This window comes from Amblyomma americanum, chromosome 3 (assembly GCF_052857255.1).
Source record: "Amblyomma americanum isolate KBUSLIRL-KWMA chromosome 3, ASM5285725v1, whole genome shotgun sequence".
Lineage (NCBI taxonomy): Eukaryota > Metazoa > Arthropoda > Arachnida > Ixodida > Ixodidae > Amblyomma > Amblyomma americanum.
The window spans coordinates 60,876,466-60,948,554 of NC_135499.1; the positions used below are offsets into that span (position 1 = coordinate 60,876,466).

Sequence of the window (72,089 nt, forward strand, 5' to 3'; positions counted from 1 at the left end):
GTAGAAAGGTAGCCGTGATCCCGTACGCATGCGCCGCGTGGCACAGAATGCGAAAAGTTGGCAGAAAAGTTGGCTGATGATGATAATGATGATGACCACTATCGTTGGAACCTGTAACCTTAGAAACTGCAGAGCGATCTGTAGAGGAGGATTCTCGTCGTGGGATACAGAACACATTCTGTACAGATGTAATGTTGTCATCAACTATTTTTCCTACTGTGCTCGTTTTACCTGAAGTCCTTGGCTCTACTCTCGTTCGGCTTATGAACAACGGTACTGGAGGAGGCGCGCTTCTTCACTAGGCCTTACTATAAAATTTTCTTATCCTCTTCCCCCTCCGGAGAAAGAGCCCAGCGGCACCTAGGCGCGCATGTCCTACCTCCAGAAGGCGCATGGTGGCCACATGGCTGCTTGGAAATAACCCGCCGCGACGGATCAGTGGCTGTCACCATCGGCTGCTGAGCCCAAGGTGGCGGGATAGAATCTGCCCCTGCGGCTTCATTCAAATAGAAGGTGTGTTTTAATGGATGTAGATAGCACACGGAAGTGCGCGAACTGCAAGAACCTCAATAAGCTTTGCGATATAAATGCACATCAGAAAACATGAAGGTTTCCAAAGTACTGAGCAGTTTTTCACAACAACAATTCTGTTATCCCAGGCGCTCTTGTCCCATCTTAAACCCGACAAGCCACACTATACCTTGACAATTTCAGATTTAAATTCATATTGCTGATGTTTATTGCTTGTTGCATCCAACTCATGCGTCCGGTGCACACATGTGGATTGTGCTAAAAATGGAACAGGTTTCTTTGCTCTTCTATGGCAGCGTTTACTTTTTGTAGACAAATGATGCAGTTGTTTTCATTGTTATTTTGCTATAAGATTACTTTGTGATGTGGCTTCCATAGCTGATGTATTAAAATTAGAAATGCCCGTAAATCGCAAAGTCCATCATTCGTGAAAAAATTATTTTTAATACTGAAAAATTGTAAGGTACGCTTATGGAAATATTGAAGGTAATGGGGCATTCTTCTGATGCGTAGCATAGCAGAATCTTTTCACATTTCCATCGCTCGCATCGAGCAGTTCAAGACTGCCACAGAAATCCAATGCAGAACTCCCTTCACAACCGCAAAAACGTTAATAGGAAGATAGTGAAAGGCTTCCGAGTGGAGATCTGCGGGTATATTGATTGTTATATATAAATATCAAACTTATAATATATAAAATGGGTTCATAAAAGCTTTCTCGTTGAAAAATATTTCTGTCCAGAATTGCTGGGTATGCACGGAAGCTATAATTTCGTATTTTGTTCGTTTACTCCAACCTAACCGCTGTCCACAGAACAAAAATCGTTTTGGCGAAGTGATGACCGAATGCGCCGTAAAGAACACTCTTATGGCTCTGAACCGCTTCACGACGGTAAGTAAGCACTTGGCGGATACATTTCTTCATTCTATGCCAAGGGATGAAAGCTGCTCGAGAATTTTTAATTTATGGAGTTTAACGTCCCGAAGTGATCTGCGGGATGTGAGAGACGCTGTAGTGGTCGGATTCCTAATAATTTAGAACATCTGAGGTTATTTAACGTGCGCTGAGGTAGCACAGTACACGGGCGCCTTTCCCGTTTGGCCGCCGAAGAAACGCGGTCGCTAAAGTAGTTGAAAATCCGTGTCCTCCGGCTCAGTAGCTGAGCGTCCCAACAACTCAGCCACCACGGTGGGTGAAAGCTGCTCGATAACCGGGCAATGCGACAGATCGACAAGGCGTTGAACTTATCGCTCATTCATCTTAGAATACTGAAACGTTTGCGTCTTGTCTCATTTCACGATGTGGCTGCCAAGGCGAATATCTGCATTATTTTTCTGACTGATGACAGGATTTCTCTGACGGATTTCCTGAAGGCAGGACTTATGGGTTGCTGTGAGAACAGTGACCCAGCACCCGTCCACATCATGGGCAGCAATGAGGATCAAGCTTTGTTCACGCGAGGGGAGTACGTATCATTGCCTTGTGACCAGTGGACAACTGTACCACCAATAACCTCCCAAAATACTGCTGTCTACACTCTTGGGAACACCCTGACCAAAGCCGCACTTACTGGGCATATTCTTGCCAGGAACCACCATGCTTCTGACATTATAAAGCCACTGGGTCACACTCTCTGACCTCTGGAGCGTGCATTAGCTGCTTCTCGCAAACCGCAGAGTAAACTCCTCATGCCCAGCTTGTGCCTCGCACAGGGTACTTTATTTTTGCAGATTAAAATACTTATGTTTCTTTTATCGAAGAATACCGCAAGCTGATGGGTTCGGATGAAATTAACGAGATGTCTAGAATGAGAGTCTGTTGTGTCGTTAGTGCGTGTCCTCAAAGAAGAAATCACGATAGATAGCACAAGGGCCCCCACGTATGGGGGCACCCACGTTGTACGGAGCTCCCATGACTAGCCTTTTTTCGCACGTTCGCATCACATTCTGCCGCAGATGTAAAGGCAATGCGCTAATTCATAAGTGAAAAAAGTTTTTCTAGGTATTAACACCTTTGCGAGCAGTGAAGTACCTACATTTAGCTATCAAGAAATCAGAACTGCTTGTTGCGCGGCGCTGTAGACGCGCCTCTGACAGATTCGCTGTGTCTATCGTTTTGCGTGCTGCGTCATCGTGACTCCTACTCAGCGTTCTAACGCCACTAGCGGCAAATTCTAATGGCAGATTTCATAAGTCCTTGCAGGAAAACTCATGCTTCGAAGCTATGTTGTCGATCCAAAGATAATACTTCATTTCGCAAGTTCGCTGACAAGCGAACTAGACTTCTCAGGTTGGCTCGACTACTTGTGAGAACAGCGCATTTCTAAAATCCATCGCCTTCAGCTCGTAGCCTTTACTGGGGTGTTTTGTATGCATCCTTATACACGTCATCAGATGTTCAGATAGTACAACGACCGCACATCCGTACTGATGCCTGAACTGTCTCGTTTCTCATGGGGCGGCCTTGATCCAGCTCTTGGCTGTGGGATCGAATAACGGTCGAGGACGCGCGTGCGATGTGCGATGGCAACGCACGTCAAAGCCCTTTTCTAGAGAATTTCTCATAACCCCTTCCCCCCTCCCCCCCACCCAAACCGCAAATACCGTGTCATTGTTTGGTTTGGCCACAATGAACAAGAGAGGCCATGAGCTTTTGTGACGCAGAAAAGACAAAATGCACATTATACTTATTCGACACAGACACAGGACGCAGACAAGAAAGAGACACCACATGCGCACATTTGCGCATGTTGTGTCTCTTTCTTGTCTGTGTCCTGATTTGCGCAGCCGTTCATTTCATCATGTACCAACTCGCCCCTCGGGCCGTTATTCTGGAGGACCACCTTGCATGCCTTTCTTACCAGTTGATATCGTTGCCTAAAACGTGTATGCTTTTACTGCTAGAGTTTACGTGAGCAAAGGTGAGTCCTCTCTAATGGTATCTGTGTAAGAATTCAACTGCTTTCATTATGCTAGCACACGTCAAGGCAGGCTTACTGTTTGCTAATACAAGAAAGTCTTAAACTTATCTCAAAATTCTCAGAATCTGTCTATAGTCAAGACCTCTTCGAAAGTCACCACCACTGAACTATCAAAGGCAACCTCATCCCCTTACCAGACATTACACCAGCTCTACTGCCGTTTCATTCAACACCGGCGAGCACTTTCAAAGCAGAAGGGTTTGAATTGCTTCATGTAATGCCCATCTAATGCGATAGGTTTATTGTATCTTCGGCGGCAAGCTTGAAGCACTGCGCTGAGCCTATTGTTTCTCCGATAAGTATTTTAGACAAACGATATTCGAGCTTAAAGGGGCTGTGAAGGGGGCTCTGAAGGGGGGAATAAAGTTGCGGCATGCCTGTGATATTGAAGCACGCCGCTTCACGAATAGTGTCCAGCAAGGATTTTTTAAATGCGCTTTATAGAAGCTATGTTATCTGTAGTTAAAATATGAATTTCAGCGTCTTCGCGCCTTTCCCTCTCCTCTCGTCACTTTTTGCACGCTGGAAGGTAGGCGCTCCTTCGCCGACCCGCCTCTGGGAGCGGAGCTTCCCGACCCGCCGGAGCTAAGCGGTTGATTGGCCGCGGCCACGGTAGCTGCCTGACGTCTGAAAGAATCTAACCAATGGCCACCTCTCACCTTCTATACGCAGATGCGGGGGACGGATGAGGGTGCGAGCATGAAAAAGTCGCCGGTAAGGGCTCGCCAACTTTGACGCGTGATTGTGGGTCGTCTGCTGCGTGTAGAAGAATATTACTTGGCTCTCGTTTTCATGGCCACACAGTGCAGTGATTAAGTTAGTTAATGTGCTCTCCTCGGAAGGAGTTTCACAGCCCCTTTAAGGATGTCTGCGACGAAAGGGACAGTCTGCCGGCCTGGTTGTTAGTGTTTTGTTCTGTTCCCGTGCCGTCCTTTTACTCGTGCAAATCACGAAGAGGCTTTTACAGAGAAGTGCACCGTCTGTGTGCAGTGGGTTCTAATATGCCGGTAGTTGCGCAGGACAATAACAAATCCTGACATGCTTGTAAACGCCTCTTTGTGTCGCTGTATATAAAATATAATAATGAAAGCTTTTCAGTGTCGCAGTATAGCTCTCCAGTCATTTTCGTTCAGGACAATAAGGTTGAAACCTTTCTTGTAAAATTATGTGTTTACTTCCTGTTTTAAATATTGTGTTTTACATGGAATGCGCAGGGAGTTGCGAGGAGCTCTTTTTCAAATGTGTTCAGCTTGTCGAGCATAGCTTGCATCAGCCGGTATGGTGGAACGCGCTGGCAACCTTTTCGTTCCTGGTTTTGCTACGCAGAAGTTCGCCATTTTTATACACATTAGAAAAATTGGAAATGGCGGTAGCATGAACGCATGTTGTTCCTTCGGAAAAAAAAATCTGTGAAAGCGTACTCCGCTTCTTGTTTACAACCTGTGCGCACAATGAGCGATCGATGATCATTTCAAAGATGGGAGTAGTTAATAAAACAATGGGCACGTGAAAAGACTGAAAAGAACACATCTGCAAACTATATGAAAAAAAAAACTTGTCCGCCCAGTTCCTTTGATTTAATCTATTTGTTCCTAAGCAGTGGGAGAAAGGCGCGTAAAGCAGTGTAGGGGTGTTGTACTGAAACTATTGCTTCCCTTCAACGCTGGTCATTTCTTAGCTTGCGCCTGTCCGAGTGGGTGACATTATTGACAGAGCAGGTCTTGGTCCAAGAAAAGCAGATAAATGGGTCGAAAAAGATAAGTGGAACAAAACTGATGTGATTGTTCCTATAGATAGCAAAGCGCCATCTAAACATATACATGTAATGCAATCATGCACAAAATTTTGCCAATACGCATTCGACCTTCAACTGTGAACTAATTAAGGCATACTTAACTCAGGGTGCTTGCCAGCGTTGCAACAATAGGACCTGTATCCGTCTTGGCAAAGAGTTCATCATTGGCAGGCTTTCAGTCATCCCTCCGGGAAGTGTGTGAAGTGGGAATGCTGTTAGGATGGGGAGACTGAATCTTGTCCAGGCATAATAGCTGCTAAAGCTGATTAACCGGCTGATCTGCAAAACTGAAAATAAAAATCGCCAGCCCAGAAGAAATGAATCAGGGGGTGTGGAGTGAGGAAAGATAGCGAGCGTGAAATTTAAAGGCTGTGCGTTCGGCTGCGACTGGTGGTTTGGTATGACTGGCTGCGTTCACCTGAAAAGCTCAGATACACATTTAGTGAGCATGGAGAAACGAAATACCTGAAAAATAAAAATAAAGGACAAAGAAAGCATGTGGGGCGAGTTCAGAGAAAACATGAAAGGAAGAGGGGATGGAAAGGTGGTTGGGAAGCCAAGTGTTCCTGAGAAATGATGGTAAGAACAACAGGGCACAAGCTAAAGTTAAATTTAACAAAGAGAGAGAGAGAAATGTCATTGAGGGCGTAAAGGACGGGTCGGGATGGAAGGGTAGGGTGAGTGAGTGAGTAAACATTTATTGAAAAGAATAGTGGCTGGAGCGCATATCAGTGGGCCTACACGCCTGGGCTGCGAAGGTTTCTGCCGACCTTCTAGCGATGAGACGGAGCGCTGCCTGGTTGTCGAGGCGTGCGCCGCTCACCTTCACCTCCTACAGCTCCAGGGCTTCTTCGTTTCTTTCACCCTACCCTTTGGTGCTCTCTTCTTGAAATGTCACCACTTGGCACTGCGCACTCGCGCGCTACTGGAAGACGTCAACGTCACCCACACTACATGGGCATACCACGCCGATACGGCTAAAGGGCTTGGCCTACAGGGGGCGCAGTAAATGCACTGGGACTAAATCTTCTGACCGACTTCACCTCATCCACCCACCTGCGCAACAGCATATCCCGTGATACCTGCCCCGATCTCACTTTCACCCGGAACATTCCACGACGCGCCTGGACCAACCTAGGGGAGGCCCTAGGAAGCGAACATTTCAACCTATCGATCATTATCTATGCCCATCAACACTGAAAACCAATGGGCACCATCCGCATCACGGACTGGAAGAAATTCCGGGTGAGAGCACCCCAATCATCAACCATACCAGGCAGCATAATGGACCCAAAACTTATTTGATCATCACTCCAAATACACCCGCCGCCTGCAACGCACTGAAGAATACCCGTCAGCTGACAACCACCTCCTATACCTCTGGAAGGCACGGCATGGCCTCCTGCGTTTATAACAACAAGAAAATCACAATCGAATACTTAAGCGCCGCATCGCAAACCTCAGAGCGAGCCCAAGAATATGCCTCTCAGCCATCCACAGAAAATTGGGTCCAGGGGCCTACTCAACCCGGACACCACCAAAGCCGCCACCCATAGCACCCTGCAGACCATAGCCCACACCTATAAGCGTTCCGAACAAGCCCTGCTCGACGAGCTTCGCACAGAATACTTAGTTGCCTACCACCCGCCCCTAGCCACTGCTCCATATACCGGCTTCTCCGCCGAACCAAACACCAATGAGGCGGTGTATGCCGCTGTGCGGTAGGCCACCAGGTCTAGCGTCCCGGGAGCGGTGGAAATTAGAAATGCTACCATACGTAAGCTCTGCAGCGAAAACATTCATGCCCTCACGACATTCCTACATAACCAACTATGGATCCCTGGTAACCTTCCTCCAGAGTGGAAATACGCGGAGATCATCCTCAATTTAAAGCCCAACAAACCTCCCTCTATTAAGGCACTCCGCCCCATCTCTCTCACGCCTTGCCTCGGCAAGGTCTATGAACGGGTCATTCATTGCCGTCTCCAAAGCTCTATTGAGACTAAGAATCTCCCCCGTGCATACTCGGTTTCCACCCCGGACTTTCTGCCCAAGACGCCTTTCTCCTCCTACAAAACGATGTACTCACGGGCATCCAATCTAGAGGCGAACACCTTCTCCTCACCCGGACATCAAGGGGGCATTTGACAAAGGTCCGTGTCGCTTAAAAAGCGTGAGAGCGCTCTTAAAAACTGTACAGGCAACGCGAGCGCTCTCACGCTTTTTAAGCCACAAGGACCTTGCCTCGCGTTGGTGATGTTAGGAAGTGTGCCTTGTGTTTTTTAATTTTTATGTATTTTTCATCTGCCTCCTTCAATTATATTCATCCCTCATCGTGAATCTCTTTTTTCTCCTCTTCCCGTTTCCCAGTGTAGAGTAGCAGGCCAGAGATTTATTTTTCAGGCCAACGTCTCTGCCTTTTACGTCAATAAACCCTCTCTCTCTCTCGCCCACACACTCATCCTCAATGGTCTCAATCATATCAACTGCGGCATACGCATCTAGCAGCACATAACCGCCTTCCTTTACAACCGCAGCGCCACAATCGGCATGGGCACCATACGATCCCAACATTCTACACATATAATAAAGCCCCCCCAAATAGCTGTCCCCTTCCTTCTCCTTTTTAATATCAATATGGCTCCCTTGGCCTACTAACTAACTCCTCAAGAAAACATCGGCTACACCATGTATGTAAGCGATGTTATCTTATGGTGTACTCTGAACTTCCTCGCGGCCTCGGACGAGGCTGTTCATAAAGCTATCCTAGCCGTCGAGGATTTCGTCATCAGCAGCGGCATGCTATGTGCCCCGGAAAAAAATACTGAATCAATATTCGACTACATGGACCCCGCTACAGGTCGCCTGGCCCAGTATGCTTCCGAATCCATGGCCGTCTCATTGAGCAACGCCCGCTTATCCCAGTCCTCGGCCTCTGTGTTCAACAAGACAGCAAACGCACCCACACCCTGGAGACCCTCCGCACCTCGGTACTCAACATCAGTCGCATGACCCGCCGCATAGCGGGGTACAGAAAAGGCAAGCGCGAAGAGGCCATTCTCCGACTCGTCAAGGCCCTTGTTATCAGTCGCATTCAGTACAGCCTTCCCTACCTCCACCTCACCAAGACCAGCCAATAAAAGTCTGGGTCCTAATGTGTGCACTTCTAGACCGCTTTAAAACTCCCCATTTGCACGTCAGCATCTCGACTTGTGACTATGGGCATCCACAACACCATCGGTGAAATCTGAGATGCGGTCGTCTCCGCCAACGGACGCGCTTACTCACTACCTCCGCGGAACGAGCCATCCCCCAACACACCAAGAATACCCGAGCAAACCGAAAACTCGCGCTCACAGGAATACTAACCTCCCTATCCGCACCCACATTTACCCAAGCCGTATCCCCAGAGACATGCACCATGAACTCGAGAAGGCCAGGAGACGGGCCCGACTCCGCGTCTGCGAAAACAGTACGGGCACGATTCTACCGCTGTCTACGTTTACATCGCCTTCTGTGCGCACACACAGACATTCGGCTGTGTTGCCGTAGACAGCACCAACACTCCACTTCTGGTAATCCCTGTCCGAGAGCCAGACTCGACAGCCGCTGAAGCGATTGCCCTCGCCATAAGAGTGAGTGACAGCCACTCCAACAGCTCTCACATATTTACAGACTGAAGTCGCCTCTGAAGTGCCCCTCGACAGGCGCTACTCATCCCGGGATACACGTTCAAGCAAGACCACGTGATCACCTGGGTCACCGACCACAAGGCCGTTGAGGGCAACGTCACCGAGTGGGGCTACCCCCTTTTGCCCTATACCCCAATCCTCCCACGTCGCCACCCGACTATATACCCAACGTCCTAATAGACCCCTCTCCCTCATCCCTCCCTCTCCTCTGAAGACTCCTGCCTCCTACAGGATCTTCAAACATATATCCAAACCTACGATATTTACGTCACCTACACCCAACACTTCACGAAGACAAATGTCCATGGTACGGCGGCACCCCAAGCCTAACACGTATCACATGAACATGGCCCCAAAAACCCCATTATCCAAAGCTGCGTAATGCGACCCTGGACCTTTGGGAGGTTAAGCTGACCAGCGCTGCTTCTCATCGCCCGAAGGTCAGCAGAAGCCCCCGGACCCCTGGACTGAAGGCCCAACCACATGCGCTCCAGCCACCATCCTCTTCAATAAACGTTTACTCACTCACTCACTCACCCTACCCTCCCGCCACGACCCGTCCTTTAACCCCTCAATAACAATTTTTTCTTTGTTAAAATTCACTTTAGTTTTTTTGATCCGGAGTTCCCGGGTTCGAACCCGACCGCGGCGGCTGAGTTTTTATGGAGGAAAAACGCTAAGGCGCCCGTTTGCTGTGCGATGTCAGTCCACGTTAAAGATCCCCAGGTGGTCGAAATTATTCCGGAGCCCTCCACTACGGCACCTCTTCTTCCTTTCTTCTTTCACTCCCTCCTTTATACCTTCCCTTACGGCGCGGTTCAGGTGTCCAACGATATATGAGACAGATACTGCGCCATTTCCTTTCCCCCAAAACCAATTTTTATTATTATTTTGCCGTGCTTCTCTTGCCATGTTTTCTCAGGAATACCTGGCTTCTGCATTTGTTTCCACACCTCCTTCCTTTCACTCTTTCTCTTGACACGCCTCCACGTTTTCTTTTTTTCTTTTTAATTTCATAATAATAATAATTGGTTTTGGGGGGAAAGGAAATGGCACAGTATCTGTCTCATATATCGTTGCACACCTGAACCGCGCCGTAAGGGAAGGTATAAAGGAGGGAGTGAAAGAAGAAAGGAAGAAGTGGTGTCGTAATGGAGGGCTCCGGAATAATTTCGACCACCTGGGGATCTTTAACGTGCACTGACATCGCACAGCAAACGGGCGCCTTAGCCTTTTTCCTCCATAAAAACGCAGCCGCCGCGGTCGGGTTCGAACCCGGGAACTCCGGATCAGTAGTTGGCGCCCTAACAGTCCGCCGTAAAATTTTGCGCATATGTCTGTTCCACAAGATCTACGATTTTAACCCTCGTTTCAGATATTCACTACTTGCGCCACCGTCGTAAATTTTATTTATTTATTTAAGTACCCTCATGACCAGAAGGCATTAAAGAGGGGAGTGTGGAAGACACACATTAAGTAAGATACAGTGCAGCTGGAAAACAAATTCAAAAAATTATTTTCGGGTATTACTGCTATGCTAATTAATAATAATAATATTAAGTGGTTTTTTGGGGAAAGGAAATGGCGCAGTATCTGTCTCATATATCGTTGGACACCTGAACCGCGCCGTAAGGGAAGGGATAAATGAGGGAGTGAAAGAAGAAAGGAAGAAGACGTGCCGTAGTGGAGGTCTCCGGTATTATTTAGACCACCTGGGGATCTTTAACGTGCACTGTCATCGCACAGCACACGGGCGCCTTAGCGTTTTTCCTCCATAAAAACGCAGCCGCCGCGATCGGGTTCGAACCCGGGAACTCCGGATCAGTAGTCAAGCGCCCTATCCACTGAGCCACCGCGGCGGGTGATATGCTAATTTCTTATGTGAGTTTTTCAGGTCAACGCAGCCAGTTATACCAAGCCGCCTGTCGCAGCTGAACACACAGCCATTCAAGCGCACGCTCGCTCTCTGTCCACGCTCCGCACCCCCGGGTGCCTTTCTGCTGAGCTGGCATTTTCTTTTCACAGTTTTGCAGGTAAACTGGTTACTCAGCTCTGGCAGCCATCATGCCTGGCCAAGATTCACCTTTCCATCCTAACACCATTCCCACTTAACAACCTCCTCCCCCTCATGGGACCTTCGTCCGTGCATGGTACGGGTGCAGGCGGTTCTTCCGCAGTACCCGCCACACTGATGACTTGGAAACTCCGGTACCGTGGCTCACGCTCCGGAGGCTTGCTTGGGGATCCAAAGCGAATAGCGAACAATGTTTGTCTCAACATCCTCACCAAAAACGGGTGCTCTGCGCCGCGTGGACGGAAAGCTGCCCGTCCGTCGCAGCGTCTGGAAGGTACGCAGGATCGTTATTGGACTTGGCCGTCTGCCTGGGTGCCATTGTTGCATAAGGTCTGCAGCGCGCCTTCGGTTCCCATGAGATGCTCCTAGAGCCAGAACCATGTCTGCTTTCTCTTCATTTGTAAACGGCATATCTTAAACGCTGGAAATCACTACACCAAAGCTTCCATCTCGCTTGTGACAGGCATCACAAAAGCACAGTACAAAGTTTGCCTGACCACTGCTTCCAGCATTCAAGATCCTCTTTAGGAAGCGACAACACTGCCGCCAACAACTCCTGACGAAAATGTATGCCTTGAATTTCTCTTTTACTTCTCAGTTACAAAGCAAACTCGCCATCCTATTATCTTGTGAGATTGGGAATATTTCGTTATCGCAAAAGCGCAGTGCGCTCGCTGCAACTTGCATCGTCACGTGTGTCAACTGGCTGACGCGGACGACAAAACCACCGCCAACACGTCGGCCTGCCGCTGCTGCGGGGCTGTCGAGTTAAGGCAGCAGCTGATTTCGTTTGCTCAAACCACGCTTGAGAGCAGCACGATCGTGGCTCGCGAATGTCGTAGTCACGTGGTTTTTTTTTGCATTTCGCGGGCTTTCTTTGCAGGCGGGAAAAAAAGACAGACGTGAGTGTATCCTTATCGTAAATGATGGAATGGGGGTTTCTGAAGGAGCTCTACAACTTTCCATATACAATGTGTTGCCTAAAGTCAATATTTATTAATCTTGATAATTGAAATAATCATGATATTAATTAATTGCGAAACAAAAAAATTGCCTGTGGTGCGCAAGATGGCTGTCATTAATATGCATCTGGTTTCACTCGGCTGTCTCTAATAATTCATTTTTAACCCTTGGTTCTTGTTAGCTGGGACATCCGGTATATATATTCCGACAACAAGCTCCACCCATCCGGGGACAGTTGTGTACCGAATTTGGTAGGCAAAGAAAACGCTATCGGTTGTGGTATAGAAATAAACCCACAATTAAATATTGGTAAACATTGTCAGGGCACCTTAGACTCTAATCAGCCTAATGATCACGCAGGCTTTCGTAAAGGATATTCAACAATAGATCATATTCACACTATCAATCACCTGATAGAGAAATGCGCACAATACAACCAACCCCTATATATAGCCTTCATTGATTACGAGAAAGCATTAGACTCAGTGGAAACCTCAGCTGTGATACAGGCATAGCGGAATTAGGGCGTAGATGAGCCTTATGTGAAAATACTGGAAGATATCTATAGCAACTGCACGGCTACCATAGTCCTCCATAAATTCAGCAATAAAATTACAAGAAGGAAGGGCGTCAGGCAGGGAGATACGATGTCGCCAATGCTATTCACTGCCCCTTTACAGGAGGTATTGCGAGGCCTGAATTGAAAACAGTCGGGGATAAGAGTTAATGGAGAATACCTAAATAATCTGCGATTCGCTGATGACATTGCCTTGCTGAGTCACTCACGAGATGAACTGCAAAGCATGATCAATGATTTAGACAGGCAGAGCAAAACGGTGGGTCTAAACATTAACATGCAGAAAACGAAAGTAATGTTCAACAGCCTAGTAAGAGAAGAGCAGTTCACAATTGGAAGCGTGGTGCTGTAAGTGGTAAAGGAATTTGTCTACTGAAGGCAGGTAGTGACAGCTGATCCGGATCATGAGAAGGAAAAAACTAGAAGGATAAGAATGCGGTGGAGCGCATATGGCAGGTTCTCTCAGATAATGAATAGCAGTTTACCAATATTTCTCAAGAGAAATGTGCACAACAGCTGTATATTACCGGTACTAACCTACGGGGAAGAAACGTGGAGGCTAACGAAAAGGGTTCAGCTTAAGTTAAGGACAACGCAGGGAGCCATTGAAAGACAAATAATAGGTGTAACGTTAAGAGACCGGAAGCGAGCAGAGTGGGTGAGGGAACAAACACGGGTTAGTGACATCCTAGTGGAAATCAAGAGGAAGAAATGGGCTTGGGCAGGGCATGTAATGCGAAGGCAAGACAACCGCTAGTCCTCAAGGGTAACGGAGTGTATTCCAAGAGAAGGCAAGCGTAGCAGGGGGCGGCAGAAAGCTAGGTGGGCGGATGAGATTAAGAAGTTTGGAGGCATAGGGGGGGCGCAGCTGGCAAAGTAGAGGGTTAATTGGAGACATTTGGGAGTGGCCTTTGCCCTGCAGTGGGTGAAGTCAGGATGATAATTATGATGATAGTGAAACATTGTATACATGCAATTACTAATTGAAGCGTTACCATAGCGCACCGCAAGCAGAACTCTCGGCCCAACTTCACCCCCCCCCCCCCCCCCCCAAGGTAAGAAAATTCTGTTTAGGACGTACCTTGAGGGTGTGTAACTCGACAACGGGTAGACGTGCATGGCATTTCTCTGGTGGATGGCGCTAGGCGTCGATCGCTCCTCTAGGTGCAAAATTGTTACCTTTCCGAACCGCTCAGGGTTTTCTTCACTGGCCCCGCTGGAAGCGGAAAGACTATCGTTTTGCGCATGGCCATTAAAGCTAACGCTCATTACTTCAACGTCTTCCAGATGGTGGCGGGCTTTTTTTTATAACTGTTATCGTGCTGTTAAATGTGAAGATACCAGCTTTCCTTAGCGAAAAAAGGCTGTGCTAAAAATGAATTTCGAACATATTGTATTAATTTCATATTAAATATGTATTTTTTTGTCCTTATGCTTAAATTCCAATACGAATGCTTTCTAAGTATGCTAACATTAACATTTTGAAAATTCTTACAAAGATGTCAAAAATAACACTTTTCCCCCTTAGTATATTTATTATGCATTAAACATTTACTAATATACCGGGTGTCCCAGCTAACTTGAGCCAAGGGTTAAAATAAATTATTACAGGCACGCGAGCGAAACCAGTTACATATTGGTGACAGCCATCTTGCGCACCACAGGTAATTTTTTGTTTCGCATTTAATTAATAATTTAATTTAGTTTAATTACCTAAATTAATAAATATTGACTTTAGACAAAAAATTACATTTGAAGAGTTGTCGAGCACCTTCAGAGACCCCCATTCCATCATTTAATATAAGAAAACCCTCACGTGGGTCTTTTTTTCACAGCTCTAAAGCCGCGAAATACAAAACAAACAACGTGACACGCACTTTCGCGCCACGATCGTGCTGCTCTTAAGCGTGGTTTGAGCAAACGAAATCACCTGCAGCCTTGACTCAACGGCGTCGCACCAGCGGCAGGCCGATATGTTGAGTGGTTTCTCGTCTGCGTCAGCCAGTGACACGCATGACGGTGCGAGTTGCCGCCGCCAACATATCGGCCTGCCGCTGGGCCGGAACCGTCTAGTCAGCGCTCAGTCACCCTCGATTTCTGCTTACGCCGCACATTCCGATGGATTTTCGTTATCGCGGACGTGCGGTTTGCGATCCTCGGAGCGGACTTTCTCGCCACTTTTGGCCTGGCTGTCGACCTTCGATCTCATCGACTGGTGGACCACAGGACTCACTTGTCTGTGAACGGCTTCCTCGTCCCGGTGGCCACCTCCATCCTCCAAGCCGCTCCGCAGCTGCCGTCGTCCGCCTTTGCTGCGGTTCTGGCCGATATTCCTGCCATCACGTGGCCCAGCAACCTTGAGCTTCAGCTTCCCGTCCGTCACACCGTCACGCACCATATAGTCACTACGGGCCCACCGTGCACTGCCGACCACGCCGCCTTACTGGCGACCGCCTCGTCACTGACCGCTGCGAATTCGACCATATGCTGCAATTGGGCATCATTCGGCCGTCGTCAAGCAGTTGGTCTTCAGCGCTGCGTATGGCGCTGGAACGTGACCCTGGCGATTGGCGCCCCTGCAGCGACTATCGTGCCCTCAACGCCCGCACTGTTCCGGATCGATGTCATCTCCCTCGTATTGATGACTTTCCGGCCGACCTGCATGGCATGACCATATTTTACAAGATTGACCTGGTGAAGGCCTAACATCAGATCCCGGTGGAGCCTGCAGACATCCCTAAGACTGCACTTGTAACACCGTTTGGCCTCTTCGAGTACGTCCGTATGCCCTTTGGTCTGCGAAACGCTGCTCAGACATTCCAACGCTTCATCAACGAGGTCACTTGCGGCCTGCGTTTTGTGTTCGCGTATCTCGATGATGTGCTGGCTGCCAGTTCCTCGCCAGAAGAACACGCTGAACACCTGCGCCTGCTCTTTTCACGCCTCGATGAGCACGGTCTCGTCATCAATCCGGCCAAGGGACTTGCCCCAGTTCAATTCGCTGGTGTTTTTAATCAATGTCGAACACTGTAGGATGGTATTGCTTGAGGATTGTACGCATGTATCTAGAGCTCACAGCGTCATATTACATACATCTTGGAATTCCACAGCACATTCGTTGAATTCTACCGTAGTTTGCGAAAAGAAAAACACGTAAAGCTACTGACGACAAACAAAATTACGGGCGCTTACTACAAGGTAACAGCGCGTGACTAGCGCATGCTGTTTCGGAAAACAATTAAGCAGATGATGACGCAGTGTTTAAGGAGTTTAGTAATTGATGTTTTGCTGATAGATGGGGCTCATGGCGATCTATTAGAGGGTGCGAATGCGTGGCGTTACGTTTGGGCTCAGCATTTATTCGCTCTGTACCAACTCCCAATATTGCTTCCGTTTTGTGCAGGCAATGGAATTCATGCGCTTGGACCTAATCTCTTTTGAACGACACTGCCTGCTGAACTCTATAGCTCCACATTCTTTATGGCATTGCGTTTACACGTATTTTTAGCACCTGGTGCATTTGTACGTTGGACTTAACAAAATTATTGCTTTTATACCGATCTGTAGTTTCATATTATTTCATTGCATACCTTTCGCAATATCAATAATTTTCTTTTAACTTGTGCGCACCATTTTTAATGCTATGGTAAAGACTACATTCTCATATGACTGCGGAGTACTGAAGCTCCAAATTGACCAGGCCAAAGTAACAGTAACTAGGACCACGTAATATTTTTCATTAGGTCGAGAACCTGGGCACACGGTCGCTTTTACATAAATCATTATGCTCACTCAAGTCGCACTGAACCACCTAACTGAAGGCGTTTTTTTCATGAAATTACGTCTATGACAGCCATTAATACTGCAGCCATATCAGCTACGCACTCTAAAGGCTAATTTAGGTCACTCTACATTATTTTCCAGAACTTCACGGAGAAAGACTTGCAGGGTGCTGCAGGGTTCCTGATTGACGGAAGGGTATGAACTACATCATTTGGGTTTTAAAAAAAAATTTGAAATCAAGCGCACAAACCACATCGCATGTTAGTAAATTATATTGAAGCATTCAAGGTTTTGGAAGCGCAAAATACTGTTAACAATTATGACCCTGCAGCCTTCAGATTTAGGAGTATTGAAATCATTCATAAGACGGCAAAAGTTATTTTTATTAAACCTAATACTTGTTGTAGGAATTTTCGTGCTTACAATGCGGTGATGTTTTTGGGAGCTACATTTTTAAAACTTTGCTGCTTTCTTACAGAAATGCCTCATTCAGTTCAACCTGATACCACAAGAAATAGACGTGGCCCTCCAGTGCATACGTTGGCTCCGGTCTGCAGTTTTTTGACGTCAGCAGTCGCATCAGCATCAGTGGCCATTTAGTAAATGACAGAATGCATTATAAAGATCAGTAGAGACAGTTGTGTTCGTTAGTGGACGTCGCTCGCATAGGTTCTTTGAAATTTTGTCATGCAAGTTGTGGCGAAACTCTTTCGCTTGATAAGTTTGGTTTCGCGTCGGGCTCCCTCACAGGGTATGCTCCACGAATTTTACATCGTTACGAACTCACTCGTTCCCGCATAGATGCCATGACTAGTTCCTCTACTGATTGGCATTTATGATGTCAGCTTAAGTGGCCGAGCTTTAGCAGCACGCATTCTTTCCCCAAAGGCAGAAGATAAACTGTCATTGGCAACAATGTTTAGCATCCAAATTTTTTTTTCAGATGTGCCTGCCATGAAACCAAAAAGGTGAATGTAAAAGCATTTAATACTATGAACTACAGCCATAGCCTACGCATGGCATTAATAGCTTGTATACAGGGTGTTAAAAGTTACTTTCGGGATCTAAAAAAATAAAAAGAGCGCTACAAAAAACATTGTGTACCTTGGATATTCGGCCAGGCGGACGCAAGCTGTGATGATGAATGTCATCGTAATATCAGTAATTAACTAAACACAACAAAATAACTTTTTATTTACTGCAGTTAGCATTCATGTTTGTGTTGAAAACTTAGAGAGCGGCATTTGAAGCCGCCGCGATGGCTGAGTGGTTATGGCGCTCGGCTGCTGGCCCGAAAGACGCGGGTTCGATCCCGGCCGCGGCGGTCGAATTTCGATGGAGGCGAAATTCTAGAGGCCTGTGTACTGTGCGATGTCAGTGCACGTTAAAGAACCCCAGGTGGTCGAAATTTCTGGAGCCCTTCACTACGGCGTCTCTCATAGCCTGAGTCGCTGTGGGACGTTAAACCCCGTTAAACCAAACTAAACCAAACCAGAGTGGCATTTGAGGATTATTCTATTTTTACAATGTTAGTAACGCGCCTTTGTCCTGAGATATGCGTGCCTTAAACTTCAGCCGAATCTTTCCAATCACGCATGCGAGACTGCTGCACTTGGCATGAAGCTCCTCCATGATGTGACGCTGCGCTCGACTGCATGCGAAGTCTAAAGCGGCATCACGTCTTACCACCCACTCTAATAGCAATGGCTTAAAGAAGCAGTGCTCGCCTCAGCTCGCCCGCACAGTCATTCTTCGTTTTTGCTGGCCAACAACGAAAACGCAGGCAAAGAACGAAAAGTAATCACTGTCGCCTGTCGGTCCACATTCTGGCCAGACGGAGCGCCATAGGCAACAGCTGCACCACTCTATAGGAAGAAGCTGCATGCTGACTGCAGCACTATCGCATGCGTAATTTGGCGGACAGGGCTGAGCGTTCAGACGAGCATATCTCAGCACAGGTGCGTTACCAAAACTGCACAAAATTGAATAGTCATAAAATGTCACCATCTCTAAGTTTCAATATAAACATGCATGCTAACTGCAGTGAATAAAATATTTATTATTTCGTTTCGTTAAGTACTGATATTACGATGACAGTTATCCTCACAGTTTTCAGTTGCCTGGCTGCATATCCCATGTAGAAAAACAACGTTTGTGTACTGCTCTCTGTAGTTGTTTTAAAAATCGTGAAAGTTAACTGCGGACACCCTGTATATAGTTATTATTCGAGATGAAAGCCTTAAGCTGTAATACAATTGCATAGTTCCGGATTTGCTATGATTTAGGCTTGAATAAAGCTTGAACATGGGCACCAAAGCACGGCCATGAAGTGGAATGTCATTGACGTCCTCATAAGCTTAACCAATATAAGGTTTTACTTTTTATTGTGACAGGTACTGAAGCCAGCTTTCCATATGCCAGTATTTTCTCCTGTCAGCTGCGTCCTTTACATAAGCAGACTGCAACGAACCACGCGAAGAAAGGAGCTTCATATTTGAGGCTTATACTGCAGGAAGACTTTGAAAATGCCGTATGTTTTACAAAACTATATTACAGTCATGGTATCGCAGCACGGCCCTACATTCATTAAAAATGCACAAGTGTTGAGTGTTATGGCAAAATTTTCCCGATGATTTGGTTTTACAAATAAACAAATCGAATTCTACCAACCAGGTGGATTGATCATTACATGACTTTAAAAAAAAGGTTTCTTTATTAAGTATTAAACAGCAGGTCCGCTGCTGTTTAATACATATATAAATGATGCAATGAGTATAGATCTCCATGCATTTTGGTTATTTGTGGAGAAGACAGGAGTATATTTCTTTCCGGAAAAACAGGAAACGAAATATCATACAAAGCAAATAATTTTATGGCAAGTTTAGCAATATGGTCCGATGCAAACTCTCTACCTGTAAACGTAACTGAATCAAAAGCAGTGATCTTGCGTCCTAAGAACGAAGAATGCAGCCTACCTTTGAATTTCACCTATAAGTTGGTAAACATTGAAAAAGTAAGGTCGTTTAAATCACTCGGGGTCGTATTTTCAGAACACATGCAGTGGGACGAACAAATAATATTTATCTAACTATATCCAAAGTGATTCGCTTAGTGTCCCGCTGTAGATCCATTCTGCCCCAGAAGGTTAGACAAATCTTATACAACGTTCTTTTTCGTTCTAACTTTAACTACTGCACTTCAATATAATCCGAACTACACACTATAATATATAAAAAAACTTGCTGTCATAGAAAAAAAATACTTCGACTGGAATACAACCTCCCGCACCGATACACGACAAAACATTTCTTTCCACAGTTCGAAATAATCAATGTATTCAAAATATACTCTTAGTTGTTATAATATCGCTTCAAACTTGAAAAAAAGGCGCCTTTCATTTCTAAACACGCTAGCCCTGCTGCAAGAGTACAAATCACCTTATACCCAACGCCACAGATCATACTGGACTATTCCTACCGCAATGACGAAGTACGGTCACCACATGCTACATTATCGGCTTCTGGCCACCCTAAATAATTCGCCGACAGCGCCAACAAAATTACCGATACCAACACTTCGCTTATTCGACATTACCTCATTATAAGTAACGATCCCTGACACGTTATCAGCACCATGGAATAAACATTTGTTCTGTGCTACACCTTTAATGCTGCTGTCCAGTATCACGTTATTCCCGTGGTCTATCTATTATCATAACCTTTATTCCCTTCTTTTTGTTTTGTAATGTGTATATTCACCAGGCCCGCCGAACCCTGCCGCTGCCCACTTTAAGGGGGTTGAGAACATAGTCAAGCGCCCGTCGCTTTTATTTATCATCTCTTCCTTCACCCTGTATGGATTAAAAATAAAGAGCATGATGATGATGATTATTATTATTATTATTATTATTATTATTATTATTATTATTATTATTATTATTATTATTATTATTATTATTATTATTATTATTATTCATAGTGGCGCATGAGCAACGGTAAGTGATAGAATACGCGATAAGACAGTGATGTGTAAATGTTTTTATTGCCCTGCATTGTTGGCGTGCACGATGAGCAACGCACACCGATTACGGATGCAAGGCTCCTAGCCAATGCACAAACAAGATGACGATAAATTGAATCTCGTCGCTTCCCCTTGTTTGCTCTCTGTTTTCCTCCAGTTAAACGGCAACAATTTCACTATCAGCTAGATCTTCCTGTAACAAACTATAAGCAACTTTGATCGACCGAACGTTTCAAACAACGTCGCTACATACGCGGGTGTAGGAAGGAGAACTAAACGGCAGTAAAAATTTGTAAATACTTGATGGCTATCACGAGTGACATTTAAATGGGCACAATGGAGAGTTTAAAACAGTGAACAAGAGATGAAATAGGTGAGGGAGAGAGAGAGAAATGGTAGAGGAAAGGCAGGGAGGTTAACCAGTAAAATGTCCCGGTTGGCTACCCTGCACTGAGGGAGAGGGATGATGGGGGCGTAAAAGAATAAGAATAGAGAAATGTGGTCCGTAGCAAGCACGACAGGCAATGACACAAGCACTGATAGTCACAGGCCGCCGCAGCTGTAACCTGCAGAGTCTGACGGCTGCCGACTGCTGCGACCTGAGTAGAAAAGATCGAAGGCCCTTCATTACAATGCAGCGCAGACGTTTCAGTGTCAAGACTGGCTGCTTCCCGTTGCTGCTGATAGTGTTGATGACAATGTAAGCATCGGACTTCTCGGAAGGATCAGGCTGGAGGATGCGTTGTGCCAGCTATTGGACAGCTGCAAGCACTGGATTCAACAAATCCAGCATCTTCAGTGCACTCTGTGCAGCTGACATTGCATGCTGGAAAGCAGCACACGCATGACATTCACGATTGGCTTCAGCATTGCAATCACTTGCTCGTCCGCGTCCTGGTCCGGTTTCTGACCTACTACCCGACCAGCATTAGGCTCAACACACTGGGTGAACGATGACTGTTCTGTCATTGAGGGTGTGCAATGCTTCGGGAGTGATGGCCAAGTCACTTGCCGGTCTCGGTCTTGAGCCGGAGATGTGACTTGTGCTTGAGTAGCAATAGGCTCGGGACTCTGAGTACGCAATACCTGCTTAGTCACTGCAGGTGTGTGTAGCTCAGGCAGGGATGGCCAAGGCCCGTCTGCGACAACCGCCTGTGCCTCGCCAGTCATGTGGCTCCCAGTCCTTAAAGTACTATGCGGAGGGGGAGGACAAGTGGCAGAAATTCTTGGACGATCCTTTACAGTGCTCGCTACACGTTTAGAAGGTCTGTGAGGAGGGCGACGACGTCGTCGCACCTTAGCGACAGCTTCTCTGTACGAATTGTCTCTTGTCATTTGTTTGAGTATCGCCCTTTCCATTTTCAGGCGAGGACAATCTTTGGAGGCAGTGCCATGAGGGCCGCGGCAATTGGCACACGTAAGGACTGTTGCCCGGCAAGAATCGCCGCTGTGTGGCTGAGTACACCGAGGGCACACGATGGGGAAATTGCACACACTACTCACGTGTCCTATCTTCATGCATTTCCGGCACTGGAGAGGCTTTGGGATTAAAGGCCTAACTGCATGCCGAAAGTGCCCGACTTTCACGTACGTTGGAATGCAGTCCCCCTGGAAGGTCAACTTGATACACTTTGTCCTTCGAAGACGCTGAGCTTGCAGCAGGGCTACGCCGTCGGTAGCTGGTTGAATCAAAATGGGCTCATCAGAGTCGCGGATGGCTACGTCGACGTCGTAAATGACGCCTGCCGTAGTGCCCCTGCATAGAAGGACGTGGGAACGAACGCTGATGCCGCCGAGCGTTGGGATGTTGCTCAAACTTTCAAGCGCGTTCCGGTCCATGATATCAATGGCGACGACATTCCTAAAACGATTCATTCTCACATATTTAATTGCTCTCGGGACGCGAGCCTCCAGGAACGCAGACGTGGCTTGCCTATTGATGTGGTTGAGATTGTGGGTGGGAGTCTCTGGCAGAAACAGGACAGTATGTGCCGATGATCCTCGCTCCGTAGTGATCGTGGACGTATTCGACGACAACGAGTCTTCACCTTGGCGCAGTCTCGGTTTGGCCTTCTTGCTTAGGACTCTGATGAAGCCGTCGTCAGCAGAAGAGTCATCACGGGTGGCCGAGTACACCACAGTGGCCTGGCGGCTTGCGTCATTCTGTAGGCCAAGGCGTTTCCTCTGGGCGGTAGCGGCTGACCCACCGGACTAAAGTCCAACAGCGTCCACTTCCATCACCGTCACCAAAAAAGAAAAAATGGTTTTTTTATAATGTCGTAAATCAGGAAAAAACTGAAGAGGCGAAGGGCCGGCGTTCTGGTCTAGAGCCAATTCGTCTTCCTCGTCATCGTCCTGAAATAGGTGAGATTTTTGTATAGTTCTTTCTGATAGGTTCAAGGGCAGTGATATTTTTCATATGATGCGGAGTTCATATAGGAGGGAATATGATTTGAAACAGGTGCTAATTTATTATCTTTCATATATGTCAGCGCAGGTGAGAGACTTGCATGTGTTCGCCTCTTAGTACTAACTGCAAATGATGGCGAAGCACCTGTCAAAACCCATCCAGATGTCGGTGCTGCTCGACAGCTATTTTCCCGCGGCTTTTAAAAAATCTGAAGGCGCTAAAGTCAACTTACGTGGATGAATGTGAAAGCATGTGCTTTGAGGAAAGGAAAGGGTGCAGTAGGTCTGACATCTCGACATCTCGGTGGACACCTCAACCGCTCCTTGAAGCACGCAACTGAAGGTGCATGTGTCATCGGTCCGAATCGCTGTCGTAAGCTAGCCTCCAGCTCGACTAAAACATATAAGCTATATGCAAAGAGAAATGCTGACACCATCGGGAACGGTGTACGACGAACGGCTGCTAAACATTTTTGATGCGAATGTTGTCGGCAATGCTGCCACCACAATGAGGTCAGCCATAATAATCATAACAATAATTGGTTTTTGGGGAAAGGAAATGGCGCAGTATGTCTCTCGTATATCGTTGGACACCTGAACCGCTCCGTAAGGGAAGGGATAAAGGAGGGAGTGAAAGAAGGAAGAGAGAAGTGCCGTAGTGGAGGGCTCCGGAATAATTTCGGCCCCCTGGGGATCTTCAACGTGCACTCACATCGCACAGAACAAGGGCGCCTTAGCGTTTTTCCTCCAGAAAAACGCAGCCGCCGCGATCGGGTTCGAACCCGGGAACTCCATAATAACTGGTTTTTTGGGGAAAGGAAATGGCGCAGTATCTGTCTCATATATCGCCGGACACCTGAACCGCGCCGCAAGGGAAGGGATAAAAGAGGGAGTGAAAGAAGAAAGGAAGAAAGAGGTGCCATAGTGGAGGGCGCCGGAATAATTTCTACCACCTGGTGAACTTTAACGTGCACTGACATCGAATAGCACACGGGCGCCTTAGCATTTTGCCTCCATAAAAACGCAGCCGCCGCGGTCGGGTTCGAACCCGGGAACTCCGGATCAGTAGCCGAGCGCCTAACCACTGAGCTACCGTGGCGGGTGACGATAATTTGCAGGTGACGTTTTAATTCCTGATTTGAAGAATGGAACCACCTTCCAGATTATCCATTGATTGGGCAATGTTGAGGTGTCAAGAGATTGCTGAAAATTCTTGGTTGGTATAATAGAAGTGCAGGCAAACGTATTTAAAAAAAAAATGCCATAAATACAGTCGTAGCCGAGTGATGAATGAAGTTTTAGATCTTTAATATGTTTAGCAATTCCTGATGAGTCAGTGTATATAGGAGGCATATCTACATAATTATACCGGTGGGTGGCAGGAAGGTTAACGCCTGTAGTATGGGAAAAATTCTTCACACAGGTTTTGTTAAACGGCCGAAGCGCATGAATTGCTCGGTATAGGCTCCCCTGACTCGTCTATCAAAGTGATGGATTCGTCAATTGGTGGGTAGATAATGCGCCCGAATTTTTTAAGGTTCGATGACAGCATGAATCGTATGGTGGTAGAAACTTTTCTTTTGCTTGTTTTAGTGCTGTTATGTAGGCGTTAGCCGTTGCTTTATATGAATCCCAATGAGACTTTCTGGTAGACAGTTTAGCGGCGCGATATCGGCGCTCATTCTTGTTTGATAGGCGTTTGATATGGGCTGTATACCATGGGGCCTGCGGGTTAGAAATTATGGTGCGAGTAGGAATGTACTTATCAATTTCTTCGTGAATTCTGGCAGCAAACATATCCCAATTGGCTTGAAAAGATCGATCATAAAATTCCTGATGATTTACATAAATGCTGGTAATTCGTAAATAATTGCATCGAAGTTAGGTATATTATAGCCGTGAATGGTCTTTTTTCTTTTTGGCGCGCATAGAACAAGCCGCCTTAATGTTGAAATTCAGCAAAGAGTGATCACTTATACTGGGCAAATAATTAATGGCGGAAGCAATGTCGGGCCGATTGCTTGGAATCAAATCCAAGATGTTGGCGGTATTAACGGATGATCTGGTAGCTTGGGTGACTATTTGTGTAAGTGAAAACAGAGCACAAACCTAGAAATTCACTGGCATCGCAAGAAAAGGGAGATACGGAAGGAGGCTGGGAATCCCGTCTTATGTTAGCAAGATTAAAGTCTCCGAGTAAAAGCAATGTAGCTGAGGGAAATCTAGTGCTTATGACGTTAATTTCATCATGAAGGTCACTATTGAACGAGCGCTCAGCAGAGGAAGGACGATAACATACCCCGATTATGACTTTCTTATGGTCAAGAGTAGTCGAAGCCCAAACATTTTCTAAAACTACGTTTGTATGGACGCCAGATGACGGCATGTTTTCGATACAGCTAAAAGAACGCCCCCTCCTCGTCTGTAAGTGAGGTTACATCGATATATTGCAAACGGTTTAGCGTTGAGATAGACTTCGCTATCACGAACCTGCGACGAGAGCCAAGTTTCAGTTAGTGCGATAATATGCGCAGAGCAGGTGTCGATTGCCGATGAGTCTTTTGCTTGTTTGAGATACGAGTACTTCTGATGTTAGTATAAAGAATGGATACGCCAAATGATGAGATAAGGCCACTGTCTCTCACGGCCCGTAGGGAGTAGCATGTGGCGCTAATTCATATTTCCATAGTGTGCGATATCTTATGGCTATTCAGCATGATAAAGAACGCATGACGTTTTATTTTTTCTAATTGAACTGCACAGCCTCTGGAAAACTTGCATGTTGGATCAAAACGCCGAACACGTCCCTTCTCCCAAAGAGCATTTCCACCACCAAATGAAGATCCAGGTGAATAATATTTGTTAATAAAGGGACTTTCCAAGGAATTCGCTTCCATTGCCCATGCATTGTCTTCGTTTGATGCCATTTTAGGTGTGTGTAGTTGTGTTTTCAGTTAACGTAGTGCAGAGCAGCCACTGCTGACAGCTTCGCGGAGAATCTCTGTAATAGCTCTCTCCTTGTATGCACATTCATGTAGTAAACACTATGTGAATAAAAAAGAGATGCCAAGATTTGTTGATAGATTGGCCAAGAACGAATTTTTTTCATCTACAAAATTCTGTGACGCTGTATAAATTTCTCAGTAGCTATATGGCTGCACTTGCGTGGATGGTAATGAGTAATTACTCCCTTATTTGAAGTCAAGTCTACTTCATATTGAGGGATAAGCATAAAACTTGCACTATCACTTTCGGATCGCCTCCTGATCGATGCTGGGAAGCCCAAAGACGTACTCTCGTCAAGAAATCAAACACCAATAAGAGAAACGGAATACCAACAAACATACTAACACAATATTTACAGAAAAGGAGATACAAGGCAGTTTGATGAGCATTTATAGAGATAAATGTTGGGGCATTCGGTACGAAATTAACCTGCGCTAGTATTGAGCTTCCCCCAGCTATGGTCGGCTCATTTTGCTGTTCGTGTTTCGATGGCCTTGTTCGCGTTTAATTTGTTGATGACAGTACGCAGACGACCTTGCGGCGCACATCCAAATAGGTGCTCGCGAGAGGAGGCAGAAATGTGCCGCTCTCAACCTACCCATCTAGAAGAGATTTTCAGCGAGCAACGTTTATGTTCAATGGTTATTGTTTGTTTTGTCACATTTCTCTAGATATTTCAGCGGGCTATTTCAGCATATATTTTTTTATTTTAAGATTTTCACGATTTTCGTAGTACTCTCTGGCACATATTGACCCATGGGTAAACATCGGCGCTAATACACTAAAAAATACGCTGAAAAATTCTCACATAATGGCTAATTCTGACAGAAATGACGCGTTGCTTAATAGCCAATATTACCTATGACTAAGAATCTATGTTCTACAATATCATAGTCGTCGTAACTACGTCCAAGTCGCCGCGTTGGCTCAGTGGTTATGGCTTTCGCCAGCTGACCCAAAAGACGTGGGTTCGATCCCGGCAGCGGCACTCGAATTTGGATCGAGGCGAAATTCTAGAGGCCTGTGTACTGCGCGATGTCAGTGCACGTAGAAGAACCCTAGGTGGTTCAACCTTCCGGAGCCCTTAAAAACGGCATCCCTCATAGCATGAGCCACTTTGGGATGTTAAACACCCATAAGCCAAACTATAACTACGTCCACTGCAGGGCAAAAACCTCTCCGATATCTCTCCAATTAGCCTTCCCGTCTGCCAGCTGCTACACTTTATCCCCACAAACTTCCTAATCTCAGCCGCCTACCCAACTCTCTGCCGCCCCTTGCTGCGCTTGCATTCTCTTGGGATTCACTCCGTTACCCTTAACGATCATCAATTATGTTGTCTTCGCACGGCACGCCTACCCAAGCCCATTTCTTCCTCTCGATTTCGACCAGAATATCATTAACCTTGCTCGTTTTTTCACCCACTCTGCTTTCTTCCAGCGTCTTAATGTTACACCTATCATGTTTCCTTCTATAGTTGGTTGCATTACCTTCAATTTAAGTTCCATCATTTTCGATAGCTTTCTAATTTCTGCCCCATAGGTGAGTAGCGGAAAGATACAGCTGTTGTATGCTTTCCTCTTGAGGGATACTGGTAAACTGCTCATCACCTGGACTGCCTGCGAAATGCACTCCATCTCTTTCTTATTCTGCTAATGACTTCACTCTCGTGCTCCGGATATGTTGTCACTACCTACATTACATAAGTACTTTATTACCACCTGCGACACTTCGCTGCCTATCATCAACTGGTGTTCCTTTTCGAGATTGCTGAATCTTGCATCTGTTTTCTTTATGCTATTTCGTAGACCCAACGCTCTGCTTTGCCTTTCTAGTTCCTCGTTCACGCGTTGCAGTTCATTCCAGGAGGTAATTAACAAGTCGATATCAGCAATTGGAGATTGCCTAAACATTCACGAAAAACTTTTTTACCAAACTCTTCCGAATTCAGTTCTCTGGATACCTCCTGCAACACACGCGGTGAATTGTACCGGTGAGATCATGTCTCCTTGCCTGATATCCTTCCTTATCGGTTTTTTATCACTTTGCCCATGAAGGACGGCGGTCGCTGTGCAACCGCTATAGGTGTTCTCCAGAACCTTTTAATACACATTCTACACCATGGTTACACAATACCTACATAACAGATGATATTTCGACTGACTCAAATGTTTTATCGAAGTTTATGACGGCTATATATGGAGGTTGGTGCTGTTTCGTAGATTTCTCTCTCACTTGATTGATGCTGTGAATATGATCTATTGGCGTGTTGCCTTCGCTAAATGATTCCGAAACAGCATTAACGGGGGGGGGGGGTGATGGTGGTATCGAAATAAATCTTAGTAGGATGTATAGATTGGGGGTTGTGCAGGGCTATGCCCGTAGATCCAGTTATGATGACGAGTACCTAGAAGGCTTTATGAAAACAGGGATTGGACAATGATTAGTGTGAAAATGCGGTACATTGTCCCGACGTGCGAATTCAGTGCCAAGGGAGGTAAGAAGCAGGCAGGGGCCCAAGCAGTGGAACTGTATGAAATAGGTTCTATGAATACCAGGGAGGATGTATAAGTACAGTTCGCAAAACAATATGATCTGCGGACCACAAACACTTTCTTCCGCAAACGGGAGGCCCGTAAGTGGACGTGGAAGAGCCAGAACGGCGAGACTAAAAATGATACAAAGTTTATATTCCCAGAATATAAAAGGAGTTATTCCACACTTACACGTCTTTGTCGCCGCGCATTCACATTCCAAAAAGGCGTAAAATCGCTATTGCTAGTCTGGCAGCATGAGGCGCGTGACATGAATACGTCCATACGCCCATGACACTAAGACTTCACGCTGCTCTCCAACGATAACGTTAAGTCGGGCACAAATCGCTTCCCTGACCAGCTTCTGCGCGCTTTGTTTGGGAATATTGTTTTTTTAAGCAAAACTAAAAGCCGGGTATGCTGGTGCAGCCAGTGCAGCCCATGGCGCTGATAAGGTAAACCACCTGTCTCATAAACCGAGCATATACGCAGCGGAACACCGTATGAACGGCGCACACAGGACTGCCTCTAAAGCGGAGTTCACGCGCGGCGCCCACGCGGCCGCCGGCAGCAGTACCACAACTCCTAGGGTGATTCGCGGTGGCGATGGCGCAGCGCAACTTCTTTAGATAGGTCTATGGAGGCCACACTGCACGAAACGTCGCGAGCTGATTCATCGAAGATCGGTGCGGACTTAAGCGCGTTGTTGAGTCCGTTACATGCGGGTTTCACAGGCACATTGATATCTTGTTTTGAGAGTTTCGCGGTAAAGATTTAGAATAGCAACTCCTAAACATTAGCACTGCAATTAAACTAGTAAAGAACTAGGCAACATGAACAAACATAAAAATAAAGCATTGTGGCTGATTGTTGCATAATGATATGTTCAACTTATTGGTCATGCTTCATGATGCTTGGTGGCAAAATCTTCGAGTAGGCACTTATAGCTTCATTTTATACAAGCATTAATGCAAATACATTTTTTTGTGTTGGGCAGAGCTGGGGCCTTAGTGCAGTGAAATGTTTGTGTCAGCTGTACCATATAAGGAAATTAATTCTATGGACCATAACATGCCCATATTTAATGGCAGCACGTGCCGGTTGAACACATCAGCCACGCATGACATCCGCTGGTATCCAGCTTAAAATGAGCTCTGGATGTGCAAGGATGTGTGCCGAGTAGCATGATGCAGCTGATCCTTTATGACTTGTTTAAGCAGGCAAGCTGTTCGAGCCTGCGATAGCAGGGTCGAGAGAATGCCCCAGAAAAAAACAACAACAATATAACAAAGGTAGCAATGATACAATAACATAAGACCAACATGAAAAGGTACAGGAGAAGACAGCATGAATGATTGTGCGTGTTCAGTCTCTATAGTCGCTGACACTGAGCGATTGTTTCGACCAAGTGAAATATTGACACGCGAACGAGCTCACTGCAGAAGCGCCGAATGGGGCCTGTACAGCGCAGCGTTTATTGTTTAAGTCACTGAACGATATTTCCAGCTGTTAAAAGCAATCAGGTTTGTTAGTTGCTGGTTTTTTTCATACGGCCAGCTGGTATTCAACTATTTGTTCAAACGGGATGAAAAGTTTTAAGTATTCAGGGCTACAGCGCAGCCTCATTAGTCTCATTTCGGCATTCATTATTGCACCGACCTCACTTGGCGCCATTGGGGACACTGAACACGTCGTATTGTGCGGTGGAAAGCTAAGTACGTTTGTTTTCATACTTCTGGCGAACTAGGAATGAATGCAGCGCGTACAAAAAGCTGGGGTTGACCATCCCGTAGCTATAGATGGGCTACTAAAGACGCCGGAATTCGTGGTTCCGGAATAATTTCGACCATCTGGGGCTCTTTCCCGCGAGCTGACATCGCAAGACACGTGGGCGTTTGTGCAATGCAAACGTGGCCGCCGTAGTTGGGGTTTAACACCGGCAACTTGCGCTTGGAAGCGAACACCAAAGCCACAAGGCCACCGTGGCGGGTGGGCTTAAATAAACAGTGAATTTGTTCTGCAATTAGTGGCGCTAGGTCTGTAAAGTTGTTGCCTGAGGATGTCCGTTTTTGGCAGCAAAGTGCTCAAGATAAGGAGTAAAAATGTTACGATTGGCTCCCAGAGCATATTTATTAGGAGAACTTTCTTCGGCAAATTCGCCTCTAATAAATTGTCGCTATGATAGCGCAGAGCTTCGGATGATAAGCTGGCAGATGGCCCTGAAAAGAGATAGAAAATAAGTGACGTCCGCGTAAGGAAAATGTGTGTTTGGTCACATTCAACGTTATTTTGCATCAGCTGTAAAAGACCTACTGAGTATTCAGGGAGCGTAAACATAAAAATACACATAAAATGTGCATACTTAAGGTAAGGTTCTCTCTTGGAAATCACATGTCAGTTCCATCCTCGCCAAAGCCAGTCGTACTCTTGGATACATTCGCCGTAGTTTCTGTCTTGCACTATCATCATTAAAATTTATAATGTACACAACCTACATTCGTCCACAACGCGAATACGGATCATCTGTTTGGGATCCCAGCCAAGTAACCCTCATACAGTCCCTTGAGGCAGTGCAAAATCGCTCAGCCCGGTTCATCTTAACTATCAAAGGACAGCCAGCGTTACTAATATGAAAGTATACTTGCATCTCCTGTTATTATAAACTCGAAGAAAGCTGTCTCGCCTCTCCCTTTTTTATAAAATATACCACCATAACTCGAGATTGTGCTCCTTGTGGATTGAACCCCCATCATACATTTCATATCGCCGTAACCACTGTCAAAAGGTCAACATTCCACACTCAAACACGGTTGCCTATTATAACTCGTTTCTTCCCCGGACCTGTAATGATTGGAATAACCTATCTGCATCACTAACAAGTATAACTGGAGAAGAAAACTTTAAATCCGCATTGCAAAGCTTCTTTTTTGCCCAGTGTTAAATCCCTTTTCATTTGTCTATCTTCATTGTGTACTGCGTTCCTTGTTGCATTTTTATATTTTTGTTATATTTTTGACACCAATGCCGCCATATAAATTACATTTTGTACCTTGTTGTTCTTTTTTCTTTTGTTTTATTTTGTTTTCTTCATGTGCTAACTTTACTTTGTATGCATTTTATCTAAACCTTGTCTTGACATTGTATAAACTGTATCCACCACTCCCCTCTGTAACGTACATCTGTACTCTGAGGGTATCCTAAATAAATAAATAAATAAATAAATAAACAAATAAATAAAAAATTGATCAGGACATTGCGGCGTTTCGCTGTGATCTTACGCGAATACCATACTGTTGTCGGTGTTCAAGTTGTTTTATTTTTCTATATTTTCTTTCCAGACCCCCGAGAATTCGCTATTGCAACAAGAACTGCAACTGACATTCTTTTCTCCTGCAAGACCGAAATTATAGTACTGAACGCCAAGCCACGGGTCATTTATGTGAGCGTTGGAGCTTTGTGCTTAGGTGTTGTTCTGGGCCCGTAATCTACCTTGAACTTTGTAGGCCTATTTACTTGAGTAATTGCGTATTTACTGGCGTTTACTTGCGTACGTTCTGCGCTTGATCCTTTCCAGAAAACAGAGCATCCCAATGTATGCGAAAGGGGTGACGAGGCTATGTTGACCTGTGTTCACCAAAATATTTACGCTCGCTTGGTGGGCACCTACATGCATTCCCGTTGCCCTTGCCTGCAGCTACTTATTGCATGCCATTTCTGGCACTTCAGGCTTAGCGGTAACGAATGACGAAAGGAATAGAGTCGGAGGACATGAGCCCTTCAAGGGACAAACGATGTGCTGGAAGCCGGAGAGATTTTTGTTTGGAGAATTGCTGGGCCTTATGTGAGCCTTAATCGGGCGACGGCGTGCACTGGTCTCAGGAGCCTTCTCGGACTCAGCAAACACACTGTCTGCACACTGTATTTTATGTTTGAGCTGTTACCACATACAAATATCGCGCTTTAGGCGACACTGAGCGTGAGGAATGGTGTCATTTGAAAGCGGACTCTTCATCGCTTATCTGTTCAGCAAAGAGGTCGTTGTCCATGAGGGCTTGGAACACGAGACATGCGGGTTAGGCTTCAGCGCTTTCGAGAAAGTGGCCTAGTCAAACGAGGTGGCTTGGGATTGCACAGGATATACCGAGTTATCGCTGTTCGTTGTTCGCGCAAAGGTCAAGCGATGAATCGGAAAGTCTGCCTAATATACTCCCTGACTCATTTTTCCTCGGCACTTTTTATGGCTGTGCCAAATAGCAATTTCATTCTGATTGGCTTTCTGCCGAGCCCCAAACAGGGAGCTTCACGTTTTTGTCACATATTAAATGGACACTAGTCTGTAACAATAAGTAAAGCTGCAGTCACAGGCTAGCGTCGCCTGAGAGCAAATGCGCATTTGGTGCCGAAAACAGAGCATTGTTAAGCGAGAAAATTGCACAAAAACAAGTAAAAAGACATGTGGCGCCACCACCTGCAGATTCCTGCAACTGCGCCATGCCACGATTGATAGGTCGGTTTTTCCTGTAGCGCTATTTCGACGGTGATGGGCAAGTACCGTCGGAGAATCGACTGCGTCTTATTGGCAGTGTCAGTGCAGGAGTTTTGGTTAAAGCTTGGTGTGAGAGGTTGGTATGCAGATGCGCGAGCACGTCCCAAGATGCTGCCTCTCGGGGAATTTAGACGCGTGCTTTGCGTCTCACGGAAATAGTACTACACCTCAGTGAATGGCGGCACAGTAAATATATTTTTTTTCGTAAAGAACCCAATAGCCAGAAGAAGGGGCTCCGGACGACGGGTCATGATAAAATACTACCGTCACTACGCCGGCTCAGAAAGGGAGGCATTTCGCCACCAATCCGTGTTTATAGGCAGATCAAATCAATATCTAGGAATACCGTTTCCGTAATTGTCCACTCACTATAAGCCCCCTAAAACTGACCATAATACTAACAAATAAATACAAATGAATATACGTCAGCCGCAGTGGACGCAGCGACGAAATTTATTGCTTTTGCAACTCCTTGTAGAACGAAATGTTCTAAAATATTTCGTATGCCTGTAGATTGCAGGAACTTCCCGCCCGCGATGAGCTGAGAAACACAGCGTACGCTTCGTGTGTCCCGCTGTATGATTACATATAATCTGAGGTCGTTTTCGAAACTCCAAGCACACCACAGAATGCGTTTATAAGACGCATATACATAACAACACTCAGAACTTCGGTTTTCTCGGAATACCGTTTCGCGCATTGCTCGCTAAGAACTGGTGAGACGCGGGCTAATGCACACTGAGGGCCGCCAAGGAGCTGCAGTTTTTTTTCTCTGACTCGTTCTTTTATTTCACAATTATTATTTTTCTGGCGCAGGAGTTTCTCGTATCTGCACTAGAGGTGAAGCCTTCGCACTAGGACACGGTTTGCACTCCTGTTCTGACTTTAACGACAACTAACGCTCACGAGCACTCAACTGCCTGGACTCGATGCGAAAGCAAGTGCGACAGCATTCGCTTCAGTCGCTCCCTGTGCGATGTCCCTCGCTGAAAGCAGTAACGAGAGCTCAAGCTAAATCGCACGGTACACTAACTCGTCGATCGCAGAGACAGAACTGTCGGCGAGTCAAGCTTGACGATGGGGAGAACATTGCAGAAGAGTGCGTCCCTGCTTTCCATTCGCGCAGAAATAAGACTACGGCAAGGCGCTCCGCTCCGCTCGATTGCTCTCTGGTTTTTGTTGTCGAAAACATCAACCTGGTGCCGTCCAGATATTCATCGGACACTGATTCATCCAAGGGAAACGCTAACTGCCCGTGGATCGCGGCTGAACACGGAAAAACACGGAAGATGAGAGCGTTGACGCATGCAACGAGTACTAAGTGCAATGCTGTCGGAGATAAGCAGCCGGCGACGCGAGGGTTTGCGGGCATCATGTTGCATGACGCAGGCTCGGTATTCTGGTTGTGGTTGGGAGGCAGCTCTGGAGCACAACGTTGTCATAAAAATGACGTTGACGAGCAATTTTTTGCGAGTGAATTCAATGTAGAAGGGTTCCGCGAATTCCACCAGTGGTTTTCTCAGGCACGCGGCCACCTTTCCGATCTAAAAAAAACATTTGGAGCGCTTCCGAGGAGTGCTCTATCCATAATTCTATTTCCCTTTAATTTCTCTTGTGTCATATTTACCGTCCCAGATGCGCGGACCTAGGAAGCGGTGCGATTAGAAAAAAAAAATTGGCAAACGGTGGCTCTACCAAGAGCAAGGTGATTTTGATCGGTTGCTAAGAGGATCGTACATGAGTTAGTGAGCTTAGTCTATTCATTGTATTAGATGATTTAGCCTTATATGTGTGAGATTCATGAAGAAAAAAATGAGGAGGGAGAGTCCGGTGATAGCCTTGAAGCCTAGCGATAAAAAGTAAAATGTAGAGAGTCGGTCCCCTAGTGATCACGCCACGTGATAGTGTGCGGTGAACGTTATCACCGCTGCGCGCGAGCATGCGCAGACCGGCGGGGCAAACTGACTGTACATCAACCGCCTTCCTGTAGACGCCCGCGCCACGGGCCGCGCAGACGCGCGCGCTAAAACATACCAAAACCACAACATTAGCGACTGACTCGGAAAGCGAAAAACGGGGCTTCACGAGCACTTGGCTTGAGAAGGCTGCCCGCTTGGCGTCGCACTCCCTCCTGAGTTTTTTTTCCTTCATGGTTACATTACTTGAAATAGTCTGGTATAACAATTTTATCGTCATTAGAGCGGCTCTGCAGCCTCTGTAATGGCAAGTGGTGTATAGCTTGCCGTTTCCTCGACTGCGAACCTGAAACACCAAGTCTGCGCAGGTTTGCTGCGAGTTGAAAACCAACCATGTGGCTGTAGCGAGATACAACATTAGTAGCTCCGTTAAGCCTTCTTCTCTTAAAGTAGCTGATTTCATGTCGATATTGAAGTCTCCAACGAGTAGAATCGCTGGCAGTCTGTCGTTGCGGCGCCGTGGTCTTTAATGTTAACTGCTACTGCCGTATAACGTTGCCTGAATATTCACTGTACCTAAATAACAGAATCACAACGCTGCATTAGACATTGGAATGCAGTAGGTTGAACTGGGTTTCGCTCTCATCAATGCTTTGGTCTTTTTTCTATTTGCTTTGAATTCTTATGGAACCCCAAAACATACCCCCGGAGCTTTCGATCTCGCCTGGAGCGAAACACGCTAAATTCAATTCTTTTACTGTACGTGAGGCCTGAGTGACCATTTTAGAAATGCATTTACTTTATTAAATCTCCTCAAGCTAAGAGCACCGGTAATCGTAATGCACGCTGAGCGCTCGGAATGGGTGGCACTATGCTTGTAGCGTGCACACTACCAGTGCCGTTATCCTTGGCCAATGGCAACTTTCGATGTGCAAGTACTGAAAGAGACAGCAAAGGGAAAGAGTAAACTAAGCACGATGCTACGCTAGATGTATAGATTATTCCCCCGCACGACTTTTCAATCTGCGCGGAAAGGTGGCTGTATTGCTGAGAAAATCGCTACCTCCCCTCATCCTCCAACATTTACAGGCGCCGAACGCGGAACAGTTACGTCATTTTTATATTCTATATTCTATAGGTCTTTGCCCTGCAGTGATAAGCATGTGTTCGCTGGCAACCTCCGCCCGCTCATAGGCTCCACTTCCAAACATGATTGTCACTGAGGGCTTGCGGTTCCGAACTTGCTGCGAATAAAGGCCACACGCAGCTCAGTGCACAGAATGCAAGGCGAAAGCTTCAGGCACGTGTTTGTCTCGCCGGTCACTCGGTGGCCTGTCTTGCGTTGTTTTAATTATGAGCCTCTTCGTATTCCCGCTACGCTTGCAGTGTTGCTTTCCTTAGTTTTCAATGGCACTTGCTCTCTGACAGCGAAACAACAGTTGCTCGAGAAAGATATTAACGAATCGTGGACAAGGAAGAAAGCACATCACCAGGTGCAGTTGCAGGAATCGGCGAGGAGTGTCGTCGCGTGTACTTCGCATCTGCGCAGATTTCTTCTTATCAAAGCACAATTTTCTGAAAAAAATCACATCTTTGCAATTCCGTGATGATAACCTATAAATCTAGCTTGCCTTGGTATTTCTTTTTAGTGTCCTTTTATTCCTACATTCCCTACTAATACTATGCGCCCTTTTAATTTTCTAGGAAGCGAAAAGAGGATGTACTGTGCTTAGACTATGCTACGCGTACGCCAACAACGTAACCGTAAGTTCTTAAAGAAGACACTCGGTGCATTCCTTTGATTTACGGGCATGTGCTGTTGCAGTCGCTCGCTGAGGTACGGAACAAAATCTTTTGGTGCATTGATAAACTCTTCACGGTTGCTGATGCCATCAGCCCTGTAAGTAGACACTACAAGAACGCGCATAACATTGGAGCCTTTTACACGAGTTTATGCATTTTTTCGCTCGCCAGGAGCTTTTTCCTAGCTACGGCGTAACAGTCCCGGACGTGATGAAAGCAATAAATGTAAGCATACATTCACTGTTCGATTTTAGAAAGATATTAGCCAAGAAATCTGAAATGTTGACGCGCACCTAGTACGTTACTTTCTCTGAGGAGAAATGTCGAAGGAATATTGCAATATTGTTTGAATAATATAGACAGAAAGCGAGGCACGGAACAGTGTATTATGAAAGGGAAAGGAAGGGACGGTCTTGTGTTGACAGCTGTACTTTGAGCTGATATATGTGAACTGCAGCATGTGAAGAACTGTCCTATTAGAAGTCATTCGACGCGAACGTTGAACATATTTATGAAGGTATTTATTTTCGGTTGGAGATTGTACTACCTAAAGCGAACGTTAATTTTTGTTTTCGCAATTTGAATTCTTGTTTTGTTTTTGTTGCGCAAATATTTAGAGAGCATTAAAAATGACTACAAGAATTTGATGTGTGAAATACAGAAATAGGGCTGTAGCTAATCACAAACTTGGAGTTGTATATATAATTTTGTCTTGTGCACAGTGCACCGCGCGTATTTAAGGAACGTATTATTTTATATGCTGTTTCTTTGATTTAAGCTGAAGATGTGAATTTTGTTCGTTAAGCCTCACTGAGGCTATAACCCCAATTGTTAATGAGGTTCGAAGTAGTGTAGAGTGTGAAAATCTCACTTTCTCGTTCGATTACTTCAGAATATGTGTTGAATCACGCTCTAGGTTTATGAGCATGCTGAGGCTGATATAGGTTGATATGATATAGGTTGATGAGGTTGATATGTGTCTCTAGGCTTATGAGTCGTCTACGACAACCGTAAAATGCTGAAGCTGCGCTAGGGCCCTAAGGTGGTCGAAATATGGCTGCATACTTGCTTGCATAGTATAGTTCTGAAATCTTGTCTGAAATCATAACCTTGTTGATTAGACATTCTGCAAAAGAAATCTACTCAAGATAAAATTCCATAAGAATATCAAAACACAGCGCAAAGCAAACAGAATGTGGAGAAAAAAACAGGAAGCTTTGTAAAAAGAAAACACAACCAGCTGTGTTTTTTCGTTCTTGCTTGAGTCCTTTCCTTTTCCATTTATTTGGACCATCTGCATTATACACAAGCCCTTCAGCGCTCCCCTGTGCTTCTTGATGCATAATAAATACCGCCGGTGCAGCGATGGCGTAGAGGTACAGCGTCCGCCTAGCGTGCAAGGGGACCGGGGTTTGAATCCCGGTGCCGCGCAATTATCCACCGGGTTTGAAAAAAAAAAAACTCCGCGTGTCGATCGAATTTCATAGGCAGGCCTGGTGTGCGGCCTGAACTCGGTGACCAGAACCGACAACACACTCCCTCACGAGAACAGGACTTGGCCACCCTGGTGCAGTACTTGACCACAACGTTCCATGAACAAACCAATTAACTCTCAGCCCTCAATCCCCAGCGGCTGCGCAGCAACTGACCAAGGCGGCGGTCAGGCCTGTGACGCAGCGGAGGGTGCTAAGAATTTCTGTCTCCGGACAGGCCGCCATTGGAATCTGAACCTGGCAACGTTTAACACTAGAACCTTATCTAATGAGGCTAGCCTAGCAGGGCTATTCGAGGAACTAGCGTGCATTAAATGGGATGTCATAGGGGTTAGTGAAGTTAGGAGGACAGGTGAGGCGTATACAGTACTAAAGTACGGACGCATACTGTGCTATCATGGCTTAGCGGATAGACGAGAAATAGGTGTGGGACTCCTCATTAATCAGGATATAGCTGGAAACGTAGAGGAGTTCTATAGTATTAACTAAAGGGTGGTAGCTATCGTAATTCGGCTCAATAAGAGGTACAAGCTGAAGGTGGTGCAGGCCCACGCGCCTACATCTTGTAATGATGACCAGACCGTTGAAAGCTTCCATGAATACGTGGAATCGGCAATGAACAAAGTAAAAACGCAGTACACTGTACTGATGGGCGACTTCAATGCGAAAGTAGGCAAGAAGCAGGCTGGTGACCAGGTGGTAGGTGACTATGGGATAGGTTCTAGGAATAGCAGGGGAGAGCTATTACTAGAGTTGGCAGATAGAAATAATTTGCGCATCATGAATGCCTTTTTCCGCAAACGAGAGAACAGGAAGTGGACCTGGAAGAGCTCTAATGGTGAGATTAGAAATGAAATTGACTTCATACTATGTGCAAACGCTGGTATCGTGCAGTATGTTGATGTCCTGGGAAAGGTGCGTTGTAACGACCACAGAGTGGTAAGGTCTCGAATTAGATTAGGCTTGAAGAAGGAACGCAAGAAGCTAGTGAAGAGGAATTCCATTAACGTGCTAGCTGTAAGATGGAAAATAGAGGAATTCAGGATATCACTGCAGAACAGATATTCAGCTTTAACTGAGAAAGACGATCTTAATGTTGATACAATGAACGATTATCAGACAGCCATCATTACGGAGTGCGCAGTAGAATTAAGTATGCCGTAGGACGGTTCGTCAGGATACCGGCAAACTATCTCAGTAGACGAAAGACCTGATTAAGAGACGTCAAAGCATGAGGGCATCTAACCCTACAGACAGAACTAGCAGAGCTATCGAAGTTAATAAACAAGCGCAAGGTAACCGACATAATGAAGTTTAATATGGAGACAATCGAGCATGCTCTAAAGAACAGAGGTAGCTTAAAAGCGGTAAAGAGGAAATTAGGCATAGGTAAAAACCAGATATATGCGTTAAGAGACAAGGAGGGCAATGTCATTAGCAATATGGATATGATAGTTAAAGTAGCCAAGTAGCCGAAGAGTTCTACACAAATATATAGTGCCCAATGTAATCAGAACGTTAATGACAGAGACAGTAGCGCAGAGCAATCCGTTATCCCGCCAGTAACGAAAGAGGAAATAAATAAAGCCTTAGGAGCAATGCAGAGGGGAAAAGCAGCTGGTGAGGATCAGGTAACCGCAGATCTGTTGAAAGACGGAGGGGAGATTCTGCTAGAAAAACTAGCCACCTTGTATACGCAATGGCTTATGACCTCGACCGCACCAGAAGCTTGGAAGAACGCAAATATAATCGTAATTCATAACAAAGGAGATGCCAAGGACTTGAAAATTTACAGACCGGTCAGTTTACTGTCAGCTGCCAACAAGGGATTTACTAAGGTGATCGCTAACAGAGTCACGGAAACCTTATACTTTAAACAACCAAATGGTAAGGCAGGCTTGCCTTCGTAAAGTCTATTCCACAATAGATCTTATACACACTATCAATCTGGTGGTAGAGAAATGCGCAGAGTATAACCTACCCCTATATATAGCCTTCATTGATTATGAGAAAGCATTTGACTCAGTGGAAACCTCAGCAGTCATACAGGCATTGCGGAATCAGAGTGTAGATGAGCCTCATGTCAATATATATATATATATATATATATATATATATATATATATATATATATATATATATATATATATATATATATATATACAGGAACTGTACAGCTACCATAGTCCTCTATAAAGTCAGCAATAAAATTCCAATAAGGAAGGGCATCAGGCAAGGAGACACGATCTCGCCAATGCTATTCACCGCCTGTTTACAGAAGGTATTCCGAGGCCTGAATTGGGAACAGTTGGGGATAAGAGTTAATGAAGAATACCTAAATAATCCGCGATTCGCTGATGTCATTGCCTTGCTGAGCAAATCAGGGGATGAACTGCAAATCATGATCAATGAGCTAGACAGAGCAGTACGGTGGGTCTAAAAATTGACATGCAGAAAACCAAAGTAATGTTCAACAGTCTAGCAAGGGAACAGCAGTTCACAATTGGCAACGAGGTGCTGGAAGTGGTAAAGGAATTCGTCTACTTATGGCAGGTAGTGACAGCTGATCCGGATCATGAGAGGGAAATAACTAGAAGGATAAGAATGGGGTGGAGCGCACATGGCAGATTCTCTCAGATCATGAATAGCAGGTTACCAATATCCCCCAAAAGAAAAGTGTACAACAGCATAATCTTACCGGTACTCACCTACGGGGCAGAAACGTGGAGGCTAACGAAAAGGGTTCGGCTTAACTTAACGACAGCACAGCGAGCCATGGAAAGAAGAATGTGAGGATTAACGTTAAGAGACAGGAAGCGGGCAGAGTGGGTGAGGGAACAAACACGCGTTGATGACATCCTGGTCGAAATCAAGAGGAAGAAATGGGTTTGGGCACGGCATGTACTGCGAAGGCAAGGTAACCGCTGGCCCTTAAGGGTAACGGTGTGGATTCCAAGAAAAGGCAAGCTTAGCAGGATGTGGCAGACGGTTAGGTGGGCGAATGAGATTACGAAGTTTGCAGGCATACGGTGAGTGCAGCTGGAAAAGGAGAGGGTTAAATGGAGAGACTTGGGAGAGGCCTGTTCCTTGCAGTGGGTGTAGTCAGGCTGATGATGATGATGGTGATGAAATACTGCCAGTTAGGGCAGCAGTGGATAATAAATATGTGTAAGTAAAATAACCCCACAAATAATAACACGTACTGTTTTCGATTGCAGAAATGCGCTAAAAAGCACCTACCGCGTGAGGAGAAATACCTGTTAGCAACTGTGAGCTACCTCGTCAATTTTGTCACCGGATAACGCACCTGTACATTTAAATAAATGCTGCCTTTGATAAACAGTTTATCCTCTCATCTCTGGGATAATGGTTAAAGAGCTTAACGCAGTATTTTTGTAATTCATAGTCGCGTCATGGCTCGTAGTTTAAGATTCTTAAGCTAGCTTAGCATTAGCAGCATGCTTAACAACGCGCACGCACACGCGGGAGATGTTTGAAATTAGCTTTACGTGCCTTATGCATTAAGGTAAGACTGAAGTCAACTTCATTCAAAGCATTGTTTATATTAAAAATAGATCCTATGCTTTCTTTGGGCCCGAAAATGCGCATGTATTGGCATGAAAAAATAGTTGTAAAATTTCTTGCGCAAATTTATTCAAAGCTCATGCCTTCAGTACCGAAAAAAAAACCGTGATCACTATTTGCTTGGCTAATGTACGATCGAAGCCAACAATCATCGAAACGCAGGAGCGTAAGGGATGTTCTTTTTTTTGCAGTTCGCGCTGTAGATTACATGAAAATTAATCACCAAAAAACAGCCATGGTGCCACAGCAGTTCGCTTACGAAAACGAGTGTCAGTGGCAACCCCCGTATTTTATTTTGCAATCTTTGTCTTTTTAGCTTACAAAAGTTGTGCGTCTTCGGTGAAAGTAAGTTGTCGTGAAAACTCAGCGATCTAACAATGCAGGTCAACTTCAGTTTGCCCTTAGTGGCCCTTTTACAAAAATAAAAATTGTTCGCAGATTATTTTGCAACACAGGAGCAAACAGTTTTATATCGCAGGAACTTCCACCGCTTCTAGTATCTGTGGTCTCTTTTGTTAAAAACACAGGGCTTATCTTAGTATCGCCAGGCAAAGCAAAATTGGAAACAGATGATAACTCTACAATCTGCAGGGCAACAAGTACACGCCAGCTTGGCCTTGGCCATGAGCAGTATGCTCAGATGGGAGAAAGCAAATCTGCCCTTTCATTCGTTACCTCAGGGGTGCCCGAAGGAAGTTTTCTGGGCCCCCTGTTATTTGTTGTTTTTATTAATAGTCTCCCTGAAAACATTGATGTACCAATAAGGGTTTTTGCAGATGACTGCATAATTAATAACCCTATCAAAACACAAAGCCACCAGGTAAAACTAAACTCAAATTTGCTAAAAGTAAAACAAATATGGTATAATGGCTGAAGAACAGTCCTAAACCCGAACAAGACAGTATAAATGTTATAAGTATGAAAAAAAGTACATTGAATTTTTTCTACTGCATAGAAAATCAAGTAATCCAAAAGATGATGCAACATAAGTACATAGGTCTCATATTTAACACCCGATCTTTGCTAGAACACTAACATATATTTTGTGCGCTCGGAAGCTCGAAAGGCACTCTGGAGCCTTAGGCGAAACATATGCCATGCAACCCCTCAAATAAAATGTCTAGATTAAAAAGCAGGACCGATCATAAAATATGCGGAGCTTGTATGGGACACATACACGAAAAATAATTGATCAAATATTGCAAGGTCGAGCGTGTTGCTGCCAGGTTCATATTTAACAAATAACGACATCTTACCTCACCTTCCGATCTCTGTTCACAAGCTGGTCTTCATGCGTTACATTCGCATACAAAGTTTGATAGGCTAAAATACTTGCACCAAAATATCCGTAATCAAATTAACAGCGACAGATTGCAATTTTTTTGAAATTTGTTCGAACGAGACATCACGGCATCGTCATTCTATGATTATTCTAGCCCCATCTTTTCGCACTGATTGTTTTAAGTACAGTATTTTTTTCAAGAGCAATTAAGCGTGGAATTGTCTAATTGACACAGCTGTACAATGCACGTCAGTCGAAAAATTCGTGACAAGCATCAGACACACTCTTGTTTCTTGCAGCCAATGAGTTCCTTTCATTTGCAAGTGCATTCAGCGTTGTATACCTGCTATGAAATCTTGTAATTTATTCTGAGCCAACTGCAAATATTCTGTTTCTAACCCGAAGTGTTGTTAACAGTCTGCTTTACTATTATTCCAAATATCTGCATTAATATGCGCTACTTGTTATTCATTTTTGTATTTTTTTCCACTCCTGTAAAATTCTTATACAGGGCTGAGAGTATAAATAATAATAATAATAATAATAATAATAATAATAATAATAATAATAATAATAATAATAGATGCTCTCCTCTTGGCACGAGGGAAACGTCTGCAAGTCGTCGTTAGAAATAGTTGCCGTACTCGCTTCCAAAATTGCAAACGTCACACTTATCTGTGCACGTTAAAGATCCCCAGGTGGTCGAAATTATTCCGGAGCCCTCCACTACGGCACCTCTCTCTTCCTTCCTTCTTTCACTCCCTCCTTTATCTCTTCCCTTACGGCGCGGTTCAGATGTCAACGATATATGAGAAAGATACTGCGCCATTTCTTTTCCCCAAAAAACCAATTAAAAAAAAACCGTCGCACTTATTAACGTCTGGAAAGCTAATGTCAAGGAGCTCAGGTAGCGAAACTAAAGAATAAATGGGTTTACGTTCCCGCTGTGCCTGGAATCTCGCATAGCTTTTCTTTCAATGAACGCGCTGTAGTAGCACGGAAGTGTGTCACATATAATAGGGAGTCTGAAATAAAATTATGGAGGAGCGAGGTGTGAAGAAGACGAAGAGGTTGGCGATAAGGATGACATGGATTAACCGAAGACTAAAGAAGATGAAGAATCATTTGGTGATTGGCGCATCATAGCCATAGTTGCTTTTGCGCCATTAAAACCAATATAACTAACTAACATCATTCGGTGAGGTGCAGAGAGATGATTGCTGGTAAAGAAAAGAAGGGGAAGACGATGACAAAGCTTACGTGGATTTCGTTTTCTTTTTGTTTACTTCTTCCGTCCTTAACATTCATTTTAATTTCATCCACGAATTATTCACCTCAAAAACTCTCTGTGCCCCCCAATTCCTGGCCAATCCCCCTATATTGGCATGCGCCATAGTATGTGGACAACAACAACAACAAACGCCAAGGCTATAAAAGAGCGAGGGAGAGCGAGGCACGGGGGGGGGGGGGGGGAAGAACAGGGGAGCGGAGGCTCCAGCGGGTCAGGGACGCTTCAGCTGGAAGAGAGCGACGCCGGCTACTGTACCGGTGAGCCCCCGTTCTACGGCTTTGCTTCGTGGACTCCCTGCCGTTCCTGAGCCCGTTCCGGGGAGACAACGGAAGACGCTACCACCTGCTACGGCCAGGGCTGTCTCCAGTGCTGTTGCCACCCATCCGGGTGGTGCCCCGCACGCCAACATCACCGGCATCACCTCCACGGGCGCTTGGACCGGGAGCTTGTACGACGCAGCCAGCGACGCCAGCCCAAGCGCGTCGAACGCCGCCAGCGACGCCAGTCCAAGCACGTCGAACGCCACTTCGACGCCGGCTACTGGACCCATACAACGCCGCAGCCACACCGAACCAACCGTGAGCACTAACGCTGACCACTAACAGTAGAACGCTAGTAGGAGAGGCTGGTAGCAGTGTTTCCGGGTCGTGTGTATATTTAGTGTGTGTTTTGTGTTAGTTTTGTTTGTTTTGTGTTCTAGTTTGTGTGCCACGTAGGGTGTATTAAATGTGCGTCTGTGTGGGTACACCTGTCGCCTAGTGCATTCTTTAGATCCGAGTGTTCTCCGGGGAGGTCTGTGACAAGATAAGTGGCGAGCCTGCCAGGATTCATTTCCTTTTTCTTTCTGCTTTATCTCGGATTTTCCCAATCTCTCGACGGCAGAAAATATGGATATGGAAAAAAAACGATAGAACTGGCGCTCAAGCTAGGGTTAAGCAAGGAAGAGGCAATGCGTCTCTATGAGGAGGAGGGAAAGATTCAGAAAGAAGAGGCAGAAAGAGGAAAGGGCGCAAGAGCGAGAGAAAAGAAGGATAGAACGGGAGAAGGAGTTTCTTTTGTGGAAACAGGCGCATATCGCGGGAGAATACGAGGAGATCACGGACAGTGATCAGCGTTCCTTAGCGGGTAGAGAATCTCCTAGACCGGCCAGAGTTTGTCCAAGGAAGCTGATGGCTTCTTTCGATGACAAAAGAGATGATCTACATGTATATCTGCAACGATTCGAGCGGATAGCTTTGGGGCAAGGCTGGGAGCGCAGTGAATGGGCCACGGCCTTGAGCATGTGTTTAGTCGGAGAGGCGCTGAATGTGTTTGGAAGGATGCCTGCTGCTGATTCCATGGACTAGGAGAAAGTCAAAAAGGCACTCCTCCAAAGATTCAGGCTTACGGCAGAGGGTTTTCGTGAGAGATTTCGCACCACGAAACCCGAGGATTCGGAAACCGCTAAGCAGTTTTCCTGCAGGCTATCTAACTATTTTGATAGGTGGCTTGATATGTGAAACACAGAAAAGAATTTTGAAGGTGTGCGTGACAAGCTGGTCACAGAGCAATTTTTAGCGTGTTGCAGCTCAAAGCTGGCGCTATTCCTGAAAGAAAGAAAGTTGTGTTCATTGGAAGAGTTCGCAGACACTGCAGACCAATTCCTCGAGGCTCAAGGGCTAAGAAATATTTGAGTAAGGCAAAGGAGGAAACCCAAAAGACCCTAGAGACAGATGCGGCAAAACCAAGAGTATATGGCGGTGCATCTAAGGCGCCAGTAAGGTGTTTTCTCTGCGGCAAGGTGGGACACCGTGCAGCTGACTGTCGAACTAGTAGCGCTGCCCAAAAAACCCAGGTTGTGTGTCAAGGTTGTGAGAGGAGAGGTCATACTCTGGATGAGTGCCGATACAGAACGCAGGACCGAGCTGCATGCGTTGTCGACTCTAGGGTAGAACTTGTCACGCCACCCGAAGTTCCACAACCGAAAGAAGAGCAAGGGCCGCTGGAAAATCAGGCAGTGAGTGGAACACTCAAGTTGAAAGCAGCAATGCCGGTGGTGGTTGGGCAAATATGGGACCGTCCTATATTGGTGCTTAGAGACAGCGGAGCTAACACAGTCTCGGTTCGTAGAAGCCCGGTGAAGGACGAGGATCTTACAGGGGAATCGTAGGCCATCACTCTTGTAGATAGCACAGTAAGGTACCTTCCTGAAGCCAGGATTCTAGTGTCCACGCCATATTATACTTGACAGGTAGTGGCAAAATGCGTAGACCAACCCATCTACGATCTCATCTTGGGAAACATTACGGGTGCAAGAAGTGTCGAAGATCCCGACCCCGAGTGGCGGATGCTCGATGTTGAAGAAAACCCAATGGAAGAAAGGCCCGCGACAGCTCAGATGGGTGCAGTAAGTTTCTCGTCGGCAGTGGAGACGAGAGCTCAAGCGACAGCCCGAGCTACGCAACGTCCGCTCTCTACTCCTGTTACGATGTGCCTGAGCGTAACACCGGGCGAAATTGCAATTGGGCAAAGAGAAGACTCGAGCTTGAAGGCCTGCTTCCAAAGAGTCGGGGAAACAGTGAAAAGAAAGAAGAGTCGTACGTCACTCGAATATCAATCGGTAAACGGTCTTCTGCACAGGGAATGCATATTTAGCTCAGGAAGGCAGGTCCAACAGCTGGGGTTACCGAGAGATATGCGAGAGACAGTGCTACGCTTAGGACATGATGCCATTATGGCCGGACACCAGGGTGTTCAAAAAACGGTGTCTAGGATCTCCGAGGAGTTCTTCTGGCCAGGTGTTCAGTGAGGTTAAACGCTTTGTTCGCTCATGTGACGTGTGCCAGCGCATAGTTTCGAAGGGAAGAGTTGGTCCCGTACCTTTGTGCAAGATGCCAGCCATCGACCTACCGTTTCAGAGTGGCTGTTGACATTGTGGGGCCTATCTCTCCAGTTTCCGCCAGCGGCAATATATATGTGCCTACTCTGGTTTGCTTGGCCACTCGTCATCATGACGCTATTCCATTGAAGTCTATTGATAGTATCCAAGTGGCGGAGGGTCTTGTGGAGAAGTTCTCGCGTTATGGGTTCCCGAGGGAAGTTTTGAGTGACTGGAGCTCGAACTTCACATCGGAACTAATAAAGAAGGTTAACAGCCGTCTGTCAGTAAGGCAGTTATTGACAATGCCTTGCCATCCCATGTGTAATGGGCTTGTAGAGCGGTTGAACGGCACCTTCAAAAATATGATCAAGAAAATGTGCCTGGAGAGACCTGCTGACCGGGATAGATATCTCCCAGCTCTTTTGTTCGCTTATCGCAAAGTACCGCAAACGAGTCTTGGTTTCTCGCCCTTGGAGATGTTGTATAGGAGAACCGTTAGAGGTCCACTTACAATACTCAAGGAGCTGTGGGCTAATAAGGAGATTGCATCAGATCTCAAGACGACAGACACATACGTTCTTGAGTTGCGGGACATGTTGGAGGAAACATGCAGGCTGGCACATCAAGACCTGGAAAGGGCGCGCGAACGCTATAAGGGACACTATGACAAGAAAGCCACTCACAAAAATCTGAATCCTGGCGACAGGGTTCTTATCCTGCTACCCACTGATCATAATAAGTTACTGATGCAGTGGAAGGGTCCTTACCTTGTGACGCAGAAGAAAAATGACATGGATTATGAGATATTGATAAATAACACCAAGAAGGTTTTCCATGCAAACATGTAGAAAAAGTACGAAGAGAGAGTTCCCGTACAGTGCGACCCCAAGGTAGCATGCTCGGTAGTAGCCGAGGAGACAGATTATGTTGCCGAGGTGCCCACGTGCAGTGGGAAGAGAGCTGTAGGATGGGATAAGGTGCCAATAAACCCCAATTCGAATGAAGACCGAAGATCACAGATAAAGGCCGCACTCCAAAGCAGAGGGGGCGTGTTTTCGGATATTCCGGGCAAAACGGATGTCATATGTTGCAAACTAGATCTTTCTACAGATAGACCAATCAGCGTGAAGAATACCCACTAGCTTTAGCAGTTCAAGAATCAATTGAAAATGAGGTGTGGGGTATGTTGGAGCTTGGTGTGATTGAGAGGTCGTGGTTAGAATACAATGCGCATGTCGTGGTTGTCAAAAAACGTGATGGTACTAACCGACTGTGTGTAGATCTTCGTCGGCTAAATGACATCATAGTACCCGATGCCGAACCCATACCAAGAGCGGACGTGGTGTTCGCTAAGGTGCCTCACAAAAGCTTTTTTTTTCTAAATTTGACGTATTTAAGGGGTATTGGCAAATACCAATGGCAGATTCCTCTAAAGAGAACACTGCCTTTTCGTGCTCGGCGAGTTTATTCCAGTTTAAATTCATGCCTTTTGGTTTGAACACAGCATCTGCAATATTCGCGAAGTTGATGAAGAAGGATTTGGATGGGCTTGAAAATGTAGAACACTATATTGAGGGACATCCTTGTGGCAACAAATACGTGGGAAGAGCATGTAATGACGCTAGAAAAACTATTTGATAGAATTCAGCAATCCAGGTTGACCATAAAAGCGACAAAATGTGAGGTGGGCTTTGAAGCCATTTCTTTTCTCGGACACAAGCTGGGGATGGGCCGCATCACGAAGGAAGACGACATCTTGGACAAAATACAGCAGGGCCAGACACCGACGACCAAGAAAGAGGTACAGTCGTTCCTGGGTTTAACGGGATACTACAGGGACTTTATTCCCAATTATGCCCTCATGGCCGACCCGCTTGTCGATCTCACTAAGAAGTTGGCAAGCAATAAGCTGAATTTGACTGATGAACATGAAAATGCATTCGTGATGTTAAACTCGCTTATGGCGAAACCGCCCGTTCTGCTTGCTCCAAATCTGGACAAAGAGTTTGTGCTTAGCACTTACGCATCAGACCGAGCTTTAGGAGCCGTACTCTTGCAAGAAGAGAATCGTGTGCTACATCCGGTATTTTTTGCAAGTAAGAGATTATCGGCTAGTGAAGGCAACTACTCCACTGTTGAAAAGGAATGTTTGGCGGTGGTGTGGGCAGCAAAGAAATTCCACATTTATCTTTATGGGAGACATTTCAGAACACAAACGGATCATCAGCCGCTTGAATACTTAAGGCCAAAATTAACAATAGTAAAGTAATGAGATGGAGTTTGGCCTTTCTACAATACTCATTTCAGGTGGAATATATTAAAGGCAGAGATAAAGTTAGAGCGGACTCCATGAGTAGAGCCAACTGAACAGCTCTAGGTATCTCTGGGATGTACCTTGTTGTTATTGCTGTGCTAATGTATCTCTGGGATTTATCTTGTTGGTGTTGCTGTTGTTGGTGTTACGTGATATACAAGGAAGTGTGTTGTGGACATCAACATGTTTATTAAGGACACCGTACGGACAACGGCAGTGGTGTGTTAATGCTCCGAAACTGAAGTTTGGTGTACGTGTTACTGGTGCGCTTTTCGTGTGTGCTGGACATCTGCGGTGTGTTGTGTGCTGGGTCCAGAATCGCCACAGAAGATAGTCGGTTGGCTGGACGGCCTGAAGATGTGGATGGCGTGAGCCGTTTTTCATGGAAAAGCTCTTGAGAGGGGGGGACTTGTCACATATAACAGGGAGTCTAAAATAAAATTATGAAGAAGACGAAGAGGTTTGCGATAAGGATGACGCGGATTAATCGAAGACTAAAGAAGGTGGAGAATAAGCATTCGGTGAGGTGGAGGGTGATGATTGGTCGAAAAGAGAAGGAGAAGACGACGACAAGGCTTACGTGGGCTAACGCCAAGGCTATAAAAGGGCGAGGGAGAGCGAGGTACGGGGGAAAAGAACAGAGAAGCGGAGGCTCCAGCGGGTCAGGGACGCTTCGGCTGGAATAGGGCGACGCCGGCTACTGCTCCGGTGAGCTCGCGCTCTACGGCTTCGCGTTGTGGACTTCCTGCCGTTCCTGAGCCCGTTCCGGGGAGTCAACGGAGGACTCTACCACCTGCTACAGTCAGGGGTGTCTCCAGTGCTGTTGCCATCTATCCGGGTGGTGCCCCCACACGCCAACATCACCGGCATCACCTCCACGGGAGCTTGGACCGAGAGCTTGTACGACGCAGCCAACGACGCCAGCCAAAGCACGTCGAACGCTACCTCGACGCCGGCTACTGGATCCATACAACGCCGCACCGCACCGAACCAACCGTGAGCACGAACGCCGACCACTAACAGTAGAACGCTAGTAGGAGACGCTGGTAGCAGTGTTCCCGGGTCGTGTGTATTTTTAGTCTGTGTTTTGTGTTAGTTTTGTTGGTTTTGTGTGCTAGTGTGTGCGTCTCGTAGGGTGTATTAAATGTGCGTCTGTGTGGGTAGACCTGTCGCCTAGTCCAATCTTTCGGTCCGTGTGTTCTCCGGGGAGATCCATGACAAAGTGCACTTGGTAGAGGAAGTACTTGACGGGAGGTGAACTACAAACTGCACATATCATGAACACCTGCAAGGGGCGTAGCAAAAGCGTAGCTGCACATAGGCACATGCTCCCGACGCGGCGATGTGCCCGGAACTGGCGGGCCCCTGTCGACCTAAGGCCGATCTATGGATGCGGAGTGGCGAAGAGCAGTGCACGGTAAGTGGTGGCTCTACGCGCTATGCTAAAAGCCCCTGTTGTGAATGAAGAACAGTAGCAATAATGCTTTCGAATTGTCAGAAGGTCCAGATCATGCCGCTGGAAGTCATGCCTACACGGCATGATTAAGAATACCAGACGCAGAAGGGCAAGAGACGCGTGCCGTTCACACAATGTGCAGTTAGCAGGCTCTTCGTTCATAATGGGTTGTACTAAGAAAACCTCTTAAAGAATTGTTATCATCGTACATGCCGCGATAAACAACTAACACTGAAATGATGAATGTGGAAGAGTAAATATGCAGACGCCAATGCACCTCTACCTCTTTCGACAGCCCCGTCAGAGAGGAGCGCGAACATTGAGACGAACTTTCTTTTGACGCAAAACCATTAAGAGCCCCATTCCGGAAACAAACCGCCGCAGTTGGCGTTGGCGTGTCGATAAAATCGTGATTGATCGAAAAAGCCGTGACGTCACAACCACATGACTTCAAGTGGGTAATTTAAACATCCCCCAAGATCACATAGCTCAACAGTGTTGACGTCACTACACAATTCTTTATTGGTCTGCAGAGTCATCACGTCATTTGAACACTATTACGTAGTGCTTCTGAAGAAAAGCGATAGCGCTGAAAAAGAAATGAGGTCGACCCGGGACTCGAACCGCTGTGATTTGGGCAGTGAGCTGGGGGGCGCTACCACTCGACCATATTATGTTTATTTTCTTTATTGCATGGAAATCAAACCCGCTAAGCTACCAAATGCTTTACGTATACGCGTACTATTGCGTGTTGCACACACACATTATCATGTCTTCGTACACTGCACTCCACCAGTACGTCAAAATTCCTGGAGACATACACATGCATCACGAATCGGCAACCATTCATGCGGCGGGCCCTGGGCAGCGTAAACCGACCACTACAAGGCGCACTGTTCACTGACTAGAGACTTACATGAAGGAGGTGGCTCTGCGTGTCGATCCAACATGCGCCTCTTCCACAGGCTGAAAGGTCCAATTAACATTAACAGATTGCACGGAATCCCGGAGTCTTTCAGCACAGGCAAGAACCTTATACTGTAAGGCGAGCTTTCAATGTCCCTTCTGATTGTTCGCTGTAGTATGTCCCAGAAAGACACTGCATCACTACACCACACAAAGCAATGGTCCATCGTCTCTGGTTGGCCGCACAGGCAACAGTTCACCGACCATGGCATGCAAGTCCCCTTGGCGTAAATCCAGACCTTGACGGGTAGAGCAGAAGTGTGGAGTTTAAGAAAGAACGATTTTGCACCAAGTTGAATATACATTCGCTGAAGTGGCTTCAATACACTAGAATCCATAAATTCAAGGTAAGGCTGCCGATACACGGGCACAGGGAATAGATATTCTGTTAGTACTTTTGCCGTCTGCCTTCTTCACAAGTGAAATAAATATTGCAACCAGAAGCGAATAGTCAGGAAATGAAAGGTATCAGCAACGTCCTCCAGGAAACCCCACAAAGCCCTCTCTCGGCAATGACCAGTCGAAGCGAATGGATAAAGCAGGCGACAACTAAGTCGCCTTGTAAGCACCGTTAGTAGAAACGGGTGGCTTGCAGCTTTGAATAATAAAAACCGAGAAACAAGCTGATGAAAAAACTAGTGAACAAGGCCATCTCCTCCAGACTCGAGAGAAAGAATTGTCTCGACGCATGGGCTCCCATTGAGAGCGCCAAACAAAGGTCGCGAATAGTCTGTACAGCGCTTGTACCTTTTTTTCTCGCACAGTGCATCACATGCAATGCATAGACGACCTTTGCAGCCATGAAAACGTTGCAGACTTGTGCCTGGGAAAAAATCGAAAGCTCCCGACCCATCCAAACCTTCGTTTCGCATCTCACAGAGAGAATTTGTGACTGCCACTAATAAAACCCACTATTCCGTACCAGATGAAGGGGAACTCCAAGATACTGTAAAAAATCACAGTCCCCGCTAATGCCACCAAAACGATTAGGTTTCGTACCCCAGTAGCCCTACCAGACTCCTTTAGATTTAGATTGTTCGAAATTTAGAGCTGCGTTAGAGACGTCACAGAACAGTGCTATTAATTGCATAGCTGCAAGCACACTCTGTTTATCTGAACAGAAAAGGGTGATTCAGCAAAGGCTAAAATTCTAATTCTAATTTCCCACTGATCAAGTGAAAATCCTCGAATATCTTCAGATCTGATAAGGCACAGGGTTCGAAGTATAAAGCAAATAACAGGGCTGATAATGGGCAGCCCTGTCGGACAGACGAGATTAGCAGAATTGATTTGGAAAGTTCATTTTTTACAATCAACCTTGTATGGGACTGTTTGTACCATAGTCTAATGCCCTTAAAGGGGTGGCAACACCAAATTTTGAGGCTATAAAAAGCCTACGATGGGATTCCTGTGTACGCAAGGGCACTCACAGCCAGGTATTGGACACAACCAACGTTTAAAAAATATTTTAATTCGGCTCTAAACATCGCCTAAATGCTCACTCTAGAGACCTAGACCCATCGCAATATTGTTTTTTTAGCGACGTCACTAGCCTGGTAGAATAACTAAAGTGACGTCATACCATAATACAATGACGTACGATGAGCGGGCGAGCGGCACAGGCGCACTGCCATAAGGCCATACTCCTCAGTAAAAGGCACGCATGTGACGCATCAGCGAGCTGCATTTGCTGTGAACCGTCGCTCGCTCGGTTAGTTTTTGTGAACGTATTGCCGAACTAGCCAGGCTTGTTGGCATGGAAAAAGCTCTGCATCGTCACGCGACCCTGCGACGGCAATATTAGCGTGTGATCGTGCAGTGTTGAAGACATCCGGACGTTTGCTTACGTCATGCCTTTGTACTAATATGTGGTGGGCTTCTGCCCCAGCAAATACGGAGACCTTGTGAGTTTCCATAAGTTCCCGCGGAACGATGCACAAAGAAATGCATGGATTGACTTTGTTCGGGCTTCTGGGCGGCACTATTCGACGCCGGGGAAGTCAAGCATGCTTTGCTCGCTGCACTTCTGCTCGGACTCATACGAGTACAAAAATGCGGCCGGCTTCGGGATTCCGAAGAAGCGTTGCCTCTTGCCCGGTGCCGTGCCGACGGTGTATCCTGCTGCTGCACAACGTCTCCTGCCGCCTGTAAGCGGAGCAACTGCGCCAAAGCGTCAGGTTTGTATTACATCCGGTTGTCTGCAGGTATGTTCATTGACAGTGGCGGTAATGCTGCCGTATTTGTTGTTTTGTGCAGTGCTTAGCTGAGGTTGGCAGCGATGGTGTTAATCTCTGCGAGGAAATGGCCACGGAAGAGATATCTGGGAGCACAGGTATTATATCTGTTTCGTTGCAATCCTCAATCACACTGTTATGTGCAAAGTGTCAGAAAATGAAATTAAAAATCATATAGAGACGGTCGTTTGGCTGACAAGTACGCACGTTTACCGACACACCTACGTAGACTGCGTCACTTAAAAATTAATAGTAGTATGTTATGTCTTAAAACTTCTTGGCATGTTCAATATGGCTTATGTGCGATTTGATAGCAAATATGTGCGGAATTATCTATTTGTACTCATGAAAATGGGTGAACAGTGCGCGTGATGAACAAATCACTAACATGATAGTTGCAAGCATATCACATATGGTGTGCATTTTGTGTGTAAAACTTGCCTTCAAGTGACAATCTCATTTTGGTCCAGCACTTGGTCATCATTCGGACACAATGCCACCACCATACGGAGCCACAGCAGGGATTGGGTGCAGTACACGCGACGTCCGGGCTGAGTGCACTGTGCAAGTGTCACTGAAAGCGACACAAGCTACAATGCGTCCAAAAATGAAAAGTATCGGTGTGCAGACAGAAGGTGCAACCTGTACTGTGGGTGCGTATGAAATCTCTCAGGGAAACTGTGCCGGTGGTGGCGTGTTGTGTACTAGTTTTGCTCCCAGCAGTACACGGCTTCTAGTTTACACGTTAATTCTGTAATGTGTTCTAGGGAAGCAACAAGTGATGTATGTGGACAATTTGTTTCTGAGTAGCTTCGGTGTGAGAGTGCGATTCAGTATATTGTTTGACCACTCTGTGAACTGATGACTCCAATAGAAGTTTTTTGTTGTTGTAATGTGGCCATAGAGAGTACTGTTTTCGAGTGCAGCTCTTTCAAGCGACAGGTTTTGTTTTTTGAAAACATTGTACAACAAAGACATGGACGACAGACATATTGATGGGACAGGTGCTTCTGCCTGTTACCAACTAGCCCAAATCAAGCTGCCGTTGTAACAGGTTTAGTGCAGGTGACATTTTTTTGCTGCGGGAAACATTTTTTATAAGCAAGTGTAGAAGTTGCACTGCAACTGTATATGTTGCAAAATGCACGCTTTTCGCAAAGCTGTTGTGCTCCTATATTCTTCAACGTCAACATGTGCACATCTATAGCACCCCATAACCTGCGATTCCAGAATGTCAGACCGAGTGTGATTTTGGTGATATTTGCTCTCGGAGGGCCAACAGCCGAGATGCTCAACACCACAACCACCAACACTAGAGACGCCGGAGCTGTCACTGACTTTTCAGGATGACCCAATGGACACTACATACGAGCCATCTTTGAAGAGCTCTGCAGCGTAAGGGTGCCTCATGGCTCAAAGTTGATTTTTCTTTCCATGCATGGCTTACACATATGCAAACATTTTGGTCACAACAGGTACTTGAAGTGTGAAGGTTTCTCGACATATTAACATTTTAAAGTTAATTTTCAAGTAGTAGCTCTTACAAGCCTTGCCATCTCAAGGAAATATGTAAAGGATGGTTTGGTTCGGTTTGTGAGGGTTCAACGTCCCAAAACGACTCGGGCTGTTAGGGACGCCGTAGTGAAGGGCTCCGCAAATTTCGGCCACCTGGGGATCTTTAACGTGCACTGACATCACACAGTATATCAGTGTAAAGGATGCTGCATGGAAACAAAGCAGTAGTGTTAAATAGAACATATATTTGGTTTACAATTCTTTTGTTGAACCATGCCCTCGCAAGATCATTGTGTTTGAGGAAAGCCTCCTGGACCTTGTGAAGTTTTGCAGGAAATGCCACCTCCCGGCAGTCATCGGTACAGGTATGGAAATCAGTGTTGTTGTTCAAAGCACAGGCATGTTTTTCTGGAATGGATTTTTTTAGTGATGTTTTGAGGATGCAGCACACCTCTTCTCCTCTGTCATTATCGTTTGGGTGTTGTTTATAAGTGTTTTGTTTATTTTATCCCTCTGATTTGTTCTTTTTCAGTGTGTAATCCAATGCTGAAGAGAAATTGGTGTTTATCAGGGTTTTTGCTGTGAAGCGGCTTTATAATTACTAGAGAAAATATAACGCATCTCACATTACACAACTTAATTGAATAGATACCATACGCTGCACAGTGAGCTAATGCACCAGTGATTGAAAATAACAACAGAATTATTTCGGAAGCATAAAATTGTCGCTTAAACTTGTTGAAAAAAAAATGGGCATGTACATTGTGAGAGATTTTTCAGCCACCAGAGCACGGTTCTTGCAGCTCAGGAAAGCAGGCCAGCAAATGCGCGTTCTATGTTTGCACTTGGCATGGGGGTGGCAAAACAGTGAAAGGAAGGTTTTGACAAAACCGGCAATCCTTTGCTGTGTGCTCTCCGGAAACTGCCATTGCGAACTTCAGCAAATGAAACAGAGAATATTCTAAGAGTTCCTCTTTCAAAGATATTAGTTCTGCAGAGCACACGACAGGCAAAAACAATCCAAAGGTCTTCTTCTGCTTTCATTGGTTTCTCCTTCCTGCCTGGGTTCACAGCTTGCACTAATGCTAGAAATCATTCCTCAAGAAATGAAAACTCGCAGGAATATTCCTGTAAACAATGGCTTCCCACTTTGCCTGAAGCTAGAGTGTTCATGAAAGCTGACCACACAGTTCTTTCGGACATCAGAGGTCATTGGGTGTAAGAGTGTGTAGGTCTTTGCAACAAACTCTTGCCATGCGATGCAGGAAGACATTGACTAGCGAGGGGGACTCTAAGCGAGCCATAATTGAGTACACGTGGCAGACAAGCACCTACTCAGACTCGAGGGCTTTTTGTGTTATAGTTATTGGCAGGACGTTCTTGGCCAAGTAATCACAGTTTGCACCTTCTCGAGCTTTTCACCTTTAGTTGTACTTCCATGAGCTGCAAGAACATCAGCGAGCGCTTGAAAAAATTGTACCAACGCATGGGAACCACAGCAGCAAGTTGCCGCGCTGGCAATCCGAGGGACTTGCAGGCAATGTGAAATTTGCGGCTGCGTCCCGGGAGTCTGTAACATCGCTGGTACATGAACAGCCATTTCTCGTGCAGCATTGAGAGGTGGCATCTTCATACACTCTGTCACTAAAACGTTCAAAAGATGACAAATGTCTCTTATGGGCACCGTGACAAAACCCCGGCATGACTTGTTAAGTTCGCCAGTCATTTTCTGCATATATAATGCTGAGTTGGAGGCTATCGCTCAAAGACCGCTACTTTGGACTTCGAACCCGTCATGCTGGTAAAAGTAACAGAAGAGAATTCGGGGTTAGAAATATAGTTTCTATAAAAAGGAATGAGGAATGAAGGGATGCATGGGAAGCTGGCATTTTGTTTTTCAAGGTTAGATAAAATTTGGGATTTTTCAGTTTTCACCGCTTCAGACAAAAAATGCCTCGACGTTAGTTTTTTTCTCGTTTATCGGTATATATCGAAAGCATGGAGCCCTACTGATTTCCCTCCCTCAATGCTGTAGTAGTCACTTCAGTTATGCCACATCACCTGGTGCCTTTGCCTGCTGCACAGCTTTTTCTGCCCTACTACGTAAAGGCACCTCCCGCTAAAACCACCGGTTATAATTCCAGTCGCCTTAGCTACAGCCACCTCATAGCCAGCATCAAGAGGCGTACTTTAGGAATGAAGGTTTTATCCGATGCAATAACCCACTGGAATGCCTTACACAATGACACACTGTTGTGAAATGAACGTAAATCGTATTGTCGGCCTCACCATGAATTATTCAAGGACTCACCTGCACAAAGTGCCATACATGCTTTTTTTCTCTATTTTGCCATCTCCTTCTTTGTAATTGCTTGATCTTCTTTATTTTATATTTTAGTGTTTACAGTTAGCAGTGTTGTGTCCATTGTGCATGTATTTCCACCACTTGTAGCCCTTCCTTATATAGTGCCGTTGGGCCTTTATGGACAAAATAAATAAAATGAAACAGGCGGTGCAGTGCTTACATTTTGGAATATATAGTGAATTTATAGGTGTGTTTTCTTTCTTGCGCAGGTTTTTAGCTCCCTCGTTGTGGTCACATCTACATGCCAAGGTGGCCATGTTTTAAGATGGCACAGCCAGCCAAAGAAGAGACGCTTTGCCATGGGAAACACCGCTGTGGCTGCTGCAATCCTCTTAACCGGCTCAAGCCCAACGCAAGTCCTGCGGCTCTTCAAAAGCGCCGGTATTGCATGCTTCAGCAAGCGCCAATACGACCGCCTGCAGAGGGACATTTTGATTCCTGCTGTGCACAAGGTGAGCATGGTCTGTCTGGAAAGGTTTGTATGTTGACCAAAAAATCCTCAAAACCAAGATGGGCATGCCACTAATTATGAAAATAAATTTTTGGAGTGTGTCAACGCCCATTCCTGAGAAAATGGGCAATCTTATGTGGTACTACTTGGCTGATTAATGCAGTTGTATTGTTAAAAGCATTGCTCTAAGGTTCTCGCTTCTTTTCCCTTCTTTGCCTTACTTCTGGGCCTAGAGCACTATTTTTCTTTCTCGAGTACAATGAACCATCTAGCCAAAACAGAAGTTCTTCTACACTATAAGAGCATTCTGTACATATCTATATGTATTTACTTTTTATTTCAGTTGTGGGGACGCAAACAGAATTCTTTAGTCAACTCTCTCAGCAGGGCTGAAGCCCAACTAGCAGGTGACAGCCGGGCAGATTCTCCTGGCTACTGTGCCAAATACGGCACTTACTCGCTGCTGGACACTTCATTGAATCGTATAATTGACATGCAACTTGTACAGGTAAGAGATCTTTCGCTTTTCTCACGTACAGTATACTGGCTTCGATCAGATTAAACTTTTCCTTGACCTCCCGTTGCAGTCAAGCGAAGTTTCCAGCAGTGGCGCCATGGAATTGGAAGGCTTAAAAAGGGCACTGAAGCGCCTTGATGATAAGAACATCTCTTTGCGTGAGATAGTCACGGACAGGCACGTTCAGGTGCGCAGCCACATGCGACAGCATCGGCCTGATATTGCCCACTACATTGATGCTTGGCATGTTGCCAAAGGTTAGCACCGATTTTTTTTTCAGTGAAGCACTGGCTTGCTGTTTGCCGGGTAATTGTTCAAGCCAAATTTATGTACACCTAATGTTGCTCACAAAATCTTTCGTTGTTTCTCTTCTAAACCGTGCATTTTAAAATGAGCAGCTATGCTGCAACCATGAAGCACATCAAGCCAACCAGCAGATGTGACGGTTGTTAAATTAGCAGATCAGGGAGCTTTAACACCCTGTCACCTTATTGCTCTATTTAGGACTACTGTTTTGTAAACTGCAAAAGTGCAGCCTTACTGCTACAAAGGAGTACAGAGGTGAACACACTTGTCTAGAGCGCTCGAGCCAAGCTCTGCGCGAGAAAGGAACTGAAATTTTAAAGCATGAACTGAGTTTCATAAATAAAACTTGTACTCGAAGCACAGCCGGAAAGACATAAAAACCGTCCAGTCACAAGCACTTTCTGCCTAGCCAAGTAGTTGCATTAAAATAGTATCTGTTCATTTGCTCTACCATACGCTGCTCGAGTACCCTACACAATTGTGCTCAGCTCTGTACTTCTATAATTTCTGATCATTGCAAACATAGCCTTGCTGTTCAGTACATGTAGAGTGGTCATATTGTGTGTTTGTTATCAGATTTGCACGGTTATAGCACTAAAACCCGTCATAGCTGATTTTGCCAATGTTTGTCTATGGCATCTGGCAGGCTGACGGCAGCCGGCCAGACAGCCAGGCAGTGTCCAGTCTCAGGTATCACCGACATTTCTCTGCCTGAAGCCTCTGCCAGGCTGATGGCAGGAAGGCAGGCTCCCATGAGTGGGTTTCGATCACTAAGCAGGCGAAGAGGTGCTAGGGCACCTAATTCACATTTGGTCACCTATGTAGATTGGCTGCCATTTTCGTTCATGCACGCCGCTGTTGACTGCATTACTTTTTAGATAATAAAAAGTAGTTCCCTCGTCATTTGGCAAGGCTACCTCTCAATTGCATGATGGCTTTTTCAGTGATGTGGGTGTGGCAGTTGCTCTTAAGCAGAGCAGTCTAGAATAGTTGCCTAATTTTCTAATTTCTTATTTTTTACTCCAGGGCTGAAAAAAAAAGCTACAGGCTGCCTCCTGCTCACGAGGCTTTGGCGTGATTGAAGAGTGGATGACCTCCATCATCAATCAGTTCTATTTTGCTGTAAAAATTGCTGGAAGAAGGGTTCACACTGCTGCAGAGAGAGGCGAGCTCGCGGTAGCCATCTGGCTGCCACTCCTCAACCATGTGCAGGACAAGCACTGTGGCCACAGTGAGGAGTACGCCAACTGCGAGCATGGAGACCTCTTACCCAGAAAGTGGATTTTTTTTAGGTACTTCCATCTATTAATTTGCCCTTTGTATCACAAGGATATCTTTTAGTGCTCATACGCTCGAAGAATAACCCTTAGCGATCACTAATGACACTCTCAAACTTGACGATATTGTTCTGTTGATGTAGTGCAAGCAAGAAGAGTGCATTCGTGCTCATTGCTCTATTCATTATTTATTGTTATACTAACCCGTCAAACAGTTTCTTCTGGCATTTATATGGTATCCTTGTATTTTATGCCACCAGGTACTGACGCATTTGTCAAGCTGCTTGCATAGTGGAAAACTATCGCCTGCTTGCAGACATCAAGCACGTGTCACCGGCATACCGAACATCAAGTCTGGAGTCATTCCGTTCATTACTCAACCGGTTTGCTCCAAACAGCTTTACATTTTCTTTTCATGGAATGCTGGCTAGGTATGAAGGTGTCAGTTTCCTCACATACTCCTCAAGAGTACATTGACGTTCTCGTATGCTAAATGCCATAAACAGCCAGACTTGTGTGTTCAGTGCACCTGCATTGCTGTACAAGTGAACACTTTGTTGTTCATGCATAGAGGTATCACTATCTGTTTACCAAATTTAGGGCGGACAGTACAGATGAAATTTCTCATTGTGAAATTTGCAACCATGGAAGTTGGTGTGATTGCGTGTGAAATTAGTGCAACTTCATATGACCGCAAGTTAGTGACGAGGTATTCCATACTGCACATTTTCTTAACTTTGATACTGTGCCAATAACCTCCTTCCTTTACAGCGCCCTTCTGCCTTTTCCTTTACGAATAAAGGACTTTCAATCGAATTTAATTATTTAATTGTGGAATAACATTCTTGCATGAATATCTGTAGTGACAGTCATGTCTGTTATAAAGAAGTCATAGATGCTGCTTTACAGCGCTAGCAGGATAACAGAGCGAGTAGTGACTAGTGAGAAACATGTTTTGCTGATGATGCACCGATGCTAACAGATAAAATAAATTTATTGTCACGTGCTGTAGTAAAGCAGCAGACAAAACAAAAAACTGGCTTGAATTTCGGAGACATGCACTGGGCTGAGGCACACAGCTGCGGGTTCTTCACTATGTATGACCGTTTTTTGAAAAAGTGTTGAAAGGTTAGTCCTCCTTGGAGCATGCATGTAGGTATGCTTTTCGCAAAACTGATAGCTAAGTATGTTCTCTTAAGCAGTTGTGTAGGCTGTGGTGTGCACTTTTGATATTCTACATCTCTGTGCACAGATCAGAGCTGGCTGCTCTCCACTATAATGAAAATGCGGACAGGGTGCAACGCAGAACTGCCATGGGAAGGCGTCAGTGCGCAGTGAAACATCCTAAAGCCAGGAAAGGCAACCCAGTGGCATGCCCAGTCAAAGAGCCTGCAACTTTTGGTACGTATACAACTGCAGAGGGAAGGCAGAACTTGAATGCCTGCAACTAAAACAGCATACATAGCCCACTATTTGCTGCAGGCGCATGCATCACATATTATACGATAAATGGTAGTGCTTGCACTAATAGCCTTGGTCAGTTGTGACATGCGCAAGCTGCTTCCAGCGTTACTGTACACCAGAAGGAACAATAATGGCTGCACAGGTTGACACCAGCAGAGGCTGTCATATACCATCTCTTTTGCTGAAGTTACTGCTGCTGTGTATAAGTTGCACCCCCTTGTAAATGACAGCTTTGCAAAAAGATGCACATAATCGCAGTAGTGTGCAGTACACATTGAGAGGACTTCTTTAAGAGTGTGTGAAAAATATACATGATTGTGGCAGCTGCACAGGTCGGACTTCCTCAAACTGTGGCCCGCATGTATTACGCATTCTGCAAAGAGAAGGCCATTGAAAGGAATGTGATAAAATGATGTTGAAATTGCAATTTTTGAAAATGTATAATGTTGCCCTTTGGATAACTGTTCTTTTCGAACATGGTTACTGGCCACGGCAAAAAATGACGCTCAGTGCGGCATCCACAGCTGAACAAAACACTGCGCTGTCACCATCGTTTTCAGACATTTTCACCTTATTGTGGACCAACCTATGCTTTGCTGGGACTTTTGCAGCTCAGCTGTTCGCAAAGTACAAGGTTTAAAGAGATGCAGTTATTTTTCAGTGGCGTGCTTAGAAAAGCTGCTTCTGTGCCATGCAGCAGCATATTTTTTCTCCAGGATGCCGGAGTAGAGCAGGAAGCTTCCAGTTCATTGCTTTTCAACTTCTAGCAGCAATTTTGATAGTTTTAAACTGAATACCTGCACTGCTGCCTTGGGCACATAAAGAAATCAGAACACTGCAGGAGAGATGCTCATACTTTTTTTTATTCCAGTTTGATATGTGTTTTTCTGCGCTTTCTGTGCACCTGATGCAGGTTATGTCGAGCATCTTGAAATTGTGGACGAGCTTGTGGAGGGTGGCAGTTTCGGTGCTACACATGTCACGACTTTGCGTCTACCACCGCCTCCACTTACAAGCTCCTTTGGACCGGTGGACAAGGCAGCTCGGGTGCGGGACTACCTTTCAAGGTTTGAGTCACGTGAAGAGCAAGCTAGGGACACGGAAAGGCACCAGTGATGAGAGTGCGTGATGGGTCACACACTGGCACATCTTCTATGAAGGTGGCAATTTGTGTCAGCAACTTCCACAGGTTGTGCTGAGGAAGGTTGTGTGTGTATCATCGTCATCACCAGCCTGACTACACCCACTGCAGGTCTAAGGCCTCTCCCTTGTTTCTCCAGTTAACGCTGTCCTTTGCCAGCTGTATATATGCCAACTTGTGTATATGTCACAGACTGGTACATCTTCTATGGAGGTGGCAATCTGTGTCAGCAACTTCCCATAGGTTGTGTTGAGGAAGGTTGTGTGTGTATACTCGTCATCATCAGCCTGTCTACAGCCACTGTAGGACTAAGGCCTCTCCCATGTCTCTCCAATTAACCCTGTCCCTTGCCAGCTGTATATATGCCAGCTTGTGTATATACCGTATTTACCTGAGTATAACATGCCCCTGAATCTAACGATGACCGAGGAAAGAGAAAACTTCAAGCCCTGCTTCTAAAATGCATGTGATTTTGGGAAAGGAAAAAATGCATTTTTATATTTTCAGTGGTAACAGGCTGTTTATTCATCTGAACTTTGTTCCCTGTCGCTCTCAGACTGGTCCTTCTCACTCTCCGACCACATCTCGTCCTCACTGGCGTCTATGGCATTGGAAGTTCTGAGTTTCTTGAATGCCTTCACGACCGTGATTTTTGGACTTCCAAACTATAGTGAACTATAATATTGGGTAGTGTGCTCACAGGCACAGCTCAGGGTGACCCCCCCAGTGTCGACAGGGCGCGGCGGCGCGAGGTAGCGCTGCAGGCATCTTCACTGGTAAAACGAGTGGCGCATTCGGCCGGCATTGCAGTAGCTGTGGCAGCCGCGCTGACGAATTGAATTATCGCAACATTCGCGTGAGTGTCGCCGAAATGGCTAAGCGGATCTTTCATGAAACTTTATTTATGGCCTGTGCGTATGTTTATTCATTCATCAGAGGTCCACAAGGGAGAGTGCATGAGGGATTGTTGCTTGAGATTATAATGCACTGCACATCGTGTTGTGTAGCGGCATTTGATTCATGCCAGGGACAAACGCGGAATGAAAGGAGTGTAGGCGGCAACAGTTATTTTTATTCACAAGGAGCCAAGCAGCTGTGCACACAAAACAGAGGGGCAGGGGAGATTATGTACATATATCATTTACACTTCGCGTTTTGCGCTGAACAAGAGGCGCACGCTCCGCAAGCCATTCAGGCAGAACAGTAACAGTGGCTTCATTTTTATTTGGACAGCCACTGATTTCTGAAACAAATGAGGCAGATTTGTCCCCACTGCATATATTTATGCTTGCTTATTTCACCTCTTTTTCCTTCAACTTCTTCTAGCACTGCAGAAGAACATCAGCAACGGGTCAGTTTAAGGTGCTTCGCCCGTTTGCGTTTTCCTGCCTTTTTTCTTAATTGACTCTTTTCACATTGAACTGCAGTCTAGTTGCTAAGTAAAACCTTATTACTTCTCCAGAGAAGCCTTCTGCGTGAACGGTGCTACCAACTTCTTTCTGCGGTCTACTTCAAACCACTTCCAGCACATCAAGAATGCTTTCGAAATGCAATTAAATGCAGCTAAAGCATCCTGTGAAGAGGTTTTCAATTTCAACACAGAGCCATAAAACTGCGTCGATAGCTAAATGTAGCGAGAAAGTCCGCACTGAGGATGGCAAACTGCATGTCCGCGATAGTGAAAATTCATCAGAATGTGCGGCATAAGCCCTCCGCATCCGGTGTATGAGCAGGGACCTGGGGCCTGGGCGCTGCAACCGTGGTGCCGTTATCCGCGTCCATCACGTCCGGGTCACCAAACTGTAGAGGAACAGAGACTTAAGTTTCCTACAAATTAATGGAGCGCGACGAGGACAAAGTGAACAGGCGGGGAACCAGGTATCTACTGTCTTTATTCTACTCCCCATGTGGCCCCACGTAGCCCGCGCGAGCGCATGTCACGAGCCAAGGCGGCGCAGCACTGCTGATGACGGTAGTGCCGCTACAGCACCCTCTCCTAAAGTAGTACCTCGCCAAAGGCACTCTCATTCCAGAATGGTTTTCACCGCATGTCTAGAGGCTTATGATGGGTAGCTCGTATTGTAAACAGTTTTCTTCAACCTGTGAAGCAGGGTGTTGATGACAACTGCAAAAGAACCCATGACACACAATATGTGCGCATTCTGCCAGCACATAGTAATGTGGAAATCGTGAGATGACGCAATTAGCGGGTGCGGGGAAGGAGCACGAATAGAGTAAGCAATAAATAGTGGGCAAACGTGACCTTGCCATGGCCCGCCATGGGCTTGGGACGAAATGTGAAGAGGAGGAGGAATATTACATCACAGTTAAGTGTTCTGCAAACAAAAGACGTCCTGCTAGACAGTCGGGACACGTGCAACTACTGGTTGTCTCTATCGTGATTGTCTTTTGCACAACTCCTAACTCGGACACTACGAAGCTACTTGCCCTATGACATGTCCTGCTGTATATGGCTGTCACAAAATTCGGCACATCTTAGAAAAAAAAAACCGGCGCTGCGCGTAAGCAATCGCGCCCGCGCGCGTTAAAGTAAAACAAAAAAACAACGGGGAAGAACCTCCGGGAGCACACGGTGCTTTTCACTCAGCTAGCCGTCGGGGCGCCAAAGTAAACATAGGCACGCGCGGCGTCGATTTTTCTCGAATGCTGGAGAAGTTTTTGCTTGTTGTAGACGGAAAGGGGGTAACCTTTCGCGCCAAAGGATACCCCCCCCCCCCCCCCCTCGCTCCGGCACCGACGACTCGGCGTGCCGCGAATGACCTAGATTGTTCTAGAAGGTGGTTTCCGCGCTCAACCAATGGGGTCGCGCGCCCGGCGCAAGAAGGAGAAGGAGTTTGTGCGGTTAAAGCTGCGTGTATGTGCGCGCCTGCCTTGGCGCGAAGAACAAACATAAGCGGTCCGCGCCTATAAATGAGAGGCTGCAACCGCTGTCTGTTAGCCCGAGCCGCCGTTCAAGCTTCCGAGAAGCGCGCCCGCTCGACTCCCGGGAGTACACCACTCGCCCAGCCTGGACCAGCGAACAACATGTGCCAGTCTGCGGATCGGCCCGTCGTGCTCCTGAAGTCCTCGGATTCTCGCAGTGCCCGGTGAACAAATTGTGTTTTGTTTATTTGTCTCTCCCTGTGTTAGTGCACTCTAGGTGCAAAGAGTTTGTTGAATTGTTATCTCTCTCAAGTGTTGCTTTGCACGCGTTTCATGGTATTTGTGAATCACTTTGTATGTGCTCGTACGAGTGATAGTGAAATCTTTTGTATCGTCTATTCGCTGTATAAACTTTGTTTTGTGAACCTTTGGCTCCGACCGATCCTCTGGCTTGCGACCGGCGAAAGCTGGGCACCAAACGACCAACCCCTTGTCACTTGGGAGCTGGTCTCCGGCTGCGTTTGCCACGCCGAGTCGAGGGCATCTCCTCTGTGACCAAGACCGCTACCCCCACACGCTCTAAAGGTGTCTGGGAGCGCACGCAAAAGTGCGCGAAGTGGTGACAATGGTACATATGCAAGCTCCTGTTACTGACATTTTTATTAGCCTCATAGCTGTGTGCCTGTGTCACTATTTTCTGCTTTATGCATTGCGGTCATGGCATATTCGGTTGTCAGTAAGTGTTTAATATTGCAGATGTCTGCTCCCATTAGGAGATGGCACAGCTTGCTACTGTGGGAGAAAATCAATGGTCTATCATGCTGTTGCATTCATGTCTCTGTGACCAGATTGAGACCCCAAGAACGTTTCTGTTGTTTTCCTGCTCCTTTTCTTATGTCAATATTTTACTTCCAGTATACGAAAATCATTGTCATCGTTTAGTCCTGCTCTTGCTGAAGTGGTGTTTGAGATGCCCATTATTGTTAGTTTGCATAAGAAGTGCATGCCATGCCTTCAGTATCAAGCAACTGCCATGTCACAGTGCCCTCTTTTTTTGGTGTATGAGATGACCAAAAAAAGTCGCTATCTCATCACAGAAGTCGACATGAGTGTGCAAATAACTGCCTTACATGCCTGAAAAGGAGTTGGGGTGTGTGTTGGAATAATGTCTAACCAAAGTGTTTATTGCATCGTTACAGTTGGACTAGTGGTGAGGTAAATGGAGTTCTTGCTGTTGTGTGTACTTCGTTGCATACATAGGTAACGCTGCCAAAAGTAGCGTGCCTATTCACATAAGCTAAGTACGCGCCCAAAAAAGTAGTTCACCGTACAACTGTAGAGGACCAGTGTAGCAGGCTTTTAGCAGTGAACGTGTCCTGCGTGCATGCGCCGTTCATCATTGTTTTCTTCTTTCGCCAGCTGGGAACGCTGATCTTGGCGCCTCCGCTTTGCAACGTCACTGTGTGCTACAAGGCCTCCGCCCAGACGGAACGGCAAAATGTACTCGCCGATGGGGCAGAGATGGGCTGGCTTGGCGGCAGGCTGGTCAGCAGATAAGCTGGCAACATCCAAGGGAAGCTCCTGGGGAGGTGTCTCTAGGTATGCGGATTTGAGGCGATCTAAGGAGACTACCTTTTCACAACCATTCAGCAGGATAGTCGCCAACTTTACAGTCTTGTTGAGGACGCGGAACGGGCCGTTGTATGAGGGGGTAAGAGGCGTCGCGTTGAGGACGCAAGGTCTGGGTGAACAAATACATGACGTTCAGATGATCGAGGCGGGACTGGGCGCAGGTGATGAATACAGTCCTGTAGGTGTTGAAGGTACTGCAGGGGCGGGGACAAGGGAGGCGAAAGAACGAACAAGTCTCTAAGAAGCCGCAAGGGTGCACCGAATACGAGTTCAGCCGCCAAACAGCCAAGGTCACGACGAAGGACGGCGCATAGGCCAAGAAGTACCATAGAAAGGCGGTCGACCCAGTGCTCGCGTTCAAGGCGCGCTAGCGAGGGCAGCCTTGAGCTGGCGATGGAGCCGACCGACCATGCTGTTGGCACTGGGGTGGTATGCTGCGGTTAGGCAGTGTTTAGTGCCAAGCAGACGGGTGAGGGAAGTGAACAGGGTGCGTTAAAACTAGCGGCCGCGATCCGTGGTAACAATGACGGGGCAGCCGAAGCTGGAAACCCATGCTGAAACGAAGGCTTTGGCAACTGTTTCCGCAGTAATGTCCGGAATGGGCACTGCTTCGGACCAACTGGTGAACCGGTCAGTTATCATCAGAATGTTCCAGCAGCCATTAGGGGAATGGAGTGGTCCAACCTAGTCAAGATGAACGTGGCCAAAGCGACAACTAGGTGGCAGGAAACACTGGAGTAGAGTCTTTATATGTTGGGTCACTTTGGCGGACTGGCAAGCAAGGCACGATTGCGCCCACTGGCAAACGTTGGTGTTAATGTGGCGGCCAAACGTACTGCTCGGTAACAAGGCACTGTGTGGCTCGGATGCTGGGATTGCAGATGTGGCGCATGAAAAATTGCACGACGAAAGGCCTCAGGTGTGAAAGGACGCGGTAGAGCCGATGGCATGTCGCGCCAGAGCAATCCGGGCACAAACGGATGAGGCACGAGCTGCAGACGGAGGGCACGGATGTGGTCACGCAGGGCTTGCAGCTCAGGGTCGTCTAGCTGCGCCCGGGCCAGATATTCCCATTCCACAGCAGATTAGACACGCCGATGGAGGTAGTGCGTGAAAGTGCATCAGCTGCCTCATCAGTGCCTTTGATATGCCTGATATCTGTCACAAACTCCGATATGTAGGCCAGCTGACGAAGTTCACGGGCGACGTATTCGGAAGAGTTCATACGCAACACATACACCAGAGGCTTATGATCCGTTAGAACATAAAATGGCTGGCCTTCCAAGAAGTGGCGTTAATGCTGGGTGGTGGAGTAGATGGCGAGCAGCTCACGGCCATATATGCTGTAGTGAGTCTCGGCAGGTTGGAGCTTCCGAGAGAAGAAATCCAGTGGGTGCCACTCGGAGTTGATTTTCTGCTGGAGAACAGCACAAATGGCGACATTGGAAGCATCCATCACGATACGAGTTGACGCGCAAGCCCTGGGGTGGATGAGAAGCATCAAATTGGCGAGGCCTTGTTTTGAAGTCCTGAAAGCAGCCCGAGTTTCGGGAGACCAGGAAATGGGGGAGGAGGAGGGCTTGGTTGTGCGAAGTAGATCGATTGGTCATCTCTTAGGCCGGAGTCACTACTGTAGGGGATTTGCGGGGTCGCAGCGGAGCGCCAGAGCAAGAGGACCAGCGTAGCAGGTTTTTAGCACCGAAGAGCCCGTGCCATGCGTGCGCACCGAGCATGTGCCGTTAATCTTTATTTTCTTTCGCCGGCTGGGAACGCCGATCTTAGCACCTCCACTTTGCAGCGCGACTGTGCGCTACACAACCGAAGTGAACATAAGCATATATTGTTGCGAGAAAACTAAAGTGCTGTGACTTGCACCTCCCGGACTTCGCTTTATCTCTTGCCACATTTTCATCCTGCGACTCATCAAGACTTCAAGAAGTAAACTTGCATGGGGCAGTATGACACGCAGTTGGTAGGGCAAATGGCTCGTACTCAATATGCGCCCATAAAGTAGTCCACATGCAGTGAAAATTATAGCCAGAGGGCCTCATAGCTTCGACAGTGATTTTCAGTGGTGCCAGATCTTTTGATATCGTTCTTTATCACCCATACATTCACCAGAGTTTCGAGAAGGACGAATGATACGTGGTGGACCAATACGATTCCGAGGACGCGCTACTTTTGCAGCCTTCTATGTATGAAACTGAGTATAGAAGCTGTCTCAGAGGACAATCAGTGTCAGGCATGCTTGGACGTGTCACATGGAATCCATTTTTCGTTACTCGTGAAGGCCAAATCAATTGCGTATGCATTGCATTGCAGCAAGAGCAATTACAAAAAGGTTGTTGTCACATGTTGCTGTTTGACAGCGTGTGGGATAACCTCTGTCTCAACTTGAACGGCGTCACAATGCAGTGTAGGTGAGGTGGAATTATTTTATCCGAAACCGGGAAATGTGCAGTTACCTGGCCACATGTATGGCTGCTGTTCTTTTCTACGGCTGCCTTCAAGACCTTACCATGTAGCCCATATGCCAAGCAACAGCAGGGTGCGACAGCTCTCTCAACTTCTATAGCGAATGTGTGACGTTACTCAAGGACTTCTTTTGACTGCTGAAAGTGCGTGTGAAAGCGTCATGCGGCAGACAACCTTGAACAGGCTGATTGCACACCTCCATTTTTCCTCACCACTGGCAATCGACACCTTGTACAAATGTAACTTGGAGGTCAGTATTCCTACCATCGTTCAATAATCGGTGAAAACCATGTAAACAACTTGCCTAAATGTTTACAGTTCCTACTACCATCCGAAGGGGTTTTTTTGGTCACCTTTTTTCTTCTGCATACTGAGTTGAACCTGATTGTCAAGCATGTGAATATGAAATAAAGCACTACAGTTCTTATTACCTTTATTTTTTTCTCAGGGCAGTTGATCATTTCACAGCTTAAAAAGGAAATAATAGCGCACAAAGGAAGACAAGACGAACGAGAAGAAATGGAAAAGCGCTTACCTGAGGATTCGATAAATCCTGAGTTGAAAGTCGGCTCAAGTCCATTTGTTCTCATTCGTCCTATTTTATTTAGTGTACTATTATTTCCTTTTTAAGTACGAACCACCAACATGACCAAACATACTCTCTTTTGGCATGTTTCTCTCTGCTACTCGAGGTACTTAAACCTAGCATAGCGAGCTTAAGGAAAGGCGTTCCTTATCTCGCTGATGAAGCAGCTTGGGAGCACCTTACGAGTTTTCCGGCCGAGCCAGACCGACATCCAGCGTACAAACTGCCTGTGTGCAGTGTACCTGTACCTGCTAAAGAATGGAAAAAGAATAAATTAGCTAAAATTTGGTACTCTGCTGGTACTACTTTACAATGACCAAATGCCTCAGCTCTCAGTGACAAATGCTAACAGCTGCCATTTCTGGGTGTGAAGCTGCTTTGAGTGGATAAGCAGCAATAAACGGAAAATTTATGTATAGCATAATTGTTGCTGATGCCTAATGTATATTCCTGGACATGAACACAAAACCTCTGTTGGTGAATGTGCACATGATTTGACTCGACGTATATGTATCTGGTGAATGGAGCATTTAATAATTAGTCTATACCGGGCGATGTAGAGAGCACGTATGTACATACAAGAATGTAGTGACACTACATGGCGTTGTGGATTGTGTAAAACGAAAGGGAAGTACACACTCAAAAAAGCAAACTGATGCATTTTTACTGCAATAGAGTTTTACTACAACTGCTGTGTCTCTACAGCGCGCGCGGAAAACCCTGTACGCGCCCGTGATAATGGAGAGCTTTAGCGTAGCCGGGTACAGCCGTACGGCAACGCGTTACGTCTACCGAACGGCAGTAGACACGGTAGCTCGCTAATCGTTCCTGCCACGCGTCACATTTCACACGCGCCCTGACCGTAAATAAGTCATACGTGCATGTGGATGTCGGGTGCATCGACAAGAGAAGGCCTGTCTTCTCTCAAGGCATAATATGCCACCGACAGAGCGTGGATATCCAGGCATATTGGCTCAAAGCCGGAGTGGTTGGTTATGCACTTGGCCCCCTCGGGCACTTGGGCGGCCACCTTCGGAACTTTGAGACAGCACCCGGACTCTTGCTCGGTCTCCATTGGCCGACAAAGACCACAGGTGCACCTGGAAAAGTATAGATTTCATAGTATCTCGTAGTCTACCTGTCACACAGCTAGATAACTTCAGAATAAAACCCACGTGTATGCGCGCATCCACCCGCCTGTGTATATGTGCTCGGAAGTAAACATTGCCGCAAGGTTGCAGTGCTTTGATCGCTTGCGGCCAGAGAAAGGATTTTGTTTTCGTTTTAAGTTCTGGCAAATTAAGTACAATGAATAAGCGTAAAAGCTTGCAGCAGTAAAATCCAGGAGAGCGGACGTCAGACGCTC

At 46.2% G+C, this 72,089-nt stretch overlaps 1 protein-coding gene and 1 pseudogene across 1 annotated transcript; both read left to right on the top strand.

The window, feature by feature from the left end:
- Window positions 1–1,369: 1,369 nt before the first annotated feature.
- Window positions 1,370–16,961, top strand: LOC144123759 (uncharacterized). Its single transcript, XM_077656520.1, has 3 exons — window positions 1,370–1,423; window positions 16,538–16,591; window positions 16,875–16,961. The coding sequence occupies exons 1-3, from the start codon at window positions 1,370–1,372 to the stop codon at window positions 16,959–16,961; spliced, it is 195 nt and encodes a 64-aa protein (XP_077512646.1).
- Window positions 16,962–53,727: 36,766 nt separating this feature from the next.
- On the top strand, window positions 53,728–63,122 carry LOC144123760 (uncharacterized; annotated as a pseudogene).
- The last annotated feature ends 8,967 nt before the right edge of the window (window positions 63,123–72,089 follow it).

What these genes read in the sequence shown, in the direction of transcription:
- LOC144123759 (XM_077656520.1), top strand. Translation starts at nt 1,370, where the DNA reads ATGACCGAATGCGCCGTAAAGAACACTCTTATGGCTCTGAACCGCTTC. An exon ending in CTCTGAACCGCTTCACGACG is followed by an intron (nt 1,424 to 16,537) that starts GTAAGTAAGCAC and finishes ATTATTTTCCAG; the next exon opens with AACTTCACGGAGAAAGACTT. An exon ending in GGTTCCTGATTGACGGAAGG is followed by an intron (nt 16,592 to 16,874) that starts GTATGAACTACA and finishes GCTTTCTTACAG; the next exon opens with AAATGCCTCATTCAGTTCAA.